The sequence below is a fragment of the Tasmannia lanceolata genome, unplaced genomic scaffold, assembly GCF_043159265.1.
Source record: "Tasmannia lanceolata isolate RefF3 unplaced genomic scaffold, GAP_Taslan_0.1 ptg000003l, whole genome shotgun sequence".
NCBI lineage: Eukaryota > Viridiplantae > Streptophyta > Magnoliopsida > Canellales > Winteraceae > Tasmannia > Tasmannia lanceolata.
Window position 1 is genome coordinate 9676259 of NW_027518680.1, and position 72089 is coordinate 9748347.

At 38.1% G+C, this 72089-nt stretch overlaps 2 protein-coding genes, 2 long non-coding RNA genes and 1 pseudogene across 9 annotated transcripts; 4 read left to right on the forward strand and 1 right to left on the reverse strand.

Annotated features, from left to right (window-relative positions):
- Positions 1-6870: 6870 nt before the first annotated feature.
- On the reverse strand, positions 6871-16953 carry LOC143850446 (cinnamoyl-CoA reductase 1-like). The gene is made up of 6 exons (XM_077359697.1): positions 16670-16953; positions 14693-14862; positions 13904-14089; positions 10190-10352; positions 7237-7426; positions 6871-7149 (listed from the first exon to the last, which is right to left on the reverse strand). Exons 1-6 carry the CDS (start codon positions 16788-16790, stop codon positions 7011-7013), a joined length of 969 nt encoding a protein of 322 aa, XP_077215812.1. The 5' UTR covers positions 16791-16953; the 3' UTR covers positions 6871-7010.
- A 1493-nt stretch (positions 16954-18446) lies between these two features.
- Positions 18447-23436, forward strand: LOC143861067 (uncharacterized). Of its 3 annotated transcripts, XR_013239871.1 has the most exons (12): positions 18447-18600; positions 19284-19434; positions 19644-19840; positions 19958-20017; positions 20307-20386; positions 20549-20641; positions 20749-20800; positions 20894-20979; positions 22435-22488; positions 22803-22944; positions 23030-23111; positions 23206-23436. It is a non-coding gene; the product is annotated as an uncharacterized LOC143861067 (long non-coding RNA). The 3 variants fall into 3 exon arrangements; XR_013239874.1 differs by having other exon boundaries at positions 19644-20017; positions 23195-23436; XR_013239873.1 differs by having other exon boundaries at positions 19644-20017; positions 20553-20641.
- A 7023-nt stretch (positions 23437-30459) lies between these two features.
- On the forward strand, positions 30460-43638 carry LOC143850454 (oligopeptide transporter 1-like). Of its 3 annotated transcripts, none has more exons than XM_077359708.1 (8): positions 30460-31078; positions 38720-38830; positions 39059-39156; positions 39284-39381; positions 39458-40033; positions 40126-40390; positions 41927-42109; positions 42892-43638. In XM_077359708.1, the coding sequence occupies exons 1-8, from the start codon at positions 31033-31035 to the stop codon at positions 43513-43515; spliced, it is 2001 nt and encodes a 666-aa protein (XP_077215823.1). In that variant the 5' UTR covers positions 30460-31032; the 3' UTR covers positions 43516-43638. The 3 variants fall into 3 exon arrangements, with proteins under 3 accessions (XP_077215823.1, XP_077215818.1, XP_077215826.1); XM_077359711.1 differs by having other exon boundaries at positions 31041-31078; positions 38720-38853; XM_077359703.1 differs by having other exon boundaries at positions 30463-31078; positions 38720-39156.
- A 1688-nt stretch (positions 43639-45326) lies between these two features.
- On the forward strand, positions 45327-46445 carry LOC143861078 (uncharacterized). Its single transcript, XR_013239875.1, has 2 exons — positions 45327-45968; positions 46283-46445. It is a non-coding gene; the product is annotated as an uncharacterized LOC143861078 (long non-coding RNA).
- A 2313-nt stretch (positions 46446-48758) lies between these two features.
- On the forward strand, positions 48759-58511 carry LOC143864918 (oligopeptide transporter 5-like; annotated as a pseudogene). The gene is made up of 7 exons (XR_013241381.1): positions 48759-48925; positions 54583-54931; positions 55057-55154; positions 55232-55807; positions 55898-56162; positions 57014-57196; positions 57887-58511. The product of XR_013241381.1 is annotated as an oligopeptide transporter 5-like (transcript).
- Positions 58512-72089: the final 13578 nt, after the last annotated feature.

Sequence of the window (72089 nt, forward strand, 5' to 3'; positions counted from 1 at the left end):
CTATCACAATGGACATAAATCGATGGCATTGGTTTAGACCATAACGGAATTTCCAATAACAAATTCCGAAGCCATTCCGCCTCTTTACAGCATGCTGCCAGAGCTATAAACTCTGCTTCCATAGTTGAAGTTGTTATGCATGTCTGTTTCTTAGAGGCCCAGGAGACTGCTCCCCCACCAAGGGTGAAAATCCACCCACTGGTTGATAAATGGTCTATACGCTCAGTTATCCAACTAGCATCAGAGTATCCTTCTATTACAGTTGGATACCCACTATAACATAAACCATAGTCTATAGTTTTCTTTAAATATTTTAAAACTCTATAGACTGCATTCCAATGAGAAAAACTAGGATTACTGGTAAACCTACTAAGTTTACCTACAGCATATGCTATGTCTGGCCTAGTACAAGTCATAGCATACATAAGACTACCAATTACACTAGCATACCCTAGTTGAGAGATAGTCCTACCAGTATTAAGATACAACTTTATATTTGGGTCAAAAGGTGTTGAAATGGGTGAACATTCAAAATGGTTAAACTTTTTGAGAACTTTCTCAATATAATGTGATTGTGTTAGAATAAGACCATTATTCTGTCTTATGATTCTAATACCCAAAATCACATCAGCTTCACCCATATCTTTCATATCAAAGTTTTGAGAAAGATATGATTTAGTACTTTGAATGCTTTCAATATCGGTACTAAAAATTAACATGTCATCAACATATAAACAAATAACAACACCTTTGCCACCCTTAAATTTACTGTATATACATTTATCTGACTCATGTATCTTATAACCATTTGACACTAAGACTTTATCAAATCTTTCATGCCATTGTTTAGGGGCTTGCTTAAGCCCATACAAAGATTTGATAAGCTTACATACTTTATGCTCTTGGCCTGGCAGAATAAATCCCTCTGGTTGTTCCATATACACTTCTTCATCAAGTTCACCATTTAAGAATGCGGTTTTAACATCCATCTGGTGAATGTGAAGTTTGTATATGGAAGCAAGGGCAATCAACACTCTAATGGTAGAAATCCTAGCAACAGGTGCATATGTGTCAAAGAAATCAATACCGGGTTTTTGAGTAAACCCTTTGGCAACTAACCTTGCCTTAAACTTTTCTATGGTCCCATCTACTTTGATCTTCTTCTTGAAGATCCATTTACATCCTATAGGTTTAGACCCAGGTGGTAGATCAACCAAAATCCAAGTTTTATTACCCATGATAGAATCCATTTCGTCATTAATTGCTTCTTTCCAAAAAGCAGCATCTTGTGACTTTATGGCTTCTCCATAGGTTTGAGGGTCACTTTCTATGCTAAAGTTTAACAAGATAGAACCTTGGAGTTTTTCCCTTGTCCCTTCTACCAGGTAGGTTACAAAGTCAGGGCCAAAACTCCTATCCCTTCTATCTCTTGAGCTTCTTCTTATTTTACTAGGTTGTACACAAGGTTCACCAACTTCTGTTTGTGATTCTAAATGATGATCTACAGAAGTTGTAGGTTCAATTTCTTTAGGAATTGAAGTGAACCTATTTTCATAGAAAAAGGCATCTCTAGATTCAATTATGGTATTGACATCTATAAAATCATTGGGTTCTATAACTAAGAACCTATAGGCCTTACTGTGACTAGCATATCCCAAAAAGATACACTCAATACCCTTTTCACCTAATTTCCTTAACTTAGGTTTAGGGACTTTAACTATAGATCTACAACCCCAAACTTTAAGGTAACTTAAGTTTGGTTTCCTTTTCTTCCACAATTCATAAGGGGTTATATCAGATTTCTTACTTGGTACCCTATTCAAAATGTGACAAGCTGTAAGTAAGGCTTCACCCCAAAAACTTTTATTTAAACCAGAATTAACAAGCATAGCATTAATCATTTCAGTAAGTGTCCTATTCTTCCTTTCTGCTACACCATTTTGTTGTGGTGTATAAGGGGCAGAAGTTTCATGGACTATGCCTACTGATTCACAGAAATGAGGAAAGTGATATTCACCACCTCTATCTGATCTGAGACATTTAATGCTTGTTATACATTGGTTTTCTACTTCAGTTTTATAAATCTTAAATTTTTCTAAAACCTCATCTTTATGACTAAGTAGATAAACATAACAGTACTTAGAATAATCATCAATAAATGTAACAAAGTACTTTTTACCTCCCTTTGTGGGAACACTATGAATGTCACATACATCACTATGAATTAAATCTAACAAGTTAGAAGTTCTATCTACTTTAGGAAATGACTTAGTAATTATCTTGGTTTGCATGCATGTTTTACATCTATCTACTAAGTCATTTTCATATTTAGGAATTAAGGTTAACTTAACCATATCATTCATTTTCCTAGTATTTACATGTCCTAAACGATTATGCCATAAAGATAAAGAAGAATCCAAAACATAAGCAAAGACATTCACTTTATTGATATTAAGTTTGAACATCCCTTCATACATATATCCCTTCCCAACAAAAGTACCCCCCTTAGAAAGAATGAACTTGTCAGATTCAAACACAAGTTTGAAGCCATTCTTGTTGAGAATGCTTCCAGACACTAAGTTCTTTCTAACTTCTGGTACATGGTAGACACCGGTTAGAGTGAGTCGCTTGCCGGATGTGAACTCAAGTTCCACCTTGCCATTCCCTTTGACTTCTGCTGTCGACGAATTTCCCATGTATAACACGCTTCCATCTTCAACTGTTTCATAAGTTGAAAACAGGTTCCTGTCTTTACAGACATGCATCGTCGCACCAGAGTCAATCCACCAATCATTGCCATCTTCAAGCATATTTGCCTCTGAAATCATGGCGACAAATTTTTCTTTGTCTGTTGGTGCACCCGACTTCTTATCCTTAAGAAGTCGGCACTCACTCTTGTAATGGCCTGGTTTGCCACAGTTGAAACAAGCACCCTTTCTTTTCTTATTCTTATTAGTATTCTTTTCAGGGTGTTTGTTTCTCTTCCAATTGCCTTTTCTTTGTTGGTTCGAATTCTTGACATTTTCCACCAAATGGATCTTAGAGGATACAGTTTCATTTTCTTTCTTGTCTCTGATTCTTGACTCTTCCTCAATCCTGAGGCATTGAGCCAAGTCTTCAATAGACATTTCCTCTTTCTTGTGTTTTAGACTTTTTCTAAAGTCTTTCCAATTTGGTGGAAGTTTGTCAATAATTGACGGGACAATGAAGGAATCATCAAGAAGGATGCCTTGCAAATGAATTTGATTAATTACATGTTGTATTTCATGTAATTGATCAATAACAGACTTATCATCTACCATTTTAAAATTTAAAAATTGACTCACAGTGAATTTCTTGCTACTAGCGTCTTCCGCCAAGTATTTGGCTTCAAGTGCATTCCAGATTTCACTTGCTGATCCCATGCCTTGATATATGTCAAATAGTGTATCTGACATAGCATTTAGGATGTGCCCTTTGCAGATGTAGTCATCCTGTTCCCACTTCATCCTTGCACGAGCCTCCGCCAAAGTTTCATTTTCATTTGCTGACGGCTTTAGAGTTGTGAGAACATGGACCACTTTGAGTGATGTCAAAATGAAGTGCAGCTTCTTCTGCCAGCGCTTGAAATTTCCTTTGTCGAAACGTTCGAGTTTGACAAAGTCTTGGGTCATTTGACGAACTGAATAAAGTGCCATTGAAACAACAGTAGAAAATCTTGTCTTAAGATTGTTGGAAAATTTGTTGAGGGTACTGTTGATGATAGAAAACAGAAACTTGTTGCTTCAAGGCGTGATATCACTTTCCTTAAGACAAGATTCGCCCCCACTAGTAGTGTGCAAAGGGGATCCGCGAATTGCCTCCAAGATACAATGAAGCCTAGTAGGGAAGCCCTACTAATGTTTGATGACGCGTAGCACTAGCGGAATCAAACCCGAAATGCCCTTCCGAAATTTCAAGCCTTAGAGAAATCTCTAGATTCTGTTTCTGCAGAAAAACAGTATCTAGAACAGTAAACAAAAGAAAAACAGTATGTAGAAATACTTGGGGATTTTAGTAGGAGTGTAGAAGAGAGTGTAAAGTCAGTCAGAATTGCCAATTCGATTTCTATTTGAAATGACTGAAGTTTGCACATTTTTATAGACCATCTGGTGTCTTTTCAGTGTGAAAAACACCTCTACAGGGCACCTTTCCAGAATGTTTGAAATCTGACCGTTAGATCGCACCCATTGATATTGAACGGTCCTGATCGATCCTAGATGTGACTGTTGGCTTGAGTAAAATCCTCTTTCCAACCCAGTCATCGTTAGATCAATCATCTATGGTGTGGATCGCACCCCCTTGGCACATGACCGTTGGGGAAAGGGACACAACCCATTTGATCACACCCTTTGACCGTTGGAGTCATGGGCCCGTTGGGCCGACCGTTAGGCCCGAACCGAAGCCCAACCCAACTGAACCATTCGGCTTGATGGGCCTGCGAACCATTTGACCCACCCATCCGACCGGTCCATCTTCATCTTGATCCAACGGTGCAGATCAAATCTGGAAAAATTAAAGGCTCCAATCGCTCCTCGCGACGTTGCGTACGTGCGAAGTGCAAAGTGCGCCTAAAAAAGCGCCAATAAAGCGCCACTATGCGCCCTATAGCCCATAGTGCAAAGTGCGCCTAAAAAGCGCCAATAAAGCGCCACTATGCGCCCTATAGCCCATAGTGCAAAGTGCGCCTAAAAAAGCGCCAATAAAGCGCCACTATGCGCCCTATAGCCCATAGTGCAAAGTGCAAAGTGCGCCTAAAAAAGCGCCAATAAAGCGCCACTATGCGCCCTATAGCCCATAGCCCATAGTGCGCCTAAAAAAGCGCCACTATGCGCCCTATAGCCCATTGCCCACGCCGCGCGCGCGCGTGTGCGAACGGTGCGTTGCACCGTCCCGCGGGTCCAACCATGGGTTCAACCCAATGTGCAATCAACAAGAGTTAGAAAAGGTAGTGCTTTATAAGCCCTTCTCTTTCTTTTCTCTCATCCGATGTGGAACTATCTTTTTCAACTACACTTCTACATCCTTTTGTAAAAGCAAATATTTCCAAGAAAACTTTTTCTTTTTCCCAAACGCTTTTGATAAAACATTTTCCAAAACACTAAAACATGTAATATACATGATTTTGAAAATGCAAAATCATTAACAGAAACAACACATAATGGAAAAATCAGCTGTCATTCGTTGATGTCGGTAATAATAAAGTGCTTTCAAAGCTCCCCAAGTACAATCAGGAGTGTTTTATATATAAGAAGCAAGCTCACCCCAAAATCTTTTCAGTTTGGAAAAAAATAGGTAGACAAAGAGGATTGCTTGCTCCTGATGATGTGTGCAATATTTGAGGAGAATTGCTTTCAGAGAGAATCTCTACTCAAGATCTTTCTAAACGTCTTGGGTTTGTTTCAGCATAAATTACTCTATGATCAATATCTAGAGATAAATGAACTGGGTCTTAAAAAAACACAAGATATACCTGGGTCTCTAACAGTTGCATGCACCATGTAGCCCTTCGAGAGGAGAATCCGGGTCAACCATGAACCCACGTACCCTCCTGCACCTGTTACGCATACTCTCTCTTTCTTATCCGTTTCCATACCCAAAGCTCTCTCTTTCTCAAGTCTCAAGTCTCAAGTCTCAACAGCTTCGTAGTGGGCCTTTTCGTAGTCATCCTAGTGATCAAAAGTCCACTTGATATAAAAGCTACAACAAAAATTTCTTTAAAGTAGGCTCCTCGGTCGGATGGTGTGCCCACGCTCTAAGTAAAAATTGAATTTGGATTTCTTTCAATTCTCTATCATGATGTGTGAAAACATAAGTAGGAACTTTTAGAAATATTTTTCCTTTCCAAAGTTTTCCATGAAATTCCTGCAATCCAAACAGGGGATTTCTAAGGCATATGATTTGGATTATTGGACAAACAGTTGTACATGCTTTGTCACCACTGTTAGGCCCCGTTTGAGGTTGGAAGAAAACATTTCTAATGGAATTTTTTTGGGGAATTTTTTTTTCTTTCCATGATTTATTGGACTAAAAATTAAGGTCATGTTTATTTTGAAATTTTGAGTAACTGATTATTGGACACAAATTTAAACACAATTTTAACTCCAATAATCAGTTCTGGACATAAAAAATCAATCCTTAAAATCCAAAATGAAAGATGACCCAAACACAATCAGTCCTTTCCACAAAAACAGTGAAAGGGCTGAAATTATTCTCATCGAAAAACATGTTTTTTTAATCTCAGCCCTTCACAAAAAAGTTGAAGGCCGATTTTTCAGCGACCAAGTTTGTTGCGAGGTAGGTGAAACAATCTCCTTCCACATTCTATCAATCTAAAACTACAAGAATTGGCTATGATTTGGCAGACACTTCGAATTTCTTGGTGACACACGTGTCGTGTCGGACACAACACCCGTGTCCACACGTGTCACACTCTTTTAGACACTTTTAAATGTACTGCGTAAGTGTTAGTAACTTTATATCGATGCACGTGTATGTGTGTGCCACAACTTCTAGATTTTTAAGGGTTTCCATGTCAGATACCTCATATCCATGTCAAAATTCGGCACACGAATCTGTATCCACAAATCATTACTGTATTTACTTTCTATTTTAGCAGTGTCCCCGTTTCTAAATTTTAGGAGTTTGCTGTGTCCGACACTCTGTGTCCGTGTCGACACGCGACACTCATGTCCCACAGATCATAGAGAATTAGGCATTTCCATCCATATAAGACGATCTTATAAATCTACCACCATCTTGTTTTGAAAGCAACAAAGTGACATGGTTGAGGTTGATTGGACTTTTTTTTTAGAGATGCCAAGTCCACAAAAGAGCACTCAAAAAACGCCATTTGGAAAGGCCCACGCCCGAACGACAGCCATGGCAGTTTCCCATATGCAATATAAACTTGAGGTTCAGTTTATACTTATTGATGTAACACATTATTGAGTATCAAAAGCAAGGAAAGAAAGATGAAATAAGGAAGTCCTTTAATCCTTGTCCAAGAGATCTGCCTTTTGAAAGCATGCAACAGTGTCAGCAAGAGTCTCTTCTAATGGCCTGTACTTCCACCCCAATCTCTTCAACTTCTCTGAACTCAGTTTCGGTTGTTTATCTACTTCAGTATAGCTGCCAGTAGAAAAACAAATATAAATGGGGATAAAAGTAAAAACCCATCTAATTATATTGGTCTAATGTAGTAGTAAATATGCTTACCTCTTGGGGTAGTTGTAGTTTGGGTACATGCTCCTTAACTTTTCTACAAAATCCTTAATGTGAATCGAATGCGCTGCACCTATGTATCTTCCTGATGCTTCTGGTTTCTCATATACCAGCAGCAGGGCTTCGGCTACGTCCCTCACATCGACCATAAAATGAACTCTGTTTTCCCTGGTCTCATATTCTCCTGTTTTGTATTCAAGTCAGATGGAAGTTTGATCTGAATGGTTAAAGGAATAGAAGTGCAGGGTTCAAAGCTCCATTTTCATGGCATAATATGTTCAACTATCACCGGTTTATTGAAAGAAAAATCAGCTCCATTGTCATGGCATAATATGTTCAACTATCACCGGTTTATTGAAAGAAAAATCAATTAAAGATGGGTTATAACCAATTTTGACAAAAAAGCAGCTAGCTATATAACAACAAGATGCTAATCATGTCCAGAATCCACTGGCATATCTTTAGACTTGATTTGCAAGAGATATCACTTGCCTCTTCATTGAGTTAATTGTCAAAAAACAAAATGGTCATTGCATATTTGCACACCTAGGCCATGTTTGGCAACCATGGAACCTTTTTTCTCATGGAATGGAGAGGGCGTTATTAGTTTACCAAGTGGTGATAGAGGAGTAGGGAGAGCGGGAGTCAGAAAGAATTGAGAGGACACGAAAGAGGAGATGGTGCGAAGTGGCTGAAAACAGGAAAAAAGAAAATTCTATTTTGTGCAGAGTTTTTCTTTTCCCTGTGTTTCAGCCACTTCTCACCCTCCCTCCCTCCCTCCACTGGATAAAATAACCTTCCATGGAAAAAAATTTCTCGACTGCCAAAAAGGATATTCTTTTGGAGATCAAACTTTCACTAATCTCAACCAACGAAGTATTCATCTAATTCATAAACCAGTAAAAGCATCATCAAAAACATCACAGTAGCCAAGTGGCATACATAAAACTTTGCAGTATTTAAGCTGACAAGCACGTGCGCACGTGCACAAAGGAACGACTTTCAAGCGTTGCAGTCATATGATATGGAGATGCAATTGCAACATGGGTGCTAAGTTTGAATACCCAGCTGGCCTCATAAACATGTAATTTGCATGTGTGATGGCTGAGCGGTTGGCCAAGGACGGGACATTGCTGGATGCTATGTCAATATACGTGGCTCCTGAATTGGAGAACCACCAGCGAATGTAATGTCTGGCTCGCTTCAAAGATGTAAGCACATGGGCGATTTGGCCATGAAAAGTGGGGACAACTTGTCCCCTACTTTGTAAAACTATTTCTTTATCAATATAAGTCATCTTTCAAAAAAAAAAAAAAAATTGCATGTGTAAATACAAGTTTGGATGAAGCACAATTACCTATCAAAAAAGGGAAAGTTGCAATATGTACAAACAGTAAAAGAGATATATGGACAAAAATGTCTTATATCTAATCAAAGAAACAAAAGAACACATTAATTCCTTAGATACAACTGAATACTATCTATATGTGTGTGTATGTTCTTAATATGCAATTCATTACAGATAGAAAAAAACCCTATTACGTTTTCTTTTCTTTTTTAATATTTAAAAAAAAAAAAAACAAACCCTATTACTAAAACTCGGTTTAGTCAACTTGAAACTCTTCCAAGTTGATTCAACTTGCTATTAAAGTTTACTTTCTAACAATTCGATGTCATTGCAAAAGTAAAATAATGCAATAAACGATTCGAATCATTCACGACCTAACACTTAGATACCTACACTACTACAATCTACAACTTGTCTTTCATTCACTGAATTACTATCCCAAAGGGCCCCTGTGTGTGGTTAGCCGAAGAGGGGCAGTGCCGTCGAAACTTAGAATAGGGATATTTTGTAATATGAAAAGTCACATAGTATCCGGGCTCGGGTGAAACTTTTATACTGTGATTAAGGTTGGAATATTATATAAGGTCTTCGATGTAGACTGTATCTTGTACTTTGTAATCCTTGCATATAGTGGAAGTTCTTAGATCACCTTCGCCCATGGACAGAGTCACAAGACATGATGAACCACATAAATCTTTTGTATTCTTGATGGTGTTTTTTAATTTTTATTTGATTTCTCCATTTATTTGTTTTTCCATCGAACAATAAATCATCAGTTTTCTCACAACACCCTAACATTATCCGGGTGAAGTGGGAACCTCACCCATTGGCCCGGATAAAAATCAACACAGATGGATTTTAGGAACTCCAAATGACAGCTCGATGTAGAGGAGTGATCCATTCCTGGTCTGCTACTTTTTAGTTGGAGTTTTGCAGCAATGTGGGCATGATCTCCAGTTCATATGCTGATTTATATACTAAAGGCTATCCATCTGTTCGAACTTTTTTTTTTGACATCTTCCTATCTGAATTAAGAGCCGCCCTTTACTATCATTCACTGCTATAAGCAGGAAAACACAAAGAGCCCAGCACATTCAAAGCTCCACGAAGGGTCACAATTGAGTCCCATCTATTAACAGATTTTGATTAACCACAGAAGACACATACACATCCCAAATCAATCGAACAGTAAACAAAGCTTGGACTATTAGAAATTAACATTAATCAGATTTTCAAGATGTTTGATAGGATATCCAAATGAGAGAATAGGGTGTTGTTTCCATCTTAGAGAAGATAAATGTTTTATGTTTTTTTCTTTTCATGTTATTTTGGGTGCTTCAAGAAGTTGGTTTTGAGTTTGAGTTTTTCATCATTGTTTATAGAATCTGCTAAAGACACATTGTTTAGATTCAACTGATGAAATTTATTTCCAACATGGAGAAGGTAGAGAGGAAAAAATGGCATAAATAGCTCTATTTACACTAACAAACATACAAAAAATACAAGCATATCTTTATCTCCATGAAACTTGCAACATGAAATGGATATTAAAATTAAATTAAATACAAAGTCATTAAAAGATTTAATATGAGTAAAGACCTGTCAATAACCTGATGAGAAACAAACTGCTGGAATTCACAGTGGGTTGCAGCAGTGGTCCAAAAACGAAGGGTGGGCAAACTGAGACAACATCGAGCCCATTTTTCTCTCCATACTCCAATGCCTTTTTCTCTGCCGCTGTTTTGGAAAAGCAATACCAGTTCTGGCACCAAAATGAAATGTGTGCTTAGCCTATAAATAGAAACCTTTCTTCCCAGCCATTACTTTCAGAGATCCGAGAAGAACTACAGTCCATATCATAATAAGAAACATAATCAAGGTAATTTTATTCGATAGCAGCTATCAAGTTCCGATCATCACATGTGTTAGACCTGAGAGCATGGGGTGGAAGATGGCTTGCATTCACTAGAAATGAGTGGGTTATTGACGGGATAGTTTCATGTGTTTAAGAAACCTTTAGGACCTTCATACGATACCATATAAAATGAAATCAACTAGTGCATGTAGCTACATTTCAATATTGACTAAATTCCAAAGTTTCCTGCATGCAAGAACTCTCTTTCTATACTCTTAAAGGGGCAGAACATTTGATGTCACACGCCAATAAGATGGCTGGTCCGTCAAATTGTCTATTACTCCACGCAGTTGACATGTCTTCAGTGCTTTATGCTTAATATGCTTAAACTAGAATTGGCAGGTTTCTGGATTGCTTTGACTGGAGCTCAAGCCATGGTTTCAAATGTCGGTTTCGGCCACAACCGAAATTTTTCGGTTTAGGACGAAATTTCGGACAAAATCATGTAAAATTTTGGAAGACTATTTCGGTATTTTACAAGATTTCGGTGGAAATCTAGTAAATTTCGGCAAAATTTCGGATTTATGTGAAGGATCTATGTACTTTCGGTGTCTGCCCCGAAATTTTAAACCATGGTTCAAGCTTCCATATATCACAGATGCTACCTTGATATTGACTAACTGATAAAGCAATTGGGGCTCTGACAAAATTAGCTGGAGCGAAAATTTCAAATAATCAAATACTGTAAGAAATGAGCATTTAAGAATATCTAGGGAAGATGTGTCTGATATAACGCTTGGTTTGCAATTCATAACATTTCTCCATTCAAGCTATTTGACCATTTTGGCCATAGCATAAGATGGTCCAGACAATGGATGGACTTTTACATTGCAAAATATTAGGATGGATAACTGTAGTCTTCTTAATTGAAGGAACAAATGTAACATAAATAGTAGCCTCTCTCACCACTCCCACTGAACTGTCTCCAATATCAAGTGTGTGGTCTCAACTCCGTCTATAGTCTAGTCATGGATAAGAACGCTAACACAGGCTGTGCTGGTTACATCACATGGATGAACCTTTGACCTTATTTGATTTGTTAATTTTTTTTTAAAGTTGACACGTATAAATATTTATAATTAAAGATGTACAAAGATTGGGGACAAGTAGTCCCATCCCATTACGTACATCATGACGGCCAGTGGAGTACCCTCCAAAAGGCCGAGGAACAGATAAAGAAAAAGAACATTATCAGGAAAACCTTAAAAGAAACATCTATTGGTGTCCCACGGCTGCACCTTCCAGATGAAACACAAGAGCTGCAAGATTGTTAGCACCATTCGAGACTGACACCATCACCAAACCATACCCTCAGATTTTTAGAATCCTTATTCCTTCCTTACAATTGTAGGCTATCCATCCACTGGCAAGAGAAATCACGAGCAGCGAAGAACCAAGGTTCCTCAAGCACCTCTCGGATATCTGTAAAATTCATCCCCCACAGTATAAAATCCAGAGCAAACCCATCATTACTCACTTAAACCTTCCACCAAAAGCACAAAAAAGCTTTTCATAAGCAGACCATGTCATCTGCCCTTTTAACCCTAAATAAAGAAGAGATTAAACAGAGGAAAATCCTAGAGCAGCGAAGGACCCAAGGTCCCTCAAGCACACTCCAGCAATCTCAAATCGCATCCACCTCCACAATAACGGCCAAGGTTCCCGTCATCAGATCTTATTTAATTTGTTAATAGAAAGATCAGTGCTTCTCATTTGTCTTGCATTTTCTGTGTCTTACATACCTTGCCATGATCACGCCATTGAATCCGTCACAGGGTAATAATCAGAATAATCCCAAAAGAATGCTCTTTGTAGCACCGAAGTTACTCAAACTCAACTAAGTTCAACTCAATTGTCATTTCCTGGTCGGGTCAGGTTCTCTCACTGATAAAAACTTGAAACCTATAGCTAAAAAGAGTTCTAAATATAACACTTGTGATGGAACCAACAAGCAAACAAAATCTATAAATAAATTATTATAACTTTGGCCGGAAGGTCCTCCTAGTGAAATTTTATGATAACCAATCTAGAGCACATTCTAGCATTATGTTAATTAGTGTTTCATTTATCTGCTAACAGGGTTTAGTCCCACATCTTTGTGTCAATTAGATATTTTTCTCTTCTTCTACATGTTGTAGAGAGGGACAGCTGTTAGTTTAGTTTTTTCAATGTGGTAGTGCAGTAAAAAAGTAGCAGCTAAGAAAGTGGACAGTTTCATATCCCTTGGGTTTCCTGGTTTCTCGAGTCTCCACCTTACCATAGACCTTAGACCTTAGACCATTTAAATTTCCATCGAAACTAACAAGAAACAACCGAAATGCTTCCGTTTCCATACACACCGAAACTAAAACTGAAATGCATAAACAAAATTGCAAGTGTAATAGTGGTATGCTTTACTTTCTGTAATACATAATTATATTTATATGAATTGCATGTGAAATGTGGTGCATGTAGTATGTATAAATATTTATATGAATTATATGTGAAATTTGGCATGTACTAAATTATATGTGAAATTATGTGAAACTAGGTGTTCAATATTTTTAAACCATTATGGTTGACTGTCTTGCTTATGTGATGATTTCTATGTGTAGTTGTGCTTATGTGATGATTTCCACTGAAATTTCCAACCGAAACCGAAATCTTTCCATTCCGTGGCGACTGAAACCAAAACCGAAACCTAAATTTAAAATCCGGTGTATGTCCTTATTGGTGTTCAGTATCCATTTTCTTATTGTGTAAATGGATGCACGATTATCAGTCCATATTGTTCTGCTGTTTAGGTTTATGTGCCTTTGCTCTTGCTCCCCAGGTCAACATAGTCCTCATCAGAACAGCGGCCAGGAACCAAACCCATGGCCAAAAAGAAAGAATTCATAAGGTGAGTAACAAAGGGTCGAGTATGGTTATTTTCGATCTCTCAGTCATCAGATAAACAGAACCTAAATAATCTGTTATAAGATGTTGATTGAAGCTAGAACAAGAACTTCACCTAGGTAAAACCAAGTAGAATCAAGTGTCCATGATTGATGAGGCAAGCTTTTTATTTACTTGGGTGAGTGAAAGGAGGTTTTGTTGATTCCACAGGGCCAAAATTGAGTCCAATTGAGTACATCAATTGTTAGCTTTTTCTTCTGTTTTTTTTTTGGTGTGTGCGTGTGTGTGTGTGTGTGATTGAACCATTAAGAAATCTGATTGCTCGTTCTTATATTTTGTCGTAAAATAAAGCCAGGAACAGTAATTCATTTAAATATCGAGTGAGACCAATTTAAATTCTAGACCCTATGAGATCATTTAGCTCTTAACTACTGTGTCAAGAGAGAATATCTGAGCAGTAATCGATTCTTGAGTTCCCAGAAATTAAAACTGTTAAATGATAGATAATGTCAAATAATTACCCCAGTTGTCTTGCAATATTCAAGGTCAGACCAAACATCTTCATCCATAGCTCCATCTTTTGGCCACTCTGGGATCATCACAACAGCAGCAACGGATGACACATAGACAACTCGTTTTACTTTTGTCTCTAAACTTGCCTTTAGTACATTCAATGTACCCGTGACTGCAGGTTCAACCAATTCAATCTGAAATATAGTACACCATTATGCAACAAGATTCTCAAACGAATAACTCTTCAGATAAGTATTAGTTAAGGCTCCATGAAAAGGGAAAGTAGTTCATAGACAACGATTTGCTAAATTACTAGCTCAATTTGGGTGGCACATGCACAATAACATGTTAAATTATTAGTTGCATTTTGGTTTTGGAGCAAAAAAAGTAGGATTTTATAATTTGCTAAAAAGGAAATACGCAGTAGAATCTATGTAAGATGTCTTTTTCTATTCTATATTGTGCTCACACTGTACTGGTCGGTGCAACTCAAAATTTCCTGTGTCAAAATAGATGACGGGTTGAAATTCAGGGCGACCATGGTTCAAAAGGTTGAAAATGACCTCTATTCAATATAGGATGCTAAAAAATTTACCCTGATTTCAGTATTTCTTAAATTCTGGATATGAATATGACATGGGTATTCTGTCTAAACTCTAAAACATGTTTTTAGAAGAAAAAAAATGGCTAAATAGACATGTCTAGGTATCATAGTATCTGACCATTGACTATATGAAATCACAGTATTCGACCAATGATATATGCAATCCAATGGCCCAATTGTGAGATTGTCTTGCCTCTGGATTGGGCACACTGCCTGCTGGAACGGGACTTGCAACATGGAAAACTCCATCACATCCTGTAATGGCTCTGCATAAGGAACCATAATCCAGCAAGTCTGCCTTGAAGAGCTGTAGGTTCTCTGAGGCATTGTCCAATTTCTTCAAATGGGCATTCTTTTCATCATCTGCAAGATATTTTGGTGGAATAAAAAAGAAGTTATAAGACAGAGTTTGAGCCTAACAAACTGAAATGCATCGTCAAGTTCACTACAAATTTTTCCAATAGAATTTCACAAACACATACACACACACATATAACAAAAAATAACAATAATTCAATTTTCTTGAATTTATAAACCTCCCTGAGAAGTGGCACAAAATCACTATATATAGCAATTCATCCAGTGACATTGGCCAAACAACGTAACTATCCATGCAATTTCTACACCCCTTACTCCTTCCACTCTGACAAACTATAGTCATTTGCAGCATAATTCCATCTTTACACTTCCAACACAGAAAATGACAAATTAAAAACAAATATATAAAATTCATCAAATAACACAAACAGCATGTCATAAGTTGATGTCTGAAAATTTCAAGAAAATCCTAGCAGAAAAAAGAACAATTAAACAGACAGGCTGGCATTGATTTTGAAATAAATCCTTCTCTTAAATACCATCAATAGAATCCTAAATAATCGGCATTTTCCTCACAATCCAAACCGTTGATTTGTTGCACCCTTGCCCGTCAAATCATCTCCATTGGATGATCCTAACTCTTCAATCTATAGATATTTCTAAATGTAATTTATCTACATATTAGAGGGTTAGGATCATCCTATGGAGATGATTTTTTCACCTCTGATTCCTAAATCAAAGTGTACTAATAGGACACACACACGCATAATCTAATATTTGCACTCCATTTAATTGAAAGGTCTTAGATCCCTTGAGAGACATCTTTCAGAGGATGGCCGGTCATGTATGAGGGTGCAGCCAAGGCCCACATTATTTGGGTGATCCAAACCGTTCATTTGTTGGGCCCTAATGTATATAAGATGTGCCCCAAAATATCTTCTCCATTGGATGATCCTAACCCTCCAATTTATGGAGGTTTAAAATTGACGGTACAATATAGAAATCTATACATAACAGAGGGTGAGTGTTATGGAGAAAAAATTTTGGGATATAACAACGAACATATGAGGGGTTTTTTTGGAAACTATAATAGTGCTTTCTTTTGTTTGGAGAAAAAAAATTACTATAATTTTTGCCCCCCCCCCCCCCCCCCCCCCCCTTTGTGCAAATTTCTGGCATCGCCCCTGGTGACAAACCCATCTATTAGTTCAGGTATTAACTATACACATGTTAATGAAGAAAAATCAGAAGAAATAAGAGTTCAAATTAGGGGTGGCAATGGTTCGGTTTCGGTTCGGTTTGACCCTCAAACCGAACCGAACCGAAATTTGAATCGGTTTGGTTACCAAACCAAACCGAAACCGAACCAAAATCAAATTTTCGGTTCGGTTTCGGTTCGGTTCTGCCAATTTTACCACCCCTTACTCATAATTATTAGAGATATTCGGTTTCGGTTCGGTTTGATCCCCAAACCAAACCAAACCGAAATTTGAATCGGTTTGGTTTAACCAAACCAAAACTGAATTTTCGGTTCGGTGTCGGCTCGGTTCCGGTTCGGTTCGGCCAATTTTGCCACCCCTAGTTCAAATACATAAACCCAAGTAAAATCATCTTCAAAATTATAAATCCAAAGATCTAAAACATACCAAAATATATATTTTTTTAAAAATGTCCAGGATCACCTCAATATGCTAAGAAAACGAAATAAAATCATATTCAATTGAAGGATCCACAACCTAATATAAAAAATAAACAAGCAAAAGACCCAATAAATTGTCTGCAAGCTACTCATATAAAAACATAACCAGATACAAAAATACCCATGATAAAAAGAGAAAAATAAAAAAAGAACCTGGGTCTCTGACCGTCCCATGAACCATGAAACCCTTAGAGATGAGAAGCTTCACCAACCATGATGCCACATACCCTCCTGCACCCGTTACACATACTCTCTCTTTCTTCTCCATTTCCATCTCTCTCTCTCTCTCTCTCTCTCTCTCTCTCTCTCTCTCTAGTTGATCAGACTATGGCTATATCTTTCACGTCCTCCTGTTGAACTGACTTTTTATAGTTTTCTTCTTGGTTCGACCAAGTCAAGTTCCAGGAAACTAGGTAGCAGTCACATGTACTATGCATCTATCTTCTTTTTATGATGTTTTTATCCTAGAGAAATTATATGATGAGCCTTTGTTTTTGGGAATGGGCTGGATATGAGTGCGCTCAACCTATAGTAAAGCCCATGCCTAGGTCTGTTTGATAATGACACTCTTGAGCCCAACCCAATATTTGCAGAAAGAAGGGCTACCCTTATTAAGGAATGATAATATGAGAAGCTCTTGATAATTAAAAAGTCGATTGCCGTTGGATCAAATATCAAGGGTGTGCTTATCACACCATCTTGTACTAACCCAGTAGCCAAGGTCCATAACCATTGTAACATTGGGCTGGGCCTCATATATATGACAATTGGGAAATATTATGCAACTTTGCTAATGAGCACTTTTCTAAGCAGAATGCTCAGAAATAGTCAAACAAAAGGGGTGGATAAGCTGAGAAAGGGGGTGGAAATATCATTAATTTTATGGATAGATAGATCAATCCTTTGTGATTTGCATGCGTAAGCACTTACGTAAAAGCGGGGTCTAATCCTTACTATTCTAAAAGCCTAAACCCTGTATTTTCGTCAACCAACTTCTATCAGAATTCCTCCTCTGTCCCCCTATGTGTCTGTCCCTATAACTTTTGATTCCTAAGATATTTTGTAAGGCTTAATCCTATACGTCCGTTACTGAATCTATATTGGTCTTTTCCTCCACACAATTACCCTTCTGGAAACGCCAACAAGTCACCGCATCCGCTTCGAATGCATGCCCTTCTTCTCTGCACGCTACTATTTTCCCCCTCCCTTCGAGACTTTCATCACCTCTCTCTCTCCACCTATGATAGCTGCTCTTCTCCACCTGTCGTCCTAAGGCCAACACCTGTCGTCCAAAGGCCAACACCTGTCGTCTGAACTATCTCTTGCTTATGGCTCTTGTTTGCATAAACAGATGGACAGAAATGCAAGAAATTTTTGCCATTTTCTCCGTTCTCCTCTATTTATTATTTACGATCTGGATAATGTATCTGTGATTTGATGATGCATGAGCGGTTTCTTGATTCGTTTACTAGGTTTTGATTGTTTCTGTGAATCAATGCAGGTGAGCTTCTGTGGTTCAATCTCTGGATGGGTGATTCTCCAATCTCTTCAATGGAGAATCAAATGGGTTCTTGAAGACCTTCTTATTCCCTACTCAATCTGTCTCCTATGATGTCCAGAAGTAAGCTTTCTCTGGAAACAACTTCTTTTCCTTCACCCTCCTCCAGAACCATCTCCTAGCAGATCAGAGGACTCTGCTTTTCGTGCCTGATTCTGGGGTTGTTTCGCCAATAAATCTTCTGGGTTTTGGCCAGGATATGATGGGATGAGTTCGCCTTCGTTGTCCAGCACCACTCCAGTAGAATCATATTCAGGAAGGTTCCATGAAATCCCTTACAAGGTAAGTTTTTTTTTTTTTTTTTGGGTTTTTTAACAGGCTATAATTTCGAGTGGAATTTTATCTTTTTTATTTTATTTTGTTCAACTACTTCGATTTTTCATGTCTGGGAGTTGCTACAAGAATGCTCTTGCGTTGCAAGATTATTTTTATCTGAATCTTGTTTATTGGTCTTCGGCCGTCGTATAATGTGTTGGCTGTGGGTTTGGGTAATTGCGCTTATCTCTGGAATGATTGCAGTAGCAAGGTGAGAGATTTTTGTCTCAAAACTAGCTTTTTCCTTCTCCACTATCTGGTTGATAGCTAACGACTCAGTTTTCCTTTTCAATTGGAGGTTGAATTACAATTTTACCCTTTGTTTGCAATGGTTGTTTTGGTCACTCAACTGTTTTCATTTTAATTGAAAAGTTATCCTCTGTATTGTCTGCTTTTCTCAATTTTTCTTTGTTTATTTGAATGATTGGTATTTCTAGCTTTTTTATTCTTCTAAAAGCATAGCCTTCAGAGCTTTTGATATTCATAGCTTAAGATTTTATTTGTCCTTTGGATTATATTAGCAATTTTATTGGAAATTTGATTTCCCTTGGTTACTGATAGGATCAAAAGAGGTACATATTCCAAGAGCTTGGGCACTTGTTAGCTTCCCGAGTTCTTTATCTGAATTTTGAAAAAAAATACACTTGTTTTTTGTGGTGTCTTTGCTGAAGATCAGTAGGCATTTGTATTTTTGTTTTCTTAGGTAGACAATTTCATGGCTGAGATGTATTTTAATATTTATTGGGAAATGATAAATGCGCCCCTTTTCATCACTAGGGCCACCCAACAGCAGTGTATGCATTTGTGTTTTTCTTCTTAGGTAGACAATTTCATGGCTGAGATGTATTTTAGTATTTATTGGGAAATGATAAGTGCGCCCCTTTTCATCACTAGGGACACCCAACAGCAGTGTATCAATGACTTCAGAGGAGCTGATGTACTTCACGTCAGAAGGATCCAACAGCATCCATAAATCTTCTTCCCTATGTACAGGTCTTGCATCCTCTTTTTATGGTAAACGGTTACATACTTGTCAGTGGAGAAGGTAGATACAAACCCACAACCCATTTTTAAATTCTGTTAAAATTTGATGTGAATACTTACAACCTCTGCAAACGATAAAAGGAGAAAAAACCATGTCCCCTTTTCTCAGTTTTTGGTCTGTAGGGAGTGAAAAAAGGGGTAATTTTGAGCTGAAAAGAAAGACCCTCTTCTCTTTGTTGCTCTGCTGATAATTCTAATTTTCTGTGGCAGCTATTTTAGTACATAGATGTGTGCCAGGGTCGAGGAGTTTCAAGAAATCTGTGCATCTGTCTCTGCAAGGAATGGCACTTGCATATGGGGTTTTTGAAGTGTGGATAAAATTCCATGGAAAGAAAGGGATTGTGGCCAATTTCTACAGCTTGCACTCATGGAATGGTTTGGTCTGCCTCTTATTGCTCTCTGCCCAGGTCTGTAGCTCGAAAGGAAGGATCCCAAAGAATCGATCTTTCTTTTACGATTGATCAATGTGTGATATTACGAATCCCCATTACTAATGGAATCAAAATGGTCTCTGGATTGATCAGAAGATCCTTTTTCAATTGGCATTTGGATTTTGAAAAAGCTACTATGACGATTATTACTAGGTATCCATGTATTTTATTTTATTTTTTTGCGATTAAAGTGTCTCTCTTTCTGGGCATTTTTTCCTTCAATTTATTGTCTGCTTAGAATCTTTTCCGCATAGAGATGATGTCATCATCGTCAGCATCAGGGGTTTTGGCTTCCTCTATTGCTCCTGGGATTTAGTGATTCTCCCATACTTTGATTTGTTTTTTGTTCCTTAAGTTCATTTTGCTTCTCTCTTATTTTTAGTATCCAGATATGTTTTTTGCCCTGAATTTGTTTCCAGTTTATAATATTTTCTACATATAGAGGAGGTCATCGACGTCGCCTGTATCGTAAGTTGTTGGAAGGCCTCAGTTTCCCCAAAGCCCAACATCCCAAAGAATTGCGTGAGTTGAATTGATTTTTCTTATCATTAATCTTATTATATTTCACTTTTTCGTTTGTTTCATTCATGCATTATGTATAACTTTGATTGATTTTGGGTGTATCCTAGATTGATTCATGATGTGCTTATAACTTTCAATATTCATGTTGTGTTGCTATTGTAGGTAGGATAAGGATTCTCCACGGGAATCCTCTTAACTACCTGTGAACTTTCACTAGAAATGTCTCCTCTCTCATTTGTATCTTCTTTCATAAATGTAATTCTCTCTCCCGAATTTCTTTCCTAAAATGTAAATCTCTCTTTTTAAATAAGTCTCTATCTCTCCTTAAATCTCCATTAAGAACATTGCACGTGCTTTCTCAGCAATATGCCAGGTGTTGGAAATATCCATGGGCTGAATGTACCTGGCTGCATTGTGAGTTATTAGAAGGCCTTAATTTCCCCAAAGCTCAGCATCCCAAAGCTATGTTCCTTCCTTTTTATTTTTATCATTGCTTGAATTTTGCAGTTATCATGAATTAAGACCGGGTTTGGACTTGGAGGCACAATGGGCAGTTATTGAATGGGAACAAGAATGTGGACCTAAAGTTGATGGTATAATTGATATTCATAATCACAAATTTAAATTTGTTTCTCTTTATTTCTTTTTCCTCTTAAAACGACATCTTATGTGTCTTGAAATATGTGTTGATGCCATGGTTGATGATAAAATAGTGAGAACAGGCTTTATTTTTTATCGTAAAAAACAACACATGCCTTTCATATTGTATATATCTCCACCTAAAATGTAACAATTTTTTATGGAAGTTATAAAATTTCGTAAGTATAGAAGTTATCAGATTTTTATTGTCTTCGGTGAACTAAGTGCTTATATAACTTTTACTAATTGTCTTTTTAAAAAAAAATAGGCAACCAGTTTTTGGGTGCTGGCAGCAAGCAGGAGCAGTGAGCTTCGACACTTACAAGAAATTAATTGTTTGATTGATCGAAAAATGGTGATCCATACAATTAGGTTCATTGGGAGGCTTCATAGCTGCGGTGAGATGCATATAGAAGTAACCTGTTTCAAAGGTGATCAGTATAGTTTCTAAGCAATCCTGTTTACAAACTGACTTGTTGGAAGTTGGAACAATAAAAGTGGAGGCCAAAGGCTCTAATTGAAGGATGGCTTTGGGAAGTGAGGAGCTCAGAATTAGTCCAAAGTCACATCATTTTGACCTTGATTAAGAGGGAATCAGTTGAAGTGAATTCTTACCTTTAAGTATTTCTTCTATTTCAATTAGTGTATTCTGAAATTTTTGGTATGTGTGGAGAAAATGCTTCAGGGTTTTTTTCCTATTTTTGTTATCTGTTAATGCCTACACCCGGTGGATAGGGACATTTTTTACTTAAAATGTGCGAACTTTATCTACAAAATCTATTAAAATATGAAAAACGGGATGTATATGATGGCTGCACATGATATTCTTAAACACAACTAATAAACTATTTTGTAAGCATTTGGACTTTTTAAACTACAGCTAGAAACTGAAACAACAAAAACATTTTGATGTAGGATTGGTTAGGAAAATTGACTTAGGATTGTTGATCTTAATCACATCAGCAGGGTTCAAGGATTAAAGGAAATGGTTAAAAGTTTAATTATTGACAAGTGATGGTTCAAAGGAATAAGGGGCATGTGTCTTAATGGTTTGAGAATTGATTTAGTAGATTGTTGGGATGGATAGTAGGGGCTATTGTGACTGTGGAGGGATTGGTGGGATCTTGGAGGTATAACTGTTGAGATGGGGTTATGGAACTATCATGAAGGGACTCGATATGATGGCCGATTGAGTAGGAGGGATTAGGGTGGTGAATTTGTTAGGAAAGGGTTTACGGTGATTGGTAAGAGATTTAAGACTGTAGGTAGGTACAAGTTTTAGGACTTTTTTCAAGTCTTTTATTTTGCCTCTTCTTTGCATTAGTTGTAGTTTGGGTGTTTCATGAATTGTTTGTAAGTGATGCCTCCAATTTTGTATTTCGCACTGACCCTGAGTTTTTGTTATACAGTCATAGTACATAAATCCAGTGAGTTGCAGCATTATACAAGGACTGATTCGATTTGTGAGTTCATTGCTACTTTGAAGTTCAATAAGTTCTCTTCTTTTTTATTTTCATCACACAGTTATCATCTGATCTTCACCTTAGAGAAAAATGTACTTATCAAGGGATTATGAGGGCTTGTTTCGATTACAAGAAAAAACATTTCTGATGGAAATGGTATGAATATGATTAATTTAGATGGATATTATCATAAATCATGCTGGGTTGTATGATTGCTGTTTTTTTTATGACGGGGAATTGTATAGTTTATGTATTTACATTTCCTCTTCAATATTGATTTTAGTGGTTTTCGTTTTTTCTTTCTTTTTTTTCAGTTTTTCATCATGCTGGGTTGAAGAAGTAGCTTGTCATCTCCATTATTCTGATGACTCTTGGGACTGCAGTTGTTAGTTGGATTGGCCTCCCATCGGCCTTCAAAATTTTCAATTTTGGAGTAGAGGAGGATGTGAAGAACTGGTATAACTTATAGTTAATTCTGTTTTTGCAAATGTGGGGCATTGATGTCTATTGTTACATCTAATCTATGAGTTGGATTTGTTAGGGAGCTGTTTTTCAGTGTTGCCACTGGTTTATGGGCTGGTTATTGGGTTTATAACTGAATATTACACTAGCAGTGCATACAGGTAACCATCTAAATGTTAGTCTGGCATATTTCCTCACGGTACTTTCAGTTCCAATAATACTTTCCCTTTTCCCTTTTTGGCAGCCTCGTGCAAGATGTTGATGATTCTTGTGGGGCTGGAGCTGCTACTTGCTTTGGGATACAGATCTGTCATTATTTATATCGGTGCAGTGATGAGACTTTAGAAACTCGGTTTTATTGATAGTCAAGCTTCAACATAGAAATCTTGTTACAGGGGGGAGAGAGGATGTTGTGTAAAATAAAGGGCTATGCAGAATTTTATTTTTAATGAAATGAGACGTTTCTAAGAGACTTGTAAGGAATCATATGTTTGTGTTAATCACATGATATCACCATGATCTGAGTGGTTGAAATTGCGGGTTCTACTGTTATAGTATTTGCTTCTGTCAACTATTACGGGCAGCCTTTTGAGGTTCCTCAAGCATTATATGCTTGAGAAAGAAAGGCCACAATGAGCATTGGATTCCAGGTAGATCGAAGTCGGTTTAAGATTTTTATTCACGCAAGACAGAAAGAAATCAATTAAGATGGTGTGTTGTTACGTTCTTCAACATAGCTTTATATTTCGTCTGGATTGGTTGGTTGGAATTTGGATGATGCTATGATCTTTTCTAGGTTGTTTTTTAAGTTTGGATGTTTTCCATGAAAAACGATGTTGTAGTTACCCAAGTTTGTTAGAAAGAGATTTCTGACTTAATGGTCAGAATTAGATGTTCTCCATTCAAATTCTTTTGGGTTGATTAGTATTTGAATGACAATTTAATTACAGGCAGTGATAAATTGACTCCCAAATATCTTAAACCGACCCCTCATGGGTCTCTCTCTCTCTAACCCAGAGGCGAGAGAAAGACATGGGGAGTCGATTTAAGATATATGGGGGTCGATTTATCACTCCCCTTTAATTAATTGAATGATAAATTCTAAATTGTGTTGTTAAAATACCTTAGCCACACGTGCTTTGCACGTGCACTTTTACTAGTTCAAATAAAAGGGCAGATCCATCCTTCTTCGGCCATAATAGACAGAAATGTTTAAATTGGGTATTTATGGTCATCTAAGAAAAGAAAGAAAGATGTCTACATAAGAGAGTTGGACTTCTTCCTATCTTGTCTTTTCTTTGTGATTCCAAGTGGTCCTTGAAGAATAGGATGCGACTTCATCCCATTTCTAAACTTGTGCGAGTGAATATAGTTGAGAAAGGTTCTGAGTAGGGCTGCAACTCGAGCCGAGTTTTACCCGACCCGCACCGACCCGACCCGAAAATAGCCAGGGTTGGGTTCAGGTTTCATGGGTTTCGGGTCGAGCCGGGTTGAGCATTCAAAAGCCCGCATGAATCTCGGGTCGAGCCGGGTTTGAAGGGGCCCGACCCAACCCGACCCGACCCAACCCGAGTTACATAAGTTATAGTATGTACATTTTTTTCTATTGTTAGTTAAAAGTTAAAAGTGAAAACCCACGCACCCACTGTTATTGTATGTGAGTGTAATTTCTGCTTCTATGAGTTGAGTTGATTCAAGTGTTTGATTCAGCATTGTTTTATTGTAATTACAACATTGTTTGATTACAGCATTGTTTGATTCAAGTGTAAAGTGAGTGTAATTACATCATTGTTTGATTCAAGTGTAATGTGAGTGTAATTTCTACTTCTATGAGTTGAGTTGCCTTGCCAAACAAGAATTTTCCTTAAAAAATTGCGTCAACGTGAAAAACCCGACCCGACCCGAGATATTTCTCGGGTAGGGTTGGGTTCTCCAAAACCCGACCCGCCCAACCCGAGTTGCAGCCCTAGTTGTGAGCCCTTTTTACTCTTCCTCGTGATGCTCACTCCACACCACAAGCATTAGATGTACCGTTGAACGATACAAATCTTTCAACTGGTGGGCCTATCAATAATCATAGTTTCAGATGATTTTAATCAGTCAGGGGTCGACGAAAGACGCTTTGATGATGAAGAAAAATTCACGTTCTCAACCTGTTTTAGGTGAGATGATTTTAATCAGTCAGGGGTCGACGAAAGATGCTTTAATGATGAAGAAAAATTCAAGTTCTCCACCTGTTTTAGGTGAACTTAGGACAAGTTGTTTATTTTTATATTGGGAAAATTACATTTACACCCACACTAGTTTCTGACACATCCACTTCTACCCCTATAGTTTAAAAAGTGACAAGTACACCCCCCTATAGTTTCAATTTGTATAAGGTAGGCCACCTCAGTTGACGGTTCGTCCACAGACTGAAGGGTTAGGATGATCCGATGGAGCTGATTTTTTGGGCACACCTTATCTATGTCATAAAATCTGAGAGATAGGGGGGAAATAGAAGTTTGAAGTTGTTTCCACTACAAGGCCTCGGGCTATGAAATGAAGGTTTTGTTGATGTGTTTCAAGCGTAGGTTGAAGAGCAGCTAACTACTTATAACACCTAAAAAGGATTGGGATTCCTTTCTTGATTCATGAGAAGAGTAGTCATGATTAAAAAGAAAAAGAAAAAGTAGAGCTAGAGAAGATAAGTTGCATGAGAGGGCCGGAGAGGAATACAAGAGAGGGAATCCCTTTTCAAAAATAAATCATGTCGTAGTCTTTTTAAAGCAAATAATGAATCTTACGATTGTTACTGTGAGATAGATTTTTTTTGCCTTTGGGGATCAGTTGCCAGAGCCTTGCCATAAATCTTTATATCAAATGCACCACTGCTATGTCAAATGCACCCCTGCTATATCTGTATTTCAATTCCATTTTCTTTATATCAATTGCACCACTGCTATAGTCACCCCGGTGACCGGCTGTTGTTGTAGCCCCTGTAAGCCCAATGGTTCTACCTTGGCCAATTATACCATCTTGTTTTGATGATGACTAACACAAGTGATTTTGTGTTACTAATGTAGTTGCTTATGTTAGTTGTAGATTTTTGCAATTCATTGAGTATAGAATCAAGGAAGCTTGAATTAAGGTGTGGAGCTAACTTGGAGAACAAATAGAATACACGCAAATGACTTAAGAAGATCCAAAATACAAAGTGATCTTGAAGTGACGATCAAGTGTTAAGTCAGGTCACTTTAGATTGTGAATCCAATCCTAGCTTTTAGCGTTGTTTGAGGTATGATTAAGCATTTATTAGGGTCCCAAAAACATGATAAATTATAAGGACAAGTAACGGGCTAAACCCCTAAAAGATTGGAAAAGAAATGAAATGTAAAGTGCAAAAAATGGCAGGGCCGGTCGACCGACCCACCCCCGGTCCTGAGTTGCACGCCGGAAAAACTGAAAATGTCCAATGTTCGCTCAAACTAATGAATGCTTCACTCGAGTCTCAAACCCATTTGTTTAAAACACATGCTTTGATTTAGAAGTGGATGTGTCAGAAACTAGAGGGGGTGTAAATGTAATTTTCCCTTTTATATTCGGTGGCTTAAAGTCCACATAGACACGAATGACGCTATGAGGATGAAGAAAATTGAAAGTTCCACCTGTTTTAGGTGAACTTAGGACAAGTTGTTTATTTTTATAGAGAAATTATATGATGCCCCACCGTGAGAATGTAAAGGGCGGGTAGAGACAAAACCTGCTGCCTTGGTTTTTGAACCAAGGAAAAGTCGGAAAAAGGGCTTTCTCTTGGATTAAAAATCAAGGGGGAGATGGTTTTCTCTCTCCGCCCTTTATAACCTGACGGTCGGGCATCATATAAGTTCTCATTTTTATATTCGGTGGCTTAAAGTCCACGTAGACACAGTCACTAATTTCAACCAACTTACAACTAATTACACATTTTAGAGTTCCCCAAAAATGACTCATGCAACTAATGCGGGGGTTGCATAAATCCCTTCTGATTAAGATCCTATTAACCTGGGGCTGATGCACATATAGCATGAGGGGGTCCATGGCCCCCAATGTCTTGCAAAACTCTATTTTATGGTGCAAGGTTGTACATGCATGCTTAGCTAGTTTAGTGGGCATGGCCCTCCAATGACCAATGTAGGCAAGTGTAACAACAAAATGGCCGCTAATCCTTATTTAATAGACAGGGGACCCTTAACCAGATAGTTAGGATTGTTCGATGAATGTGTCTGTGTTGTTGGGGGCTCATTTATCATCACCCTTCTATTTTATTCATTAGTTTCTTACTATCATTTCGGATTCTCTTTCTTTTTCGTTTTTCTATGGCTCTATTCACTTCTTTTCCCCGGAAAGGAAAGGAAAGGATTTCCTTTTCCTTTCCTTTCCAGGTGACATGGCAGAAGGAAAAGAATCCAGGAAAACTGTCAAGGCTCTGTTCACTTCTTTTCCCTGGTGCTGTTTTTCCTAGAAAACAACCTTTTTTTCTGACAAGATCTTGACAAGACAGAATTTCTGTGTTCACTTCTGTTCCAGGGAAAAATATTATCAGATGTGGAATTTCTTATTTAAAAGCTAAAAATGACGTGGAAATTGACTTTTTCCCTGTTACTCGAGATTTGGTTTCCGATTAAATATATCGGAAAGAGGTTTTTCTAGGAAAATGAAACCTTGTCCTTGACAGTTTCCTGGATTCCTTTTCCTTCTGCCATATCACCTGGAAAGGAAAGGAAAACAAAATCCTTTCCTTTCCTTTCCGGGGAAGAGAAGTGAACAGAGCCTTAATCGGAAATCAAATCTTAAGTAACAGGGAAAAAGTCAATTTCCACGTCATTTTCAGCTTTTAAATAAGAAATTCCACATCTGATAATATTGTTACCTCGAAAAGAAGTGAACACATAAATTCTGTCTTGTCAGGGAAAAAAGGGCTGTTTTCCAGGAAAAATAGCATCAGGGGAAAGAAGTGAACAGAGCATATGTGGAGACTTGGTGCCTCTTTGGATTCCACCGTAATAGCTCTTTACATGCAATAAGATTTAAAAAAAGGTAAACTTACATGCGAGGGATTTGGTAGGCAATTTCACGGCTCACTTTTGGACAAGAGAACAGCCACACGGTTTGATTTTTTAACACATTTTGTCTTATTCATTTAAATCATATGAGGTGGCTTTTTCCTCATGCAAAAGTGAAGCTTTCTGTGAAATTGGCTAGCGAACTCCTATATACAAATGGGACTTTAAAACTTCATAGGAGGCCATCAGCTATTTAATTTGAGGGATTTGCTAGGCAATTTTGCGGAAAGCCATTTCGCAGCTTACTTTTGCACGTGAGAACAGCCACACAGGGGTTGACTTTTTTGCTGATTTTGTCTTTTTCATTAATTCTTGTGGGGTGGCTGTTCTATAATGCCAAAGCTAGTCGTGAAATGGCTTTCTGTGAAATTTGCCTATCAAATACCTTAATTTGAAGATAGATATAAAAGTAAGATGGTTTGTTAGGAATACCCTATCTATGTGAGGTTCTATAGAATGAATGGGTTGGATGAGTCAAACAACATGGAGAGGGTGTATTTATAGTGACTTGCTCAAGCTGAGCTATAGCACAGAAACCTCGTCCCCAAGTAAGGGAAAAGGTTTCTGAGGTATCGCGCAGCCTGAGGAGCCCACTATATACACGATCTCCCATGTTGTTTGAGTCATCCAACCCATTCATTCTATAGGACCTAACATAGGTAGGGTGTCCCTAAGAAATCATCTCCATAGGATCATAGTAACCATTAATTTGTGGAGTTTAGAATGGACGGCTAGAAAATGGGCTTCCACAGATCGAATGGTTAGGATGATTGTATGGAGATGGTTTGTTAGGAACATCATATCTATGTGAGGTTCTATGGAATGAATTGGTTGGATAAGTCAACCAACATGGAGATGGTGTATTTATAGTGGCTTGCTCAGGCTGAGCTATAGCTCAGAAACCTTGCCCCCATAAAAGTATAAAACTATGAGAAATATCCATAATAACTAACGAGAGAGAAAAGGTCCGATTTTTGTGATTTTTCCCCATCACTCTCTCTTTAGTTTTACGGATGCCCCCCCCCCCCTCCCTCCTCCCTCCTCTCTCTTGTAAATGTTAAATCTCTTCTCTCTCTCTCTCTCTCTCTCTCTCTCTCTCCCCTACTTTTAATTTGCTTAAAAATCCCCAAATCCTCGCTTCGAAGTAGCCTCCGAAACACAAGTTGCTACTTCTTCTCGCTACCCTCTTCAACCAAATTCTCTGATTAGCAAAGTGACTTATGTTGGACGTTTTCTCTCTTTATGTGGGTTTCCAAAATTAAAATTTCTTTTTGGAATGGAATTCTATAACATTGTTGAATGATCTAGAATTGATAAATAGGCTTGTGGCTTTGCATTCAAGCAACCTTTCATTACATATTAGAAACCATTAAGTTTAGTAACGTTTGGATAAGGAAAGTTACCCCAAATTTGGTTTAGTAATGTTTGGATAAGGAAAGTTACCCCAAATTACTCTTTCTATCTTGGGTGTAATTGCCAAGCGAATTTGGATACTCTAGTAAAGCTCTATAGGAGCTTTTGCCTATAAAAGAGAGCCTTGGTCCCTCTTTCTACATACTACGAACTTGAGAGCAATCGAGAGATTGAGAGTTTGCTCAAAGAAAGGTTTCCATAGACTAGATGGTGTGCAGAGAAAGAGAAAATCAAAGGGGCATTTTTGGGCCCTTCGCCGTGCTCAGAAGAGCTATGAGGATTGTCGAATTACACACCTTCAAGCACAAGCCATGGTGAAAGGTACATCAAACCCATCTCTCGTTAAAATCAAGTTTTTCTTTGTTTTCAATGCCAAAGATCCGATGGGATCATTAAGTTAATGTTTAGAATAACAATTTAAGGAGTGAGGAACCAAACGGAACGCTTCTAAGAAGATACAAGTCTTCAAATATTCCTAAAAGTAGGAAGTACTACTGTGCCGTCATGAGCGTAGCAAATGGAGTAAGGCCTAAATTAGGGATTAATTAAGCCCTGAATCTCGAGCCTCCCCCATGATTAGTTCATGATTAGTTTAATTAGGTAATTTAATTAGAAAATAAATAAAGGGCATTTAACAATTTTACTTTGTTTAGAATTTTTTTGGGTTAATTACGTAGGAAAAAGATTTATTTTTAAGCCTCGTTTGAATCTCCCTAGTTTGTTAAAGACTCTCATTTTTAGCCAAATTCGAAATTAAGGTCTTGTATATGGATTGTAAGAAAAACTTTTCTCCTGGAGAGTATTTTCCTTTATAAAATTTTCCATAAACTCTTGCAATCCAAAGAGGCCTTGAATTGATAATTGCACCCACCTTTTACAACATCAAAATGAATTTTCAAAGACATTAAAGGGGGTTTTATTTTCTTTTTTAAAAGCCATTTACTTCCTTGAGTGTGCCAATGAAACCCTAGATATTAGATAATTTGTAAATCAATTTAAGACTTGGACCAATTTGAAATCCCCCAAATGTTAGTGGCACTCATGTTTGTTTAACTAATCTTGAAATTTTCATGTGTCGCTCAGACTTTGGGGGTTAAGGGTGCAACTCGGGGCAGGAGGAACTCATTTTTCCAACTCGAACTCGACCTGGACCTAGTTCAACCCGGCCCAACCCGACTTTTTAAGCTAGCTTAAATAAAAAAATGATAAAAAATGCCAGGTTTCACTCCGGTCGGGTTGCCAAACCCCTCAACCCGACCCCGACCCCGACCCAACCCTAACTCAACCCGGTTGGGAAACTCAACCTGAACCGGAACCCGAACCGAACTCAAAATGACCCGACCCGACCTTTTTTCGGGTTGAACCCTACTCGACTTGCACCCCTAGACTTCTCTTAAGATGGTTTCTCTGATATAAATGGCAGAGACGAAAGAAGAAAACTAGGTTTGATATGATAGAAATGGCAAAGAAGAAGGAAGAAAAAGGGGCTCTCACGTTTTGGGGGAAATGGGCTGCAAAAGCCTAAAGGAGGAAAAACAAAGAGCTCTTGCTCTAGGGTTTGTGAAGAAGAAGAAGGAGCACAGAAATGTCGGAAAACACACGGCAATCGCAATCGTCCTTGCCCACTCTAGGTGATGTTATCTTCCATTTTACGATATTAACACTACCACATTTTAACAATTGCACAAGATCATCTTGTCTTTTCTGTTTTAATTAGTTTCTTAGAGCTTTTTTTTTGGTAGAACTGTAATATAATCTTTCATGGTTGTTTTAATAAAAGAGAAAAATGAGTTTAGTGCAACTATCAAAATAGGGTAGTGACCACTGACCCCATCAGCACTCTTGTCCGGTGATATTGGCGCTATCACGATTTAGATAATTGCACAAGCTCAGATTGTCTTTTTCATTCCTCTTAGCTAGTTTGTGAGAACTTTTCAAGTAATAAAATATCAACATTAAAATAGGTAAGTGTACGACAAAGCCATTAGTTTCATTTTTAAAATAGGGGAGTGATAAATCGACCCTTAAAATATCGTAGTGCAGATATTAGCGGTTGGTTATTGAAATTAACACTATCAGGTTTTTGATATTTGCACAAAATTATCTTGTCTTCTTTACTTTCGTTGATTTTCTTTCTTATGGAATCTTTTGGGGAACCATAAAAGGTCCCTAATAAAGGCTTTAATAATAATTAAAAAAGAATTAGATAAGATTAGTTTAGTGGAATCATAAAAATTGGGTAGTGCTCATGTTGATATTCCTTTTCTTTTATGTATTAATCACCTAGAAGCCATGTATTAGCACTAGATAGGATGTTCGATTTACTCTCTTTCTAGATTGTTTCTGATTGTATACAATTGTACTTGGGATTTGCTAGTGTCAATCGCAGAAGGCATTTTGCGGATGGTCTGTTGCATGTGACAGTAGCCACACAGGCTCACTTTTAGGCACATTTTGTCTTCATTCACAAGGTGGCTGCTGTCACATATAACAGACCATCTGCAGAATGCCTTCTGCGATGGACGCTAGCAAATCCCATTGTACTTTCATTTTCATTAATAAGAAAAATCCTTTCTATATTCTCCGTGTCGCTTTGGTTAATTAGAATAATGGAAAGATATGGAAATCTATGGGTGCCATGTGGTCACAATTTCTGAGACTTGTGGGTTGAGATACAGATAAACCATTGCCATCTTGGGTTTTTAAGCGAAAATTAATTGAAATAAACATAGCAAATATTTATCGCAAATAAGGCTCAAGTTCACGAGACCGGTCTTAACCGGGCAGGGACAGTGCCTAACACCTTCCGTTACCGTAACCAGACAACGAATCCCATCTAAGGAGACACAGACATTATGCGCATAACCATTCATGGGTCTTGGGCTCTAACTCAGGTGGTGACTCTAGTCTATTTTTTTTGTAAAATCCGGGTCTTTGACCTCAAATTCATGGGAAATACGAAATTACGCAAAAAAGGTAAAAATAACACCATAAACATAAAAGCAACGCCATACGCGGGAAGATTGATTGACGACGGGTGTTCGGTAGAGGAAAACAAGAGCAGCTCACCGCTTAAAATTTCCCCTTTGCGAGATCTGACTGGAATGTCGCTCGATCGGGCTGCGGCGCGGGTCCCACAATGTGTTATAGGGATTTTACCATACAAGTCAAATGCATAATTTTAAAAATAGTTTGGCTCAGGAAGGTTTTCTTACAATGAAGAGATCATAGAAAATGCTTCAATGTTTATAAACTAAGGAGGATAGAATCAAATAAAACTTCATATTAGCAGATGATAGAAAATGCTTTCATGTGAAAGAAGGTTGATAATTGGAATGACTATGGAATTAACATTTCATACCATATCTAAATTTCCAAGTAGTTGAAATAAACTAATAGCATTGCACCATGTAAACAATGAGGTGCCCAATTAAATAGCTAAAATAAGTAAATAACTGGTTTCTTCTACAACAATGGGTGTTTTTCCACCTCTTTATGATTCAAGATTAAAAATGTTACTGAAATTCTAAAACGAAGGAAGCTTTAATTAAACCCGAAGCCTCAAAATTTAAGGAAATCGGCATAGAGAGGAAATATTATAGAAGAAAAATGCAATAAAGAAATACATGTAAAGAGGAGGATTTGAAGCATGCTGTGGGTTCCTTTCATAATTACTATGGTCAATCCAAAAGCTGTTGTCAGTGTCCAAAGTACCAAAATAGAAAAAATTGAACCAACTAACTCAAACAGCTTTAGCATGTCATTGGTTCATTTTTGCTTAGAGGAATAAGTGAGACGAAATAATCAACTAAATCAAAGAGCTTTAACCTCTCATTGGGTGATTGTTACTAAGAGGCATAGGAGAAATAAAACAATTGGTGTATATCCGAGAGATCTCCTTTATTCTTGTGATGTTTCTTTAAAAAGCTATTTTAAATGCAGAGAAATTGGGAAAATCTCTCTCTCTCTCTCTCTCTCTCTCTCTCTCTCTCTCTCTCTCTAAAAAGCGATTTGAAATGCAGAGAAATTGCAAAAAAAAAAATGTGTAAGTTTGTTTGAAGGAAAGTAGATAGAAAATTTTCAAATAAAAAGTGATAAGAGTCACATGTAGTCCATAAGTTTGGATATAATAGAATAAAATCTAAATCTATTATAGGCATTTTATATGTTTGGAAATAATAGAGTAAAAACTAAATCTGCATAGGCATTTTACCATATAGGTGAAATGCATATTCTAAAAACAGTTTGGCTTAGGAAGGTTTGCTTATAATGAAGAGATCATTGAAAACGCTTTCATGTTTATAAATAAAGAGGATATAATAAAAAAAAGAATTAATCGAGTCATAGGTTCAAATCAAGGTCATTTAGAATTTTGCCCAAACACTTAGATGCAAAAATTGCATGAAAAAAGGACCAAGGCCACATGAAAACTCTGGGTTGTGAACATATAAGTAGAGATTGCAAACTCAGCTCATAACTGTTTGACTAAAGAAACATCAGGAAAATGGTGAAGAGTTCAATGAAAATTACAATAATCTTGGAGAGACCTAGTGTTGGGATGAAGATGATAGAAAATGGGCATAATACTTGATGGAAGTCAGAGTAATATGCAGATCAAACCTTTCTTATGCAAAAAAGGAGATAAGCATACAAAAAAAAAACTGAGGTTGACTTCATGACAGAGATAGAGATAAGAGTGTCTATATAGTAGATGATGTGATATTCCAACTGCCTATCAATAATATCCATTAAAAATCCAACTAAATTAATGGAATAAAAAATAAAGAGTGTGGCAGATGGATATATCATTTGCAAACATGATTTCATGTAAACTACATAAAAGTCTCTATACCATAGTTACCGGATTCACCATCCGCCCTCCGATCCGCGATCCGGGGTCGCACGATCCGAAACGTGGTTCACTAACGACTCGGATCGCCAAAAATGACGAACCACGGCGACCCGCGGGAGAGAAAGAGAGAGAGATGCATATAGACTAGAAGAGAGATGGAGAGAGCTACAAATTTTATATATTTTGGGTTGAATTGGAACTAGAGCTTTATTTTGAAAAAAATATGTAGGGCATACATGAGGTTTTTTTTATTTTTTTATTAAATGGATGTAGTATGGACTATGAAAGGATATTCATATATTCCAACGGGAACTTTCTTTTTGAAAAAATATGTATGACATACACGAGGTTTTTATATTTTGGGTATTAAATGTGTGTAGTGTGTACTATGGAATGACATTCTTGTAAAAATATATGAAATTATATATATGCCCTCCATTGAGGGCCAATCAAATGAATGGTTTGGATCACCCAAACAATATGCCCTCCATTGTATTTTAAGCTAGTGTGTAGATAACTTATCTACACGTGTGTAGAAACCGTTTTCTCATATATATATATATATATATATATATATATATATATATATATATACCCTCATCGTACCACGTACCGGACTACCATCGTACCCCGTACCCGTTCCCGTACAGCGTACCGGAACGAACCGCGTTCCAGGTAACCTTGCTCTATACATAGCACATGCATATTGTTACCTGCAAGCTTAACAAAATATACATAGCACTCTCTATACATAGCACATGAATATTGTTACCTATAAGCTTAACAAAATATACATAGCACATCACATGTATAAAATTAGAGCAGAAATGAACACTCTTAGAACCAAAAAAATCATCCGAAATTCTATAAAAACACATAAATAAGTATGAAACATAGGATAGCAGTTGAATTTAAAATTAAAAGAAGCAGAAAACAAAAGACAAAAAGAAGAAGAGAAAACCATGAAAAAACTCAGCAAGGATGATGGCAAATTCATGTCCTACACAGTGAAAAAATTCATGTTCTTCTAATGTTTCTCTGTTTCTTATTAAGTAGGGAATAAGACATAAACAATGAAACAACAGCATCAAGACGATTCAGACTAATGTACGTCACTTCTAAACAGCTGGAAACAGACCAATTCATAATAAAGAAAAAAAAACACTGACCAATGCATAATAAAGAAAGAAAACATTGTAACATCAATGAAGAACAACATCATGGTTAGATTTAGAAGCAGCTCTTTGAACTGCCAAATAAGTCCAATTTTGAACTGCCAAATAAGTCCAATTTGAAATCCTACAAAAACCAAACTGCCCATGCTTCCCTCCAAAACAATGATGTTTTTTGATATACCAAATCTCATCAGAAAATGCCCACCATTACAGTCAGTCAGTACAGTCACTAAAGGCCAAATTATAGTTTTTCCGGTTCTGGGCACATTTGAAGTTAACCTTGCCAAATTGCTCTGTTCAAACCAATTGCTGTTGAAAAATAGCTTACATAGTAATACCATGCATCCACTAATTTCATAAAGGTCTCCCTCATACCAACTGCCACTTTGAGACCATCATGGACTCATGGTGTGTGGTTAAAATAAATTTCCAAAAAGCACTAGCATCCAAGAGTGAAGGATTGCATGACTGTAAAAGGAATGTTTATGTTCTATACTTTCTCATTGGCATTAGTGATGGGATCCATACTCTGCCACCTGGAAAAAAAAACAAAGCAAATCAAACCGAGAAAAGTAGACACCTGTAAGGGAAGGCAGATGGTCGGTGCATGCATACAGAAACACAGAAGGAATATTTAGATTTTTTGTGGGTAAAATTTGATAGAAAAGAAAAATTCTCTCAATTTTACACATAGGAAAACCAAAAAAAGAAAAGAAAAAAGAACCTTGACATTCTTTCTTGGTATATACTATATGGAGATAGGGGATTTGCTAGGGACCATAGCAGAAGGCATTTCGCGGGAGGGCTGTTGCATGAGAGAGCAGCCACCCCAGATGAATTAAATGAATAAGGCAAAATCTGAGCATATGTGGCTGCTCTCTCGTGCAACAGCCCACCGTTGAAATGCCTTCAGTGATGGTCCCTAGCAAATCCCTAGTAATAGATATATTTTTGGAAATTAATTAATGACCATTTGTAACAAATAAGGTGGATTAGAACATATCTATATAGATTTGAAAATCTCTACATTTATTACTTTCCAAATTAAGCGCGTTTCACTTTGTGTCAATAAAAAGAAAATGGAAGCTAAAGTGTTTAGTTCTTCCTCTTTGTATCACAAAAAGACCAAAGATTTTCTATGGATTTTACAAAAAAGATCTCTCTCATGTAGACATCTAATTATGGTAAGGTTCCTTTCTCCCTGATTATATTCTACAATAGCAGTTATTTGTAGGGGTGTAAATGGATATTCAAAAATTCGATTACTGTCCGTCCGCATCCGAGTCCGTTTAAAGCGAATATTATCCGAATCCGTTTCAAGCGGATATTATCCGAATCTGTTTTTGAGATATCCGACTCTTAGCGGGTGCGAATCTGGTGCGAATCTGGTAAATGGTATATCTGATCCGTTTAATATCCGAATCTGAGAAGTACATCCTTCTTATTTATTATTAATACTATCATTAATATTTATTTTTAGTAATGACACCATCTTTTGTTTCTAAAAAAAAGTGAATTTTCTTTTTAGAAAAAAAAAAACAAAAACAAAAAGTGTTTTGAGTGGGAAATGGAGTAATCTCTCATTTTAAGGGCATTCTTGGAGTTTGACCTGGCTTCTTTATGAAGCAACAAATATAGGCTGTAGGATGAAAGAGACAAATAGATGATGCTGATTGAAAGAAGACGCCATAGCTTCTGGAGAATTCTAAAGCAAAAAGGCCATCTAGGTTATTGATGTTAAATGGACGGCTCAAATCAATTTTCCAACTTATGGTTGTATAAAAACCCAAAAAGCAATTAAAAGAGGGAACTTCTAAGGTTTACAAGGAGAAGCAAGAGAGGAGAAAGGAGGAGGTCGAGACACCATCTCCGACATTCCTTGGTGCCCCCAACCCCACCAAAATCCACCGTCACCCCTTTCCTCCTTCTCACGGCCATCTCCATCACCGCTAGTCACCTCCATCTCTAACCCAATCCCCATCTCCATCCCCATTTCTCTTCATCTTCCACCATCAGCACTCCCACTTCCCCTGTTCAAAAAGAAAAAAAACCCAAAGACCACTACCAACACCATCCATCTCCACCGTCCCCTCTCTCTCTTTGCCTTTGTTTTAAAAGGAAGAAGAGGATCTCATATATTTTAGGGTTTGAGAATTAATTTTGAGAAGAGAAGGTAGAGGTTTGGTTTAAGGGTTTGGGAAATTCATTCGAGGAGTAAGAAGCACAAGAAAGATAAAGTGTTGCAATAAAATGTTCAAATTTACCGGATAAATTCATACAGATAATATCCGAATTCGAACAATATCCGCTGGAATCGAATACGGTAATAGATATTAAATATCCGTCAAATTCGAATCCGAATCCGAATTCGGATAGTGTATACTGTAATCGAATTCGAAGTGGATATCCGCTTCGAATTCGATCCGTTTACACCTCTAGTTATTTGGGTGGTCATCATTTGTAATTTGATGCCATTAGATTCATTGGTGCCACTCAATCGAATGACTGAGGTCGTCTAGCTACCTGTTTTTTATTTTTTATTTATTGTTATTCTTCTTTTGAGTCTGAGAACACTAACACGAAAGAAGAGTAAGCTCTTCACAATTTTTAGATTGCAAGTTTATAGACACGTTGCACCCAAAATAGTGCTGGATCTCTCAATTACCCAATATAACTGGATTTTTTCACTAGTAGGTAAATTAACGCCTCAGACAGCAAACACAAAAGATTCATTTTGTTTGAATTTCACTTATATGATTAGGACGTTATCAGTACCTGTTCCATGGATTTTACCCTGTAGGTGTCTATTTCGTAATGAGTTTGCTAATATCATTCTGGATAATTTGAGATTTATTGCTGCTTTTTTGGTAGCATTTTGTACAAAACTTTGCTGTGAGTAGGTCTCAAGTTTTGCTGTCGAAAACAGCTCCTACTATGCTTGAAATGATCCATAAAAAAAATTGTTCTTTTATGGATAGTATTTTATATGGGAATCAGCTCCTGTTGAATGTGAATTGTTCATTACTAATTATTTCTGTTAACCAGGCCATCTGCACCATTCTTGGGTAGCATTAGTTCAAATCGTGTGGTTATAGCTGGATAGATCAGCGACTTTATTCTAGCCTGTTATTATTATGATTATGATTATGATTATTATTATTATTATTATTATTATTATTATTATTATTTTGATAAAATTGCTTGTTATGCCGTACTAAATTTTTAATGTTTGTATTTTTTTACAGAAGAAATTAATGATTCTCCAATCGAGCAAGTAAGGCTTACTGTTCCAGTCACTGATGACCCAACAATGCCAGCTTTGACATTTCGAACCTGGGTTTTAGGCGCCACAACATGTGCTTTACTATCTTTCTTGAAGGTTTTCTCCAATTATCGTCGAAACCCAGTTAGTGTTCCATACGTATTCATCCAAATCTTAGCTCTACCATTAGGGAAACTAATGGCTGCAACATTACCAACTCGACCCATAAGAATTATTGGGACAAAATGGACTTTTTCCATGAATCCGGGCCCTTTCAACATAAAAGAGCACGTTTTGATCTCCATCTTTGTATGGTCGGCAGGTGGGACTCTTGCAATGTTGACTTATACGTTGGTAAAAGTCTTTTATCATAGGAGAATGAACATGTTGGTCGTCATGCTCCTGACTCTTACATCCGAGGTAAAATGTGGATTAAGACATAGATTTGAAACTTTCTGAGTAAAAAGGAACCAATGAAACTGGCATCCTTAATTTTGTTTTCATTTTTATTAAAGTAATACATTTATTTGATGAACATGTGTTATAGCTGGTGGGATATGGATTTGCTGGTGTACTTATGCATTACCTCGTTGACTCACCTTACATGTGGTGGCCTTCAACCCTACCTACAGTGTCTTTCTTCAGGTGTCTCTCTCTGTCCATTTTGGTAGCTAACCCATATCTTGATTAATTGATTGATTGGTTTATTTTGATTCTATAGGGCATTGCATGAGCAGCAGGAAGTGAGGCCCAAGGGACAACTTACAAGAATTCAGTTCCTTTTTATTGTCTTCATCTCGAGCTTTGCTTATTACGTCATCCCTAACTATTTCTTCCCCTCTCTAACTGCACTCTCATTTATTTGTTGGATATGGAAGAATTCGGTCACAGCGCAACAACTCGGCTCAGGTTACCATGGCCTTGGCCTTGGCTCATTTACATTAGATTGGTCAAGCATTAGTAGTTTCTTAGGAAGTCCCTTAGAATACCCTCCTGATGCAATCATAAACAGTCTTGTTGGATTTGTACTAGTATTTTACGTAATAACCCCCATTACTTATTGGACTAATTCATACAACTCCAAGCGATTCCCTATTTTCAGTTCAGATATATTCGACGATAATGGGCAAAGATATAACATTTCACGGGTTTTAGACAAGAACAGCTTCAGTTTTGATCAACAAGGGTATGATAATTACTCACATATTAATCTCAGCACGTTCTATGCGTATGGTTACGGATTGGCATTCGCATCTATGAGTGCCACACTGACTCATTTTGCTCTCTTCTATGGGAGGTAAAGCTCTTTCTTCCCCATGTTTTTTTGCCCCTTCAGAAGCAGAGCATTTATTCTGATTGTATAATGTGTGGTCATTATTTTTATTCAAGAACACTTTGGCGTCAGTTGAAAGAAGCCTGGCAAGGCCGATCTCGAACAGGTGGTGATATTCATAACAGGCTGATGAGAAGCTATGACCCTGTTCCACAATGGTGGTTCTGCATTATCTTGGTTTCCACTATTGTTTTGTCAATTTTCAGTTGTAGTTACTTTAAAAGGCAACTCCAGCTACCTCCATGGGGAGTTCTACTGGCATGCGCTATGGGCATATTTTTGGCCATTCCTGCCTCTGTAATCTCTGCTACAACCGGTATGGTAAGAAACTTATACAAGTCATTTAACTGAGAGGAATTGAGGAATGATACTGGTATTTGTTGTTGGATATTTTCAACATATTTTATTTTTAAAATAGAAAGAATGAGTTTTTTTTCTAAGAGACCCTTCTTTTCGTAAAATGGTATTTCCATTCAAATGACACTTGGCATGTTGATTATTCAAAAGATTTATTTGAAATGGAAGGGTACTTTCATTTCAAAGGGCGGCTTCGTGTCTTTTTATCATCTATAAAAGAAGGGTTAAGGTCTCATTTTAATTGTCTCTTTCTCCTCTTTTACTTTTCTCATTTTTCTCTGAGTATGGGCATACTGGGTTTCTAAAGGATTCCTTTAAAGATTTTTCTAAAGGATTCATTTAGCTGATCCCAACTAGTTTGGGAGGAATACTTTGTTGAGTTGAGTTGAGTTGAGTATGGGCATACTGGGTTTCTTGAACTCGGGGTGGTGCACCCCTTTTTTTTGCCTTCTTGCCATAGGCATTGTATCCTTGGGACTTATTTTCATAGTAGCCATCTGCATATGTGAGGAAATGAAGTTTATAAGAGAAAGCTTTAGCTTGCCTTGCTTTGCCTACTTCTCATTTTTCGAACTGTTTCTAATTTCCCTTAATGTTCTTCCTTTTTGATTGTTTGTGTATCCACCTGTTTGAGCATTCACCATACCAATTTATCCTAACAAATATCACATTTAAACCCTTTTAGGAGTATGGGGGATTCAGTGGCTCCCATATATACGATCAGGCTGCAACTTGGGTCGGGCTCAACCTGTTTTCGGCTCAGTTTGATTGGTGTTTCCTCGGGTTGGGTTGGGAACATGGTTTTAAATTTTGACCGAAACCGAATTTCGGGTTCGGATTTCGGTAATTTTGGTCTGAAATTTCTATTGAATGAATTTCGGCTTTAAATTTTGGATTTCGCCAAAATTTCGGATTTCGGTGGGGTCCGAAATTGGTACCGAAACCGAAGTTTAAAGGTTTGGTTGGGAAAAGCCAACCCGATTTAGTTTTTGGTTGGGTTAGGGTTGACACCTTGGGACCCAACCAGAACCCGACCTCCATCCTCTAATTTTATTGTGATTTTCAAAAGCTTAGGATTATGTTATTTTTGGTATTTTTTCTATTTTTGCTCTTGGCTAGCCTGAACCCGGCCCAACTCAATCTGAACCCGATATGGAAAAAACGGGTTAGACGGGTTGGGAAAGGTTTGACAAATTTAGAGGCGGGTTGGGTTATGGTTGACCATCCTCGAGCTCAGGCTCAGGTTTGGTTGGGTTAAGGTTGTGGAAATTCTATCTCGGGTTGGGCTAGGGTTGGCCTAAACCTGACCAAACCCGATCCGAGTTGCACCTCGGATGAGCAAAGTTCTTCTATTACAAAAAAAGAAAAGAAAGGAAAATGGGTTTTAAGTGATTTAAATACTACGATTCCTTTTTCCCCCATCTTCAACAAAATTTCTAGTAATACTATTAGTTATGAAGCCATGGTTTCACTGACTCTATGATCTTTTTGAGCATGCAGTTTCCGATACCTATGGTTGTTCACGACCTAGTTATTGGGTATCTCTACCCTGGCAGACCTTTTGCAGCCATGGTTTACAAGGATTATAGCCACATGAGCATGTTGCATGCTGACAATTTTCTCAATGATTTCAAGCTCGGACACTACATGAAGATTCCTCCAAGATCAATGTTCTTTGTTCAGGTAATATTCATCTATTCTTGAAAACATCTATGAATCAATACTGTTATAATCATACCCGGCCACCCTCATCCATCTAAACCATATTCAGCTTTTTAGCTCTAACCTTGATGGCCCATTGCCTAAAATTGGTGCAACCTATTAATCTAGACCATCCAACTATTATCTTTATTTACCTTTGTTTATAGACCAATGTGTTTAAAATGGATCATATCGTATAAGATCTTTGATTGGATTATTGGGTGGTAGATTAGTTGTTTAGATGCAAACAACTTGGCTGGATTAGTATTCTCTTCTTAAATTTTAGCTTTATCTCATTCTATGTTTATCTCTATATATGCATAATTAGAATTTATTGTTAATTAACCAATATTAGTGGTATTGGGTTGATCACCCAATATCTATTCTAACGCATTGCTTTTATAGAGTTCAAAAAAAAAAAAAAAAATTGCTCACTCTTGAATGGGCGAGAATCAAGATCATTAGATTGGATGGGTTTTGGACAAAGGTGCAGACTGTCTTAATTCATATTGGGTCCATGTATGTGGCACCTCTCGTTTCAGCATCTATGTCCCAAAATATTGCATCCATGGATACATTAGTTTGATGTATTCTTGTCAAAATATGCTACATTTATCTATCAAAGAGTTTGATATATTCATGCGAAAAACTAATGACTCCAAAAGCTTAAGCTGTTAAAGGTGGTGTTATTTAATCATTTATACTTCGACAATTCATGTCAAATTTTTTGGGCTCAAACTAGTGAATTGTTTCACTTGAGGCAGGTTGTGGGCACTGTGATCTCATCGTTTGTTAATCTTGTCACTACATGGTGGATACTTTCATCGGTGAAGAATATCTGTGAGCCATCCAAGTTGCCAGAGGGGAGCCCTTGGACGTGCGTGGGCTTTAACACTCTCTTTGATTCAAGCATCATATGGGGCGTCCTTGGGCCCGGCCTTATATTTGCTCCTCACGGCCCATACTCGAAGATGTACTTTTTCTTAATCATCGGTGTGCTCGCTCCTGCAATGGTATGGAAGCTTTCGCGTGTCTTCCCTGAGAAGAAGTGGATCAAACTCATCAATGTTCCAATCATAATAAGTGCTACTTCGCAAATGCCCCCTACTACAGCAGTAAACTACTTATGTTGGGGGGCAGTGGGCCTATTCTTTAACGCTGTTGTGTATAGAAAGTTTAAGGGGTGGTGGGCCGAGCGCAATTACATACTATCTATAGGGCTTGAAGCTGGGTCGGCTATTTCAGCACTTGTACTGTATTTTGCTCTTCAAGTGAAGGAGATTAATGGCATACATTGGTGGGGATTAGAATTGGACGACCATTGCCCTCTAGCCCATTGCCCCACGGCACCTGGTGTCGAGGTTGAGGGCTGCCCGAGTTTCCATTAAAGAGATGGGATCAAGTGTCATTTGCAAAATAACGGATCTATGTTATTATATTTTGAAGGCATTTTTACTGTATATTCAATCAGCTGGGAGATGCTTGAAAATATGATTCTAGTTGTGTTTTTATGTCTTGAATGTGAAAATTAATGTCTTGAATGTGATATAATTTTCGCTCATTTACCTAACTCAAAAAAACCATGGGTCAGCTTCCAAAATATATAGTGGGTCCTGAGTGGGTCGGGTTTCAAATTGGGGAACCCGATCCATTCTTTGTTTGGTTCAGGTTTAAAGAGAAAGATCCCAACCTGAGTTTTATTTCAGTTGATGCTCTAGACGGTAGCCATGATCACCGCCGGACTATCTATTGGGCTAAAGAAAATGTGCGACGACAAGTCCGATGTGCATGGAACCACATTGAAACAAACCATTGTAGAAGACGTGAGCAGCCAATCTGTCGTTGGGAGGATGTTTGTGATGCGGTTATAAATATTTATGCGCTCGACTATTTAAATCAACAGAGATTGAATCGTGAGCGAGAATACTGAGTGTTGTGTAGTGTTGAAAGTAAAGTCGAAGCCCTCCTTGAACGACTAAAAGAAGACCGTCATTATATATGCGAAGCTAAAATTGTAGCTGAAAATTCAATGCGTCGTATACGTGAGTCAGATTTGGAGAGCCAACTTCCCACTTCTGAGGCAGATATTGTGGCAGATCCACGTGAGGTTGATCCATTACCTGAGTCTGAGCTGCGTGACCAGATCGTTGAGGCATTACCAGCGCATACACAGCACGAGCTGATCATTGAGGATACAGATTCCATCTCATTACATGAGCACACTGCTAGCATTGCTTCTCTAGTGGATGCCTCGATCGAGATGATTATGGAGGTCGAGCCCGCCGATTTCAGTGCACAAGATGACCATCTTGATACTGATTATAGCTTGATACTACCTTTTGCTATCATGCCGATCCAGGAGGAGTATGCTGCCATCTTCCCAGCTTATTTGATTGTCAAGAGAGGTTCACGTCTTTATGATTCTGCATGGATGATTTCTTATGTATTACTACGCTCGCTTTCCATACCACTTTCCCAGTCATTACGAGCGTTGTCCAGCATTCTCGAGTTCGGAGGATTGCGACTCATGTTACTTGAGTGGGTCGTCTACATATTTGATCCAGGCAGATTAGAACTCGAGGGCGAGTTCTTTTCAAGTGGGGGAGAATGATGTAGATATTAGGATTTATTTTCGCATTATTTAGTTTCTAGTATTTTTATTTCTATGTTATTAGTTTCTATGATTTTATTTTCTATGTTATTTTTAGGAATTCTTGTTTTAGTAGGTTTCTATCTTTTAGGTTGTAAATTGCCTTTTTATAGGCCTCTTTACAGCTTTATTGTTAACTTTGATGATTAATAAAGATTGATTCTCCCCTCAGCTGTTTTCTTCTTCTTCTCCTCTTTTCATATTCTCCTCCTCTTCTCATATTCTTCTCTTCTCCCCTAATTTCGTCTCTTCTTCTCTTCTTATTCTTCTTCTATTCTTCTCATTCTATTCTCTTCTTCTTCTATCCCCCTTCGTCTATTTCTCTCCCCTTTCTTCTATTTCCCTTCACGGTGCTGCATCAATTTGGTATCAGAGCTTTTTTTTGTGAGATCCTGCATCAGATTTTTTTGTCGATTTCCCCTATCACTCTCTCTCTTTAGTTTTACGGATGCCCCCCCACCCCACGCCCCATGTAAATGTTAAATCCTTTCTTTGCCCTTGCTCTCTCTCTCTCTCTCTCTCTCTCTCTCTCTCTCTCTCTCTCTCTCTCTTCCATACTTTTCATTTGCTTTAAAACCCCCAAATCCTCGCTTCGAAGTAGCCTCCGAAAAATAAGTCGCTACTTCTTCTCAATACCCTCTTCAACCAAATTCTCTGATTAGCAAAGTGATTTATGTTGGACGTTTTCTCTCTTTATGTGGGTTTCCAAAATTAAAGTTTCTTTTTGGAATGGAATTCTAGAACATTGTTGAATGATCTAGAGTTAATAAATAGGCTTGTAGCTTTGCAGTCAAGCAACCTTTTTTTTTTACATATTAGAAACCATTAAGTTCAGAAACGTTTGGATAAGGAAAGTTACCCCAAATTTGGTTTAGTAATGTTTGGATAAGGAAAGTCACCCCAAATTACTCTTTCTATCTTGGGTGTAATTTCCAAACGAATTTGGACACTCTAGCAAACCTCTATAGGAGCTTTTGCCTATAAAAGAGAGCTTTGGTCCCTCTTTCTACATACTACGAACTTGAGAGCAATCGAGAGATTGAGAGTTTGCTCAAAGAAAGGTTTCTCATAGACCGGGTGATGTGCAAAGAAAGAGAAGATCAAATGAGTGTTTTTGGGTCCTTCGCCGTGCTCGAAAAAGATACAAGGATCGTCAGATTACACACCTTCAAGCACAAACCATAGTGAAAGGTACATCAAACCCATCTCTTGTTAAAATCAAGTTTTTCTTTGTTTTCAATGCCAAAGATCCGATGGGATCGTTAAGTTAATGTTTAAAATAACAATTTAAGCCTACCAACTGTTTGAGAAAATGCTCAAGATGAGGTCAGGGCTTCATGTTGTACTTCATATATTCTAATTTAGAAATGGAAGGGTCACGTGTGTTTTAAGCAGCCCTTCTATATTCATCTTTTCCTTAATTTTCATAATCATAATTTCAAATGTTCAACACATTTTTTAATCCGCCACTATGTTGTTAGCTAATACAAGTCATTGTGTTACAGATTGAAATATGGCAAAAGCAACTACATGAAGAGATGCAGTTGCGTGTGGTCTTTGAAAATGTCGTAGATCATGTTGTAAAATTATCCAGTTTATTGTGCCCCCCACCCAATGTAAGATGTTAATTTTACGGATTCTGTTTTGTATAAAGCTTAAACTTTGGAATACAGTACTAATGTTTAGTTTGGAAATGTCATGAAATTTCGCCAAATAGGCCCAGAAAATGACTGCTATCTTTTATTGTCAATAAATTCTAATCATAGTTTTAAAACTCCGCCCTTCTGCATCATCTTGGACTCCCCCGATTCGTCTCCATTTTCCTTTGGCCACATTTCATGTTTTGCGACCATGCTCCACGTTTTGCCCCTACAGAGTCAATAAAACTCCTTTGAATCTCCTGAATTATGACCGAGTCAACCGAGTACTCGACCACGTCATGCCGAGTCAACTAGGATTTTCTTAAACCGTGTTTTGATCTGTTGGATATTGACCCTGCATGGTCGGACTTTCTCTTTGTCTAAGTGGCACATTACTCTATAAAATAAAGACTTTGTGTATAGGAGGATGGGTTTAACCCTTAATGATTCTATAATGGGACGATCTCACCAAGTACGTCTCCCAAAATGAATTACTGAACGAGAGTTAGGATGATGGGTTTGATGCACCTTTGTCCTAATGGTTGGCCACCACTAAAGAGAAGTGGAGTGAGGTTCCTCATTAGAGGAACCAAACGGAACACTTCTAAGAAGATACAAGTCTTCAAATATTCCTAAAAGTAGGAAGTACTACCGTGCCGTCATGAGCGTAGCGAATGGAGTAAGGCCCAAATTAGGGTTTAATTAAGCCCTGAATCTCGAGCCTCCCCATGATTAGTTCAGGATTAGTTTAATTATGTAATTTAATTAGAAAATAAATAAAGGGCATTTAATAATTTTACTTTGTTTAGAATTTTTTGGGTTAATTACGTAGGAAAAAGATTTATTTTTAAGCCTCGTTTGAATCTCCGTAGTTTGTTAAAGACTCTCATTCTTAGCCAAATTCGAAATTATGGTCATGTATATGGATTGTGTAATGACCCAATAAATTTAGCTCTATGGCCTTTCTCACCTACCTAGTTAATTACAAAAATGGAAGGCCATTCACATAGAGAAATAGTGAAAAAGATGGTCATCTCATGGCCCCTTTGGATGCTAGATGGTCCCATGCCCTAACGAGGGACTCCCACTCAAATGTCCCCACAAGTGGGCCAACTCCCCCTGATTAGGCCCCTCGAATGATGCCCAGACACAAAAAAAGGGGCCCCACATGGCCCAATCCATGCACTGCCATTCGATCCACAACACTCGATCAATGTCCCGAAAAAGGAACATTACAATTGTAAGAAAAACTTCTCTCCTGGAAAGTATTTTCTTTCTAAAATTTTCCATAAAACTGTTGCAATCCAAAAACTGTTGCAATCCAAAGAGTCCTTGAATTGATAATTGCACCCACCTTTTACAACATCAAAATGAATTTTCAAACACCTTAAGGGCCCGTTTGGATACCTCATGCGTTTGTATTTTGATTTGGATTTGAGTTTTGAATACAAAACACATCAATCATCTTCATGATCATGTTTTAAGAGAGAGAGGGAGCGAGGGAGGTCTCGCTGCTGCCGGAGCAACGTCGACGAGCAGCGATGGTGACGGAAGTTGCCACAAATATTGATTTCCAAATAATGTCTCGCAGAAAAGATTTGAAAATTGGAAACTTTTGCACTGTTGTAGCTGATTTGGAAATCTAAGGATCTGATCCAGTTAAAAATATCAACTAAATCTAAATCTAAATCTTGCTGGTATCCAAATGTGGCCTAAAGGGGGTTTTATTTTCTTTTTGAAAAGCCATTTACTTCCTTGAGTTTGCCAATGAAACCCTAAATGTTAGATAATTTGTAAATCAATTTAAGACTTGGACCAATTTGAAATCCCCCAAATGTAAGTGGTACTCATGTTTGTTTAACTAATCTCGAAATTTTCATGTGTCGCTCAGACTTTGGGAGTTAAGGGTGCAACTCGGGGCAGGAGGAACCCATTTTCCAACCCAACCTAACCCGACCCAAGGAACCCATTTTTCCAACCCGATGAGGTTCAACCCGACCCGGGGAACCCATTTTTCCAACTCGAATCCGACCTGACCCTAGTTCAACCCGACCCAACCTGACTTTTAAGCTTACTTAAATAAAAAAATGCCGGGTTTCACTCCGGTCGGGTTGCCAAACCCCTCAACCCGACCCCGACCCTGACCCGACCCTAACTCAACCCGGTTGGGAAACTCAACCTGAACCTGAACCGGAACCGGACCCGACCTGACCTTTTTTCGGGTTGAACCCTACTCGAGTTGCACCCCTAGACTTCTCTTAAGATGATTTCTCTGATATAAATGGCAAAGACGAAGGAAGAAAACTAGGCTTGATATGATAGAAATGGCAGTTTGATATAAATGGCAAAGAAGAAGGAAGAAGAAGGGGCTCTCACGTTTTGGGGGAAATGGGCTGCAAAAGGGGGAAAACAAAGAGCTCTTTCTCTAGGGTTTGTGAAGAAGAAGAAGAAGGAGCACAGAAATGTCGGAACACACACGGCAATCGCAATCGTCCTTGCCCACTCTAGGTGATGTTATCTTCCATTTTACGATATTAACACTACCACATTTTAACAATTGCACAAGATCATCATGTCTTTTCGGTTTTAATTAGTTTCTTAGAGCTTTTTTTTTGGGGGTAGAACTGTGATATAATCTTTCATGGTTGTTTTAATATAAGAGAAAAATGAGTTTAGTGCAACTATCAAAATAGGGTAGTGACCAGTGACCAGTGACCCCATCAGCACTCCTGTCCGGTGATATTGGCGCTATCACGATTTAGATAATTGCACAAGCTCGGATTGTCTTTTTTCATTCCTCTTAGCTAGTTTGTGAGAACTTTTCAAGTAATAAAATATCAACATTCAAATAGATAAGTGTACGACAAAGCCATTAGTTTCATTTTTTAAAATAGGGGAGTGATAAATCCACCCTTAAAATATCGTAGTGCAGATATTAGCGGTTGGTTATTGATATTAACACTATCAGGTTTTTGATATTTGCACAAACTTATCTTGTCTTCTTTACTTTCCTAGATTTTCTTTCTTATGGAATCTTTTGGGGAACGCATGGGATTTGCCAGTGTTCGATTTACTTTCTTTCTAGATTGTTTCTGATTGTATACAATTGTACTTGGGATTTGCCAGTGTCAATCGCAGAAGGCATTTTGCGGATGGTCTGTTGCTTGTGACAGTAGCCACACAGGCTCACTTTTCGGCACATTTTGTCTTCATTCACAAGGTGGCTGCTGTCACATATAACAGACCATCCGCAGAATGCCTTCTGCGATGGACGCTAGCAAATCCCAATGTACTTTCATTTTCATTAATAAGAAAAATCCTTTCTATACTCTCTGTGTCGCTTTGGTTAATTAGAATAATGGAAAGATATGGAAATCTATGGGTGCCATGTGTGTCACAATTTCTGAGACTTGTGGGTTGAGATACAGATAAACTATTGCCATCTTGGGTTTTTAAGCGAAAATTAATTGAAGGAAACATAGCTAATATTTGTCGCAAATAAGGCTCAAGTTCACGAGACCGGTCTTAACCGCGCAGGGACAGTGCCTAACACCTTCCGTTCCCGTAACTAGACAACGAATCCCATCTAAGGAGACACGGACATTATGCGCATAGCCATTCATGGGTCTTGGGCCCTAACTCAGGTGGTGACTCTAGTCTATTTTTTTGTAAAATCCGGGTCTTTGACCTCGATTTCATGGGAAATACGAAATTACGCAAAAAAAGGTAAAAATAACACCATAAACATAAAAGCAACGCGAGATGCGGGAAGATTGATCGACGACGGGTGTTTGGGAGAGGAAAACGAGAGCAGCTCACCGCTTAAAATTTCCCCTTTGCGAGATCTGATTGGAACGTCGCTCGATCGGGCCGCGGCGCAGGTCCCACAATGTGTTATAGGGATTTTATCATACAAGTCAAATGCATAATTTTAAAAATAGTTTGGGTCAGGAAGGTTTTCTTATAATGAAGATATCATAGAAAATGCTTCAATGTTTATAAACTAAGGAGGAGAGAATCAAATAAAACTTCATATTAGCAGATGATAGAAAATGCTTTCATGTGAAAGAAGGTTGATAATTGGTATGACTATGGAATTAGCATTTCATACCATATCTAAATTTCCAAGTATTTGAAATAAACTAATAGCATTGCACCATGTAAACAATGAGGTGCCCACTTAAATAGCTAAAATAAGTAAATAACTGGTTTCTTCTACAACAATTGGTGTTTTCCCACTTCTTTATGATTCAAGATTAAAAAAGTTACTGAAATTCTAAAATGAAGGAAGCTTTAATTAAACCCAAAGCCTCAAAATTTAAGGAAATCGGCACAGAAAGGAAATATTATAGAAGAAAAATGTAATAAAGAAATACATGTAAAGAGGAGGATTTGAAGCATGCTGTGGGTTCCTTTCATAATTACTATGGTCAATCCAAAAGCTGTTGTCAGTGTCCAAAGTACCAAAGTAGAAAAAATAGAACCAACTAACTCATAGAGCTTTAGAATGTCATTGGTTCATTTTTACTAAGAGGAATAAGAGAGACGGAATAATCAACTAAATCAAAGAGCTTTAACCTCTCATTGGGTGATTGTTACTAAGAGGCATAGGAGAAATAAAACAATTGGTGTATATCCGAGAGATTCTCTTTATTCTTGTGATGCTTCTTTAAAAAGCTATTTTAAATGCAGAGAAATTGGGAAAAAATCTCTCTCTCTCTCTAAAAAGTGATTTGAAATGCAGAGAAATTGCAAAAAAAAAAAAATGTGTAAGTTTGTTTGAAGGAAAGTAGATAGAAAATTTTCAAATAAAAAGTGATAGAGTCACATGTAGTCCATAAGTTTGGATATAATAGAATAAAAGCTAAATCTATTATAGGCATTTTATATGCTTGCAAATAATAGAGTAAAAACTAAATCTGCATAGGCATTTTACCATACAGGTGAAATGCATATTCTAAAAAACAGTTTGGCTTAGGCGGGTTTGCTTATAATGAACAGATCATAGAAAACGCTTTCATGTTTATAAATAAATAGGATATAATAAAAAAAAGAATTAATCATTCATAGGTTCAAATCAAGGTCATTTGGAATTTTGCACAAACACTTAGATGCAAAAATTGCATGAAAAAAGGACCAAGGCCACATGAAAACTCTGGGTTGTGAACATATAAGTAGAGGTGGCAAACTCAGCTCATAACTGTTTGACTAAAGAAACATCAGGAAAATGATGAAGAGTTCAATGAAAATTACAATAATCTTGGAGAGACCTTGTGTTGGGATGAAGATGATAGAAAATGGGTATAATACTTGATGGAAGTCAGAGTAATATGCAGATCAAACCTTTCTTATGCAAAAAAGGAGATAAGCATAGTAGAATTTCCTCTTAAAAGCATACAGAAAAAAACTGAGGTTGAATTCATGACAGAGATAGAGATAAGATTGTCTATATAGTAGATGGTGTGATATTCCAACTCCCTATCAATAATATCCATTAAAAATCCAACTAAATTAATGGAATAAAAAATTAAAGAGAGTGTGGCAGATGGATTTATCATTTGCAAACATGATTTCATGTAAACTACACAAAAGTCTCTATACATAGCACATGCATATTGTTACCTGCAAGCTTAACAAAATATACATAGCACTCTCTATACATAGCACATGTATATTGCTAGCTACCTGTAAGCTCAACCGAATATACATAGCACATCACACGTATAAAATTAGAGCAGAAATGTAGAACCACAAAAATCATCCGAAGGTCTATAAAAACACATAAATAAGTATGAAACATGGGATAGCAGTTGGATTTAAAATTAAAAGAAACAGAAAACAAAAGACAAAAAGAAGAAGAGAAAAGGATGATGGCAAATTCATGTCCTAAACAGTGAAAACATTCATGTTCTACTAATGTTTCTCTGTTTCTTATTAAGTAGGGAATAAGACATAAACAATGAAACAACAGCATCAAGACGATTCAGACTATTGTACATCACTTCTAAACAGCTGGAAACAGACCAATTAGTAATAAAGAAAAAAAAACACTGACCAATGCATAATAAAGAAAGAAAACATTGTAACATCAATGAAGAATAACATCATGGTTAGATTTAGAAGCAGCTCTTTGAACTGCCAAATAAGTCCAATTTTGAACTGCCAAATAAGTCCAATTTGAAATCCTACAAAAACCAAACTGCCCATGCTTCCGTCCAAAACAATGATTTTTTTGAGATACCAAATCTCATCAGAAAATGCCCACCATTACAGTCAGTCAGCACAGTCACTATAGGCCAAATTATAGTTTTTCCAGTTCTGGGCACATTAGAACTTAACCTTGCCAAATTGCTCTATTCAAACCAATTACTGTTGAAAAATAGCTTACATAGTAATACCATGCTTCCACTAATTTCATAAAGGTCTCCCTCATACCAACGGCCACTTTGAGACGATCATGGACTCATGGTGTGTGGTTAAAATAAATTTCCAAAAAGCAATAACATCCAAGAGTGAAGGATTGCATGACTGTAAGAGGAATGCTTATGTTCTATACCTTCTCATTGGCATTAGTGATGGGATCCATACTCTGCCAACCTGGAAAAAAAAAAAACAAAGCAAATCAAACCGAGAAAAGTAGACACCTGTAAGCGAAGGCAGATGGCCGGTGCATGCATACAGAAACACAGAAGGAATATTTAAATTTTTTTGTGCGTAAAATTTGATAGAAACGAAAAATTCTCTCAATTTTTGACGTAGGAAAAACCGACAAAAAAGAACCTTGACATTCTTTCTTGGTATATACTATATGGAAATAGGGGATTTCCTAGGGACCATAGCAGAAGGCATTTCGCGGGAGGGCTGTTGCATGAGAGAGCAGCCACCTCAAATGAATTAAATGAATAAGACAAAATCTGAGCATATGTGGCTGCTCTCTCATGCAACAGCCCGCCAGTGAAATGCCTTCTGTGATGGTCCCTAGCAAATCCCTAGTAATAGATATATTTTTGGAAATTAATTAATGACCATTTGTAACAAATAAGGTGGATTAGAACATATCTATATAGATTTGGAAATCTCTACATTTATTACTTTCCAAATTAAGCGCGTTTCACTTGCTGTCAATAAAAAGAAAATGGAAGCTAAAGTGTTTAGTTCTTCCTCTTTGTATCACAAAAAGACAAAAGATTTTCTATGGATTTTACAAAAAAGATCTATCTCATGGAGACATCTAATTATGGAAAGGTTCCTTTCTCCCCGATTATATTCTACAATAGCAATTATTTGGGTGGTCATCATTTGTAATTTGATGCCATTACATTCATTGGGTGCCACTCAATCGAATGATTGAAATCGTCTAGCTACCTGTTTTCTTTTTCTTTTTCGTTTTTTATTGTTATTCTCCCTTTTTAGTCTGAGAACACTAACACGAAAGAAGAGTAAGCTCTTCACAATTTTTAGATTGCAAGTTTATAGACACGTTGCCCCCAAAATAGTGCTGGATCTCTCAAATACCCAATATAACTGGATTTTCTCACTAGTAGGTAAATTAACGCCTCAGACAGCAAACACAAAAGATTCATTTTGTTTGAATTTCACTTCTATAGTTATATGTTTAGGAGGTTATCGGTACTTGTTCCGTGGATTTTACCCTATAGGTGTCTATTTTGTAATGAGTTTTCTAATATCATTCTGGATAATTTGAGATTTATTGCTGCTCTTTTGGTAGCATTTTGTACAAAACTTTGCTGCGAGTAGGTCTCAAGTTTTGCTGTCGAAAACAGCTCCTACTATGCTTGAAATGATCCATAAAAAAATTGTTCTTTTATGGATAGTATTTTATATGGGAATCAGCTCCTGTTGAATGTGAATCGTTCATTACTAATTATTTCTGTTAACCAGGCCATCTGCACCACTCTTGGGTAGCATTAGTTCAAATCGTGTGGTTATAGCTGGATAGATCAGCGACTTTATTCTAGCCTGTTATTATTATTATTATGGTTATTATTATTATTATTATTTTGATAAAATCGCTTGTTATGCCGTACTAAATTTTTAACGTTTGTATTTTTTTTCAGAAGAAATTAATGATTCTCCAATCGAGCAAGTAAGGCTTACTGTTCAGTCACTGATGACCCAGCACTGCCAGCTTTAACATTTTGAACCTGGGTTTTAGGAGCCACGAGCTCTGCTTTACTATCTTTCTTAAAGAATTTCTCCAATTATCGTCGAAACCCAGTTAGTGTTCCATTCGTATTCGTCCAAATCTTAGCTCTACCATTAGGAAAACTGATGGCTGCAACATTACCAACTCGACCCATAAGAATTTTTGGGACAAAATGGACTTTTTCCATGAATCCGGGCCCTTTCAACATAAAAGAGCATGTTTTGATCTCCATCTTTGTAGGGTCGGCAGTTGGGGCTCTTGCAACGCTGACTTATACGTTGGTAAAAGTTTTTTATCATAGGAGAATGAACATGTTGGCCGTCATGCTCTTGACTCTTACATCCGAGGTAAAACATGGATTAAGACAGAGTTGAAGCTTTCTGGGTAAAAAGGAACCAATGAAACTGGAATCCTTAAATTTGTTTTCATGTTTATTAAAATAATACATTTATTTGATGAACATGTGTTATAGCTGGTGGGATATGGATTTGCTGGTGTACTTATGCGTTACGTCGTTGACTCACCTTACATGTGGTGGCCTTCAACCCTACCTACGGTGTCTTTCTTCAGGTCACTCTCTCACTCTCTCTTTGTCCATTTTGGTAGCTAACCCATATCTTGATTAATTGATTGATTGATTGATTTAGGGCATTACATGAGCAGTAGGAAGTGAGGCCCAAGGGACAACTTACAAGAATTCAGTTCCCTTTTATTGTCTTCATCTCGAGCTTTGCTTATTACATCATCCCTAACTATTTCTTCCCCTCTCTAACCGCACTCTCATTTATTTGTTGGATATGGAAGAATTCGGTCACAGCGCAACAACTCGGCTCAGGTTACCATGGTCGTGGCCTTGGCTCATTTACATTAGATTGGTCAAACATTAGTAGTTTCTTAGGAAGTCCCTTAGAATACCCTCCTGATGCAATTATAAACAGTCTTGTTGGATTTGTACTAGTATTTTACGTAATAACCTCCATTACTTATTGGACTAATTCATACAACTCCAAGCGATTCCCTATTTTCAGTTCAGATATATTCGACGATAATGGGCGAAGATATAACATTTCACGGGTTTTAGACAAGAACAGCTTCAGTTTTGATCAACAAGGGTATGATAATTACTCACAGATTAATCTCGGCACGTTCTATACGTATGGTTACGGATTGAAATTTGCATCTATGAGTGCCACACTGACTCATTTTGCTCTCTTCTATGGGAGGTAAAGCTCTGTCTTCCCCATGTTTTTTTGCCCCTTCAGAAGCAACATACTTTCTGATTGTACATTATGTGGTCCTTATTTTTATTCTAGAACACTTTGGTGTCAGTTGAAAGAAGCCTGGCAAGGCCGATCTCGAACAGGTGGTGATATTCATAACAGGCTGATGAGACGCTATGACCCTGTTCCACAATGGTGGTTCTGCATTATCTTGGTTTCCACTATTGTTTTGTCAATTTTCGGTTGTAGTTATTTTAGAAAACAACTCCAGCTACCTCCATGGGGAGTTCTACTGGCATGCGCTATGGGCCTATTTTTGGCCATTCCCGCCTCTGTAATCTCAGCTACAACTGGTATGGTAAGAAACTTATACAAGTCATTAAACTGAGAGGAATTGAGGAATGATACTGGCATATGTTGTTGGATATTTTCAAAATATTTTATTTTTTAAAATTGAAAAAATGAGTTCTTTTTTTCTAAGAGACCCTTCTTTTTTGTGAAATGGTATTTCCATTGGAAGGACAGTTAGGCATGTTGATTATTCAAGAGATTTATTTTAAATGAAAGGGTTCTTAAATGAAAGGGTACTTTCATTTCAAAGGGCAGCTTCGTGATGTGTTATAGCTAATGGGATATGGATTTGCTGGTGTACTAATGCATTACCTCGTTGACTCACCTTACATGTGGTGGCCTTCAACCCTACCTAAAGTGTCTTTCTTCAGGTATCTCTCTCTGTCCATTTTGGTAGCTAACCCATATCTTGATTAATTGATTTTGATTGGTTGATTTTGATTCTATAGGGCATTGCATGAGCAGCAGGAAGTGAGGCCCAAGGGACAACTTACAAGAATTCAGTTCCTTTTTATTGTCTTCATCTCGAGCTTTGCTTATTACACCATCCCTAACTATTTCTTCCCCTCTCTAACTGCACTCTCATTTATTTGTTGGATATGGAAGAATTCGGTCACAGCGCAACAACTCGGCTCAGGTTACCATGGCCTTGGCCTTGGCTCATTTACATTAGATTGGTCAAGCATTAGTAGTTTCTTAGGAAGTCCCTTAGAATACCCTCCTGATGCAATCATAAACAGTCTTGTTGGATTTGTACTAGTATTTTATGTATAACCCCACCTTCTTCAAAATTTCTAGTAATACTACTAGTTATCCAGCCATGGTTTGACTTACTTTATGATCTTTTTGAGCATGCAGTTTCCGATACCTATGGATGTTCACAACCTAATTATTGGGTATCTCTACCCTGGCAGACCTTTTGCGGCCATGGTTTACAATGATTATAGCCACATGAGCATGTTGCACGCTAACAGTTTTCTCAATGATTTCAAGCTCGGACACTACATGAAGATTCCTCCAAGATCAATGTTCTTTGTTCAGGTAATATTCATCTATTCTTGAAAACATCTATGAATCAATACTGGTATAATCATACCCAGCCACCCTCATCCATCTAAACCATCTTCAGCTTTTTAGCTCTAACCTTGATGGCCCATCGCCTAAAATTGGTCCAGCCTAATAATCTAGACCATCCACCTATTATCTTTATTTACCTTTGATTGTAGACCAACGTGTTTAAAATGGATGATATCTCATAAGATCTTCAGTTGGATTATTGGGTGGTAGATTAGTTGTTTACATTAGGCAACTTAGCTGGATTAGTATTCTCTTCTAAAAATTTATCTTTATATCTCATTCTATGTTTGTCTCTATATATGCATTATTATCTTTAATTAACCAATATTAGTGGTATTGGGTCGATCACCCAATATCTGTTCTATTCTAACCCATTGCTTTTATAGAGTTAAAAAATAAAAATAAAAAATAAAAAAAATTGTTCCCTCTTGAATGGACGAGCATTAAGATCATTAGATTGGGTGGGTTTTGGACAAATGTGTGATTTGTCTTAATTCATATTGGGTCCATGTATATAGTACCTCTTGTTTCAGCATCTATGTTCCAAAATATTGCATGAGATGGTGTTATTTAATCATTTATGATCATTTATACCTACCACAATTCATGTCAAATTTTTGGGCTCATACTAGTGAATTGTTTCACTCGAGGCAGGTTGTGGGCACTGTGATCACATCATTTGTTAATCTTGTCACTACATGGTGGATACTTTCATCGGTGAAGAATATCTGTGAGTCATCCAAGTTGCCAGAGGGGAGCCCTTGGACGTGCGTGGGGTATAACACTCTCTTTGATTCAACCATCATATGGGGCGTCCTTGGGCCCGGACGTATATTTGCACCTCACGGCCCATACTCGAAGATGTACTTTTTCTTTATCTTCGACTTCCTCGCTCCTGCAATGGTATGGAAGCTTTCGCATGTCTTCCCTGAGAAGAAGTGGACCAAACTCATCAATTTTCCCGTCGTATCAAGTGCTACTACCTCTATGCCCCCTATTACAGCAGTAAACTTCTTATCTTGGGGGGCAGTGGGCTTATTCTTTAACATTGTTGTGTATAGAAAGTTTAAAGGGGTGGTGGTCGGAGCGCAATTACATACTATCCATAGGGCTTGAAGCTGGGGTGGCTATTTCAGCACTTGTACTGTATTTTACTCTTCAAGTGAACGAGATTAATGGCGTACATTGGTGGGGATTAGAATTGAACGACCATTACCCTCTAGCCCACTGCCCCACGGCACCTGGTGTGGAGGTTGAGGGCTGCCCCATTTTCTATTAAAGAGATGACATCAAGCATCGACCTAACTTAGAAAAACCTTGGGTCAGGTTCCAAAATATATAATGGGTCCTGGGTGGGTCGGGTTTCAAATTGGAAAACCCGACCCATCCTTTGTTCGGTTCAGGTTTGAAGGGGAAGATCCCAACCCGAGTTCTATTTCAGTTTATATATAGTTAATTTTATATTTTATAGTTTGAAAGAATGCTAAACTGAAAGGCCCTCTTGGATAAACCAGCTACAAGGGCGCTTCCTTTGGACAATCTTACCATCTTTATTTGGTATTTAATAAATGCACTTTGGTGAGATTGTCCAATGAGGGCGCCCTTGTAGCTGGCTCTTTCAGTTTAGTATTCTTCTTATAGTTTTTATACTTAATAAAATTAGGGATCTGCTAGGGACTTTTATAGAATGGCATTTTGCGGCTGGCTGTTGTACGAGAGAGAAGCCGCACCGCAGATTTTGTCTTATTCATTTGATTCATCTTATCCACAATAAGCTTATACATGTCTCTATCCAGTAAAGACCTCATACCCTGGCGAATGGCCCTCCGCTTCATTAGAATCCGCAGTTCCTATTGGACCTCAGAAAGCCCACTTTGTGACACTGTTCGAGATACCTCCAATACCTGCAGGCCGTGGGTTCCCATGCTTGATACATCAAAATTTAGCGTCAACCTTTGAGGTGCAGGAAGGGTCGATCTGGGACCAACTATCTCTTTGCCTCTCCTACAGTTATAAATCTCTCTCCAGCTTCTTCTAAAATCCGAGGCCGAGTAAAAGGCAAAACTAGGGAGCATTTGTGTTTTAGGTAGATTTTATTTTGTTTTGTTGAGAAAATTTGCTGGGCAATCCAATCCGATCGTGCACAAATTAAATGGAAAAGATAAAAGTAACAAATAAGCCACAAGATGAACACCAAGATTTTACGTGGTTCGGCAAAGCCTACTCCACGGGCGAGAAACACGATATTCCACTATGAGGAAAACAATATACAAGGATTACAATGGATTAATCTCAAACCCACAAACCCGCAACCCTTTCCTTGCTTCTCAAACCTAAGATAGTACCCAAGAGAAAACCCCAAGAGAAACCCAAGAGAATACCCCAAGAAGAAAACCCAAATAGAAAACCCTATATTCTTCTTCTTCTCCCTTTGTCCCTCTCTCTTCACTTCTCTTTTTTCTTTTTCTCTCTTTCCCTCTCTTGATTTTTCCACACAAGAAAACCCACTCTCTTTTTAGTATTTAGGTTTTCCCCCAAAACCTAAAATGATGGCTTTCCTTTTTGCCTCAAACGATTCTCACTGCAATTGAGAAACAAAGCTGGAAATAAGGCAATTTTCCAACAATCTCCACCTTGGCTTATTTTCAAGCCACCTGAAGATTTTCTGTTGTCGCCACCGGTCAGCTGTCACTACAAACCACCATTGGCCTTCTAAAGTACCAGTTACACACCCCCCTCAAATCACCTTGGTTCTGACTCCTCCCGATTCGATCAACAAGGCCAATGCACATGTGTAGCGGCCAACCCGTTGACTCACCCAGGCAACCCTGGAGAGGGATCTCGATCCATCCTCCCCAACGTAGGTACTGTCATCCTCTCACCATCGCCTGCAACCTGAAAACTCGTCTCTGCACCAACTGCGAAAGAGACCCTACGTGTGCGCACACAATTACCCAGTTTCCAACTAGCCATCGAGATCTTAGGAACACTAGCCACCGTGTCCTCGACCAGACGATATAATCCACCACACTCATCTCCTTTCATCAGAACCATACAACTACGTGTGATTTTCATGGCTCCACCTGCAGCTGAAAACCTGCAACCTCTGGAGTCCAACCGGCCAAGAGACACTAGATTCCTTCGCATCTTTGGGACATACGCCACACCACCCAAAATACGAACCACTCCATCAAACATCTTGATCTTCACTGTCCCAACTCCTGTGACGTCACAAGTAGACCCGTCACCCAAGGACACTGCACCTGCCCTTGTCTCTTGGAACGTATCAAAATATTCCCTCCTGAAGCATACATGAACAGAGCACCCTGAATCTAGAATCCACTCAACATGAGAAGAAGTATGATTACCTGTGGAGATTGTGAGAACGTCTCCAAACACTTCGCTCTGTTCATCCGTTACCGCCACCACAGTATTCGTAGCACCATTGTCCACCTGGTCAGCCCGCTTTGGACAATCCCGCTTGATGTGGGCAAATTCCTTCAACGGTAACATTGCACGCCCTTTCCGCCGACCCTGGATCTTGACCTGCCTGATCCCCTGTCAGACGACCTTCCTCTTTGATTCCCACCATGAACAACCAACCCTTGTTCTTCACTTACACTAAGAACATGTTTCTTCCGCATCTCATTCAATAAAAGCGACGCCGTAACTTCCTCCAACTTTATCGTATCCTTACCATACAATAAAGTCGTTACCAGGTTGTCATACGAATCAGGAAGTGAAGTAAGAAGTAATAGGGCCTTATCTTCTTCCTTCAACTTTTCGTTAGCCTTGTGGAGTTGATCCACAAGCTCGTTGAACACCGTAATGTATTCCAGAAGATCCCCGCCTTCCTGCATCTTCAGCTCGTACAATTGCCGCTTCAGATACAACCGGTTGGCCAAGCTTTTTGATATATAAAGCTTTTCCAACTTATCACATAATTTAGGCGCATTTTCTTCTTCCATAACGTTAAACATAACGTTATCTGCCAGACATAGTCGAATCGTGTCGACCGCCTTCGACTCAATGTCTTCCCACTCGGCACCCGTTATCTTCTCTGTCTTCCCATCTTTTCCTTTCAACGCTTTAGCCAAGCCCTGTTAAACTAGGATGTCCTTCACCCTCATCTGCCATAAGGTGAAACTGCCTTTTCCGTCAAATCTGTCGATGTTGAACTGAGTAGAACTTGATTTTACCGCCATCTTAGATTACTCCGCTCTTCAAGGTGCAACGCTCCACCTCGAACGAGAATCTTTCTTGGACAATCTTTCTACTCCTTACGATCGCTCTAACCACGATCCAACCACAACACCCATGATCACTCCACCCGGCCTCGACGATCACTCCACCTGAGCTTTGATACCACTTGTTGAGAAAATCCGCTAGGCAATCCAATCCGATCGTGCACAAATTAAATGGAAAAGATAAAAGTAATAAATAAGCCACAAGATGAACACCAAGATTTTACGTGGTTCGGCAAAGCCTACTCTACGGGTGAGAATCATGATCTTCCACTATGAGGAAAACAATATACAAGGATTACAATGGATTAATCTCAAACCCACAAACCCGCAACCCTTTCCTTGCTTCTCAAACCTAAGATCGTATCCAAGAGAAAACCCGAGAGAAAACCCCAAGAGAATACCCCAAGAAGAAAACCCAAATAGAAAACTATCTATTCTTCTTCTTCTCCCTTTGTCTCTCTCATTTCATTTCTCTTTTTTCTTTTTCTCTCTTTCCCCATCTTGATTTTTCCACACAAGAAAACCCACTCTCTTTGTAGTATTTAGGTTTTCCCCCAAAACCTAAAAAGATGGCTTTCCTTTTTGCCTCAAACGAATCCCACTGCAATTAAGAAACAAGGCTGGAAATAAGGCAACTTTCCAATAGTTTTCATATGATTTCTCTGTTTACTTGTGTTTACATCGAACCCTCTGCATGGACACTTTTCAGAGCAAAAGCAACATCCACTCTCCCTTGCTATTGATAATGATATTGACGCCGGAGCCATCTCGATGGATCCTCAAACCGAGCCCACTAGGCCCATCAAGCCTAGACCCCAAGCTTAAGGGTCCAAAAACAGTTGCAATCCATGATTTTGGGTCATCTTTTGGGTCAAATCTGAAATTACTCACATCTTTAAAAATAACAAGCCATACATGGTTGGAAAGGTCTACGAGTCTACTTTCCAACGCAATAAACAGTTTGCGAATCGGAGTTCTGTGGAGAGAGTTATGGCTATTTTTCTGAGAAGGGTCTAAGCTGCCGCAACGTACGAATTTCAGCAGTTTTGGGTTTCTTTGTGCTTGCTGTCCAGCCCATTATTCCAAACGTTTTTGGCTATTATTTAAGTTATTTTTAATGTTTTATTTATGCTTTATTAAGTCCCAAAGACCCCTATTAAGTTTAGTAAGTTAGCCTTAAGTATTAGTCAAAGTAAGTTTAGTTTTCCTCCCCCTTCTTTCTTGAAACTTGTGTTGTCAAGCTAGGAAATATTGTTCAAGCCTTTAGAAGTGCACCTATGGCTGGAGGGTTGTTCCATGCCTACTTAAATGTTTATTTGGGCTGTAGAAAAGAGACTTTTGCAGAGATTTGAATCAAGTTTAGCCTTTAGCTTTTAAAGAAGAAGGATTTCTTCTTGTTTTAGTTGCTCTTATACCTTGGGTGGATTCCTTTGGGTGGCGGGCTGTTTCATTTCAGTTTTTCACTTGTGTTTCCTCCTCTCTTCTCCATTTGTTTGGTGTCAGATATTGCTCACTTTATTAATCTCTATCCTAATTTTATTGTTGATAAATGATGATTGTTTGGCGTTGAAATCAGCAAAGATTTAAAGGTCAGGGTCGGCCCACGTGTAGGGACGATACAGATTACAAGGTAAGCACAGAGTGAGGAGAGGAGGGCAAGTACGCCATAAGGACGGAGTAGGAGAAGATTCCGCACTGGGCCAGCCATGTAAGCTACGGAGGGTAGCCACTCAAGTTGTATGAACCCTTATGAAGGATAGAGCATGAGGTGCAAGGCAATGGGAGTGAAAGACATTCGGATAGACATTCGAAAGATGTTATGATTTCTCTTAAGATGTTTGTAATTATCTGGACCTTCAATGGGTTTGGCCGCCTCCCTAAACACATCATCTTTACCTTATCTTTTTATTTGTGCTCATGAGTAACCATTGTCGAAGATGTAGTGTAGCCTTTATCATCCATCATCGGTGTCCAAGGTAACGAGGTATTTTGTTCGCCCATATCATTTCATGATATTTGTTTTCATTGCATCCTCTCTTTCCTCGATATAGTATTTGCTCTGCCCCGCAGATTCCTGATTTGGTAACCGGGAACATGCTCATTGTGCTCTGCCTATTCACACAATTTACTAAACAATTGTTTCAGAAGTGGTACTCTCGTGTGGGGGGGGGGGGGTGGTGGTATAGGAGTGTTACGGTCCTAAGTAGGGGGGCGCCTAGGTATGGGAATGGGTGGGCCCTAGCCTGGTATGGTATGGGACGGGTTTAAAGGACCTTGCCTAACACGTTCCACCAGCTCTGGAGCTTTTGGCGTATTGGTAAGGTATCTAACATTTGGTATCAGAGTAACGATTATGTCCCGTGTTCGAGTCACGGAAGGGGCGACCTGTGTAAAGGGCTACTTGGAAAAAGGCCAGAGTGAAAGCCGTCACAGAGTGGGCCTCCGAGGACGGAGGATTTGGAAGCTTGGTGGTATGTTACGGCCCTAAGTGGGCACCTGCCTAGCTATGGGACTGGGTAGGACCTAGCTTGGTATGTGATCAGGTTTAAAGGGCCTTGCCTAACGTGCTTCATCAACTCTGGAGCTTTTGACGTATTGGTAAGGTACCTAACAAGGAGGAGAACCCAAACCTTTGTCACAGCCTTATTTGAACAAGAGATCAAACCAGCAGCCAACGAACCTCAGGTATGAGTAGGGGTGCAAGTTTGGCCCTGTCAGCCCTGACCCGCCCTGAGCCCTGAGCCCGAACAGGGTCAGGGCTGGATTTTCTAACCCTGAGGGCGGGTCAGGGTTCATTTTTTTTTTACCCTGACTCAGGTTGGGCGGGTTTTGGGTTAATGCCTTGGGTACCCTGACCCGGCCCGACCCTGAGTTTTCTATTATAGAAATGAACCATCTGTGCATATTTCTTTTGCTAATGTTTCCTATTATCTTGGATTGATGTTTCTTTAGATTATTATTATTAATTGTCTCTATTGCCCGCATGTTGTTGAATTCATATTGTCTTATTTTGTTCCCTTTCTCTGTTTATTGATCATTTTGTTCCATATGATGAGTGGTTGATTTATTTTTGGCACTCTTAACAGGTATTTGCACTAGGGTCAATTAGGGCCGGCCCTGCCCGGCCTTGCCCAATCAGGGCCAATCAGGGTAGGCAGGAGCCAGCACAATACCTTGTAGGGCGGGTAATGGGTTGAGGTTTTCCGGCCCTGACCCAGTGTCAGGGCGGGTCAGGGCCGAGATAATGGGATCCAGGGTTGGGCTAGGGTTTGAAAAACCCGACCCAACCCGACCCTGTTGCAGCCCTAGGTATGAGCAATCGAATGGTTGATTGGTGCTTCGGGCCAAAATTAGCCGAACTTGCTGAACCAGCACCATTTTTGACACACCCGTGCATGAACAGTGTCAGCCAAAGTGGTTGGGAGACGCATCCGCACGGGCCAACAATAATTCTTTTATATAGAAATTGTAATATCTTATATAATTTATAAGATCATAAATGTAGAACCGTCCCTTGCAGCCAATGGGGGCGCCCTTTCACCTAATTTCTGCAAGGGCACCCTTCAGTTTAGATACCTCAATTTATAAAAGCTTAAGATGAAGAGAGAAGCGCCATTATCAAACCAAAGAGGTGCAGATAGCAGATATCATTTCCCACTATTTAGGGTTCAATGGAAACACAAGTAAATAGAAAAATCATATGAAAATAAAATAAAATCAACCCAAATCGACTCTAACTTTTCAAAAGCAACATTTAGCTATCCCTAATTATTGATAATGACATTCCTCAATTTATTAATCAGTTTCTAATTTTTATTTTTGATAGCTTCTCTTACAAATTGCAAAATCTTTTGCTAGCTAAGGCCCTGTTCGTTTGAGATTATGAGAACCTATTGTCAGCCCTAAACATATTATTGGACTCATATTTAAATGTAATTTTGAGTCCAACAATAGGTTTTGGGCTTACAATCGGTTGTCAAAATCTGAAACAAAAAGGGCCTAATATATAAAAAACTTAAGATAAAGAGATGAGTGGCATTATCAAAACGTGGTGGTGTGATATCATTTCCCATGACTTGAGTTTTGCTTATTTCATGATGGATACGTTTTGTGTACGATAGTGGGCACAAGAAAATTTCCACTGGGGTGTGTATCTCGTCGTTGTACCTTTCAATTCTCTTCTTCATTAGTGACAAAACGTTTTGTGTACGATAGTTTTTGTGATACACGAATGTTAGTGACAATATCTCATAAATGCACCACAAATTACAAACGGCAGTGATAAATCGACTCCCATATATCTTAAATCGACTCCCCATGTGTCTATCTCTCTCCTCTGGAACATACAAAAGCTCTTTCGTGATACACGCAACAGCATTTTTTCTGGTGATACACGCACACAAAAGCTTGATTCTACTTGATTAAGTTTGAATATCAAAGCCCGTTTCGTGATACACGCACCCATTTTTTTTTTCTTACTAAGTTAGAAGTGGGCAACATAAAGATACTAGTGGATAATGAGAGTAAGTGGGGGCCACCCCACCAGAGTGACCATTTCATTCAATGTGTGGGTCTCCCACTTCAGATGGTGTGATCATAGCCTTTCATTTTCTATCATGTAAAATTGACGGTTAGTAACTTGAAAGGCTACATGTTTGATGGAATATGCAAATCTAAGCAAAACCAATTCTCAGTTTTTGGACTCAAAACCAATTCTCAAAATCGAAAACAAATGGGTCTTAATTCATTGAACATCACCAAAATCAACATAATAAGATTCATTTTTTTTTATATTTTTTTTATCAAGATGTTGATCAATGGCTTAGGATCACCCAATTCTAGTTAGTAAAAAATGTCTTTCCAATCAAGGTTACCATTATCCAATCGTAATCAAAGAAGGGACAACAGATTGGGCTGAAGACGACTCATCATGTTAATAGAACCACTCAGAAAAAGGCGTGTCGTCTGAACTAGATTAGGGTTCTTACTAGGACAGATTTGAACACATGATACATGTGACACACTTTTCTGTGCTTATGTTGCACGGAGTTTTAATGTAGTAGTTATGTAGATAATGGTATGTAGTTTAGGGTGGTGGGGTTAATAAATTCTAAGGCTGCAAGTCATTTAGCAAACCTGGAAACTTTGCCTTTCTCATCAATTTTGATCAAGGGTTAAGAATAAATCTTCTGATAGTGACTGGATCAACACATGATCTAGTGACTGGATCAACGCACATGATCACCTGCCACTCACAAATATTACACTGTAAAACAAAAATAATAACAAATAATTGTTTCTTGATTGGATATTTTCTCGTCCCAAATGGGCATAATAAATTCTTTTACAAGATGTAAAGGTTGTATTTTGAGTTTATAGATAAAAAATAATTATTAAAAATAATAGTTAGCAAAACCTCGTTTTAAATTTGTTTTTTGAAAAAAATAACATTTTATAAGTTAGCTGTTTAATTTTGGGTTTGAAACTTTTACCGCAAAAAAACTACAGTTTTTTAAGAAAATGTTTAAAATGCGTTTTAAACATATGAAACATATCTTTTGGCCAAATTTTCAAATTCAGCCTCACTATATTTTGTAAATGACAAACTTTTAAAGATATTAAGGCCCTGTTTGTTTGTTTAAGATGACGACAACCGATTGTGAGTCCAAAACCAATTATTGGACTCCAGTCTGAATCTGTGGCCAGGGGCGATGCCACTTGTAAGGAAAGGGGGACAATTGCCCCCCTTATTTTTTGGAAAAAAAAATAAAAAATAAAAAAAATATATATATATATATATATATATATATATATATATATATACCTTTATTTTTTAATATTTTTTTATACTTACCCCTTTTAAAAAAAATATGCCCCCCTTTCCAATCATCCCTAAGATAGAAAATAAGTTTAAAATTTTAATGTTACCATTTTTAACTCCCTTCTTTGTGCAAAATTTACTATTTTTGCCCCCTTGTGCAAAATTTTAGATAGAAATTTTTCCCATCTTAATTTTAAGATAGATAAAATATTACTATAATTTTTGCCCCCCTTGTGCAAAATTTCTGGCATCGCCCCTGTCTGTCTGTGGCATAATGTTAAATGATAGGTCCTCCATTCCCACGAACCCCAACCGCGCGAGAAACTCTCACTCCACGCCATATGTGTATGCACGAAAACGAACAGGTTCTAAATTCATTGAACATCACCTAAATAGACTTAATAAAAATTTTGAGTGAAATAGTATGTTTTTGGACTGAACCAATTCTCAAAATCTAAAACGAATGGGCCTTAATTCATTGAACATCACCGAAATCAACATAATAATAAGATGCCTTTTTTCATTAAGATGTCGATTAATGGCTTAGGATCATCCAATCCTTGTTAGGAAAAATTGACTTTCTAATCAAGCTTACACCATTATCGAGTCATAATCAAACAATTGGACAACATATTGGGCTGAAGGCAACTCATCATGCTCACAGAACCAATCAGAAAAAGGCGTGTTGTCTGAACATACTAGGACAGATTTTAAACATCATACATGTGACACACATGATTGATGATCGCAACCATTGATCAAATCCAAACGTTTGACAATGGATTCTGAGTCCCATTCTTGAATAGAGAATTACAAGGACTACTTGTCGTCTAGCAAACCTGAAAACATCGATATTGATTGATGGTTAAGAATCAATCCTCTAAAAGTAAATCGCCAGATCAACAGACATGATCACCTGCCACTCACAAGTATATATCATTCTCTCGTCTGACGACAAAAAATACTTAAATGTGATCTAAAGCATTCATTTGATAGGCTCCATCATAGATAGGGTGTCCACAAAAAATCAGCTTCATAGGATCATCTTAATCCTTCCATTTGTGGAGCTAAAAAATAGACATATTTGTGCCGATTTATAGCCGTCCATTTTAAGCTCCACAAATCATAGAGTTGGGATGATCCTATGGAGCTGATTTTTTGTGGACACTCTCTCTTTGTCAGGCCCATCAAATGAATGCTTTGCATCACCCAGATAAGGTGGGACCCATGTTTTTTGGTCTCCGGAATAGAGAATGATCTCTAGTCGGCAGACTAGAAACACTTTTCTTATATATATATAGAGGAAAAGGATTGTACGCTCGACCGTACCTAAAGTTAGGTACGGTAGAGTGCCAAATCACATGGGTCCCCCATTTTTGGTGGGCATCTAAACCATTCATTTGCAAGGCCCTATCATAGATAGGGTGCATACCAAAAATCAGCACCATTGAATCATCCTAACCCCTCCAAAACTGGAGGCCAAAATGGGCAGATTTGTGGACAAACACTGTCTGTCCATTTTGGCCTCCACAAATGAATGGGTTAGGATGATCCTATGGAGCTGATTTTTGGTATGCACCCTATTTATGATGGGGCCTTGCAAATGAATGGTTTAGATGCTCACCAAAAATGTGGGACCCATGTGATTTGGCACTCTACCGTACCTAACTTTAGGTACGGTCGAGCGTACAATCTTATTCCTCATATATATATATATAAAGAAGAAGATTGTTTCATAATAATATATTTTCTAGTCCCAAATAAGCATAATAAATATTTTTACACGATGTACATCGATTGAAAATAGTATTAAAAATACAAAAATTATAAAATATTTGATTGAGAGTCACCATTAAGTATTTTTTAAAGTTTTAAAATTACAATTTGGTAATTATAATCAGGAAAATGATTTGAAGACACCCATGGCCCCTCCTCCTATGGCGAAAAAAAAAAAAAAATCTACTAAGTTTGGTCCACATGCAGGCCATGCAAGGAGTGGCAGTCCAGGCATCCCGTCCTCACATGAGTCCTAGCTAGGGCTGCAACTCGAGCTGGGTTTTACCCGACCCGCATCGACCCGACCCGAAAATAGCCTGGGTTGGGTTCAGGTTTCATGGGTTTCGGTCGAGCAGGGTTGAGCATTCAAAAGCCTGCATGAATCTCGGGTTGAGCCGGGTTTGAAGGGGCCCGACCCGACCCGACCCGACCCGACATTTTTTTCTATTGTTAGTTAAAAGTTAAAAGTGAAAACCCACGCACCTACTGTTATTGCGTGTGACTGTAATTTCTGCTTCTATGAGTTGAGTTGATTCAAATGTTTGATTCAGCATTGTTTGATTGTAATTACAACATTGTTTGATTCAAGTGTAATGTGAGTGTAATTACATCATTGTTTGATTCAAGTGTAATGTGAGTGTAATTTCTGCTTCTATGAGTTGAGTTGCCTTGCCAAACAAGAATTTTCCTTAAAAAATTGCGTCAACGTGAAAAAACCCGAACCGACCCGACCCGACCCGAGATTTATCATGGGTAGGGCCGGGTTTGGGAATCGTGGGTTTTCCGAAAAAAACCCGACCCGACCCGACCCGAGATATTTCTCGGGTAGGGTTGGGTTCTCCAAAACCCGACCCGCCCGACCCGAGTTGCAGCCCTAGTCCTAGCAGGAGTCTATTTTATAAGGGGTTATGTCATAGTGCGAAGTGTGGGACCCGCTCAATAGAAAAGTTGGGACCCAAACATTTCACCCGCTTAGCAATTTAAAACATTGTAGACCAACCACGTCGGATAATTGTATTCTTATCTTACTATAGTTAGCAAAATGTCATTTTAAATGGCATTTTTTTGCAAAAAAAAACACATTTTTGCTGTTTAATCGTTCGTTTAATACTTTTATAGCAAAACAAATATTATTTGTAGAGGGTTGCTAACAAAACGGGAACCCCATTTGTTAAAAAAAGACGAGAGCCTCTCTCGTGACACATGCCGAAGAGACAAAGGAGGTACAAACCCCCGCAAAAGCCAAAAATCAATTTGAAATTGACCAAATTCATCACCTTCTTTATTTTCTAAACAAGATAGAAGTGTTTTCCTTGTCTGTTTAAGATTATGACAAGAGTCGAAAACCAATTTTGTTTTGAATTCACAATCAGTTGTCATAATCCCAAATCTTAAATGACCGGGCCTAAATGAGTGAGTGTTTTTGTGTGTGTGTGTTTCCAGTTCTTTTCCATGTTTCTATCAAGAGGAACTCTAGACTGAAGGGAGCCCTTGCAAAAAAGAGGTAAAAGGGCTCTCCTATTAGCTACACATCACCATCATGCATTAATAACGCATGAAAAGTCAAAAACATGATGGTGATGTGCAGCCAATGGGGGAGCCCTTTCACCTCTTTTTTGCAACGGCTCCCTTCAGTTTAGACTTAGTGCGTGTTTGGCGTACCGTTTAAAACACCGTTTTGGGGCCAAACGGCCGTTTGAGAGTGTTTGGGTGCGCAACCACCATTTGAAACGCCGTTTGAAATATCGTTTTGAACCCCTAAAATGGCGTTTTGCAAACGGAGGGGGCGAGGTCCGTTTGCAAAATGCCATTTTGAATGGAGTTTTGGGGCTGTGGGTTTTTACGTGTTTGCCCTCGCCAAAATCCATTTTTACATGATGATGCTTTCATGGGTTCGGTTCAGGAACGCATTTGTGATGAATTATGTGCTATTTAAATTACTCATTGTGCCACTTTTTAAATTTATTTTTTGTGAACAATAGTATAGCTATTTATGGCAATGATGTTTAATTTTAATTGTGTTTGAATGAGATCCTACTGACCTTTTAATATTGGGCCTAATGAGAGAGTAGTTGAGTTACATTGAGGCCAACCAAACAATGCCCTTTTTGGTCATTTTACCACTAAAACTCCGTTTTGGGGCATTTGCAATCAAATACAAAATACCTCCGTTTGCCGTTTAAAACACTGTTTTGATCTGGCCAACCAAACATAAAAATGCCGTTTGGCAAAACGTTGTTTTGAACCAAAATGCCGCCGTTTTGCAAAACGGCGTTTCAAACGCTATTTCAAACGGTACGCCAAACACACCCTTATTCTTTTAGAGGAATTCTAGACTGAAGGGAGCCCTTGCATTAATAACGGCCGAAAAGTCAAACATGACGGTGATGTGTAGCCAATGGGGGAGCCCTTTCACCTCTTTTTTGCAAGAGCTCTCTAATGTTGGAATTTGTTTATCTGTCTCTTCCAAAAGGTTACCAAAAATACAAATCAGCTGTGCTCTGTGATTAGAACTCAAAGTGGGTTCTCAAAATTCAAAACGAGCAGTGCCTAGTTAACTACAAAACAAAGAATAGCCATATGAATAAACGCCTAGTTGAGCCTTGAGTTAGGTTGACTGCTACAATAGTGGCCTGTCCCTATTATAGCGTATGCGCAACTGTGATTAGTTTTTGTACTCAAAATTCAAAACGAACAGGGTCTGATTTCATCGAACATCACCTAAATCTACTTAATAAGATAGTCAGTTTTTGGACTCAAAACCAATTCTCAAAATCGAGAACGATTGGGTCTTAATTCATTGAACATCACCAAAATCAACATAATAAGATGCCCATTTTTTTTTTTTTTACCTAGATGTTGATCAATGACTTCGGATCATACAATCCTAGTTAGTAAAAAATGTCTTTCTAATCAAGGTTAACATTATCCAATCATAATCAAACAAGGGACAACAGATTGGGCCGAAGGCGACTCATCATGCTAACAGAACCACTCAGAAAAAGGCGTGTAG

Excerpts from the sequence above, each read along its gene's own strand:
- LOC143850446 (XM_077359697.1), bottom strand. The coding sequence starts at position 16,790 with ATGGAAATGGAGAAGAAAGAGAGAGTATGTGTAACGGGTGCAGGAGGG. Across the intron at positions 14,863-16,669 it reads TGGGACGGTCAGAGACCCAG|ATGATGAAAAGAATGCCCAT; the intron begins GTTCTTTTTTTA and ends AATATCTTGCAG. Across the intron at positions 14,090-14,692 it reads GCAGTGTGCCCAATCCAGAG|ATTGAATTGGTTGAACCTGC; the intron begins GCAAGACAATCT and ends ACTATATTTCAG.
- LOC143850454 (XM_077359703.1), top strand. The coding sequence starts at position 31,033 with ATGTCGGAAAACACACGGCAATCGCAATCGTCCTTGCCCACTCTAG. Across the intron at positions 39,157-39,283 it reads TCCTGACTCTTACATCCGAG|CTGGTGGGATATGGATTTGC; the intron begins GTAAAATGTGGA and ends CATGTGTTATAG. Across the intron at positions 40,391-41,926 it reads TCTCTGCTACAACCGGTATG|TTTCCGATACCTATGGTTGT; the intron begins GTAAGAAACTTA and ends TTGAGCATGCAG.